This window comes from Eriocheir sinensis, unplaced genomic scaffold (assembly GCF_024679095.1).
Source record: "Eriocheir sinensis breed Jianghai 21 unplaced genomic scaffold, ASM2467909v1 Scaffold1065, whole genome shotgun sequence".
In the NCBI taxonomy this organism is placed as follows: Eukaryota; Metazoa; Arthropoda; class Malacostraca; order Decapoda; family Varunidae; genus Eriocheir; species Eriocheir sinensis.
Genome location: NW_026110369.1, coordinates 30,923 through 102,500, shown reverse-complemented (window position 1 = coordinate 102,500; position 71,578 = coordinate 30,923). Strand labels below are relative to the sequence as shown.

At 42.0% G+C, this 71,578-nt stretch overlaps 1 protein-coding gene across 1 annotated transcript; it reads left to right on the top strand.

The window, feature by feature from the left end:
- The first annotated feature begins 11,881 nt into the window (after nucleotides 1–11,881).
- Nucleotides 11,882–36,863, top strand: LOC126989138 (uncharacterized). The gene is made up of 6 exons (XM_050847706.1): nucleotides 11,882–12,307; nucleotides 20,756–20,919; nucleotides 35,384–35,542; nucleotides 35,682–35,769; nucleotides 35,904–36,516; nucleotides 36,829–36,863. The coding sequence occupies exons 1-6, from the start codon at nucleotides 12,284–12,286 to the stop codon at nucleotides 36,861–36,863; spliced, it is 1,083 nt and encodes a 360-aa protein (XP_050703663.1). The 5' UTR covers nucleotides 11,882–12,283.
- The last annotated feature ends 34,715 nt before the right edge of the window (nucleotides 36,864–71,578 follow it).

Sequence of the window (71,578 nt, the reverse complement as noted above, 5' to 3'; positions counted from 1 at the left end):
CCCCCGGCCTGCCCTCGCCCGCCTGCACACACACACACACACACACACACACACACACACACACACACACACACAGACATTGAGAAGAAGAGGAAGCGAAGGAAATACAGATGAAAAAGGAGATAATCTGTGGTGGAGTGTGCGGAAGCGAGGGGAAGAGAGAGAGGGTCAGAGTTCACTAGAGGGCTGGAGGAGGAGAAAGAGAAGAAGGAGGAGGAGGAGGAGATGGAGGAGGAATAGTAGGAGATGGAGAAATGGGAGAATAAAGAAAGAAACAAGATGGAAAATGGTAGCGTGAGAAGGGAGTGTGCAAAAAAGAGCAATGAAGAGGAGGTAGAGTGAGTTCAAAGGGCAGGGTTGAAGAGGATGAGGAAGAGGAGGAGAAGGAGCGTGACAAGCAGGGCAAGGAGGAAGAGGAGGTGGTGGAGGAAGAGAAGGAGGGCAAGTAGAAGGAGGAGGAGGAGGAGGAGGTGGGGGAGAGCGCTGGCCATTTCAATGCAAGGAGGGTGTCGCTTGGTATTTAGCCGCTGCTGCGTCGGGAGTGTCAGCGGCCTGGGCAAAGGGGCGGCGTGTCTGTGCTGCGGCTGTGGAGAAGGCAAGGCTGTGTGTGCTGTGCCGCGGTGTTTAAGCTCGACTTCAACACAGCAATAATCTCCACAACACTGCTTTTTTTTCTTATTTTCTTGTTCTTCCTCAGTTTTCTTCTTTGTCTCCTCGTTTTCCTCCTTCTCCTCCTCCTTATCTTACAAAGCGTATTTTCTTTTTTTCATTGTTTTTTTTCGTTTTTTTTTCTGTTAAGTTCTTCCTCATCTTCTTGTTTTGGCTTTTTCATCTCGCTATTCATCATTTTATTTTTATTTCCCTTCCGTTTCCTTATTATCCATCTTCGTAGCTTGTAAACATGAGGAATGAATCGTCTGCAGGCAATATAAACAATGAAAGGAGGACAGAACGCTAAAGAAAAGAAGCAACGGTAATCGAACATATGTACCGTACGTGTATCTTCATTAGCTCGATTATCCTCATTAGAAAGCAGAGTTTTTAATGATGAGTCTTCCAGTTACAGACAGTCTTCCAGGTACAGAGGTCATTCCTCTCTCTCTCTCTCTCTCTCTCTCTCTCTCTCTCTCTCTCTCTCTCTCTCTCTCTCTCTCTCTCTCTCTCTCTCTCTCTCTCTCTCTCTCTCTCTCTCTCTCTCTCTTGTTTCTTCTGTCAATTTCTCCTCCTCCTCTTCCTCCTCTCCCTGGTGTTGAGATTATTCATTACACAAGTTCATGAACACTCCCTAATCAAGCAGGAAACATGGAAACATGGAAACAAGCATAAGGAGGAGGCGGTAGCGCTCTTTTTATAAATTTTCTGCTTCTTCTTGTTCTTCTTTTTCTTCTTCTTCTTCTTCTTCTTCTTCTTCTTCTTTTTCTTCTTCTTCGTCGTCGTCTTCTTCTTCTTCTTCTTCTTCTTCTTCTTCTTCTTCTTCTTCTTCTTCTTCTTCTTCTTCTTCTTCTTCTTCTTCTTCTTCCTCCTCCTCCTCTTTCTCCTCCTCCTTGAGAAGTAATGACAGACTTATAGAAATGGTTAAGGATTCGTTCCTCACTCAAGTTGCAACTCAACCGACAAGAGAAAACAATCTGCTGGATTTGGTATTAGTAAGCGACCCCGACCTCATTCGCGACTGTAAAGTTGGTGAGAAAATTAATGGTTGCGATCACCACTAAATCCGTTTTAATGTCAACATATGTCACAAACTCGTAGACAATCTGTCAGTGATACCAGACTACAAAAAATCAAATTTCATCATAGCCCGTGAGCTGCTTCCTCCTGCGACCTGGGACAATACAATCGACAACGTGTGGAACGACTTCAAAGATAAGCTTTTGGGAGTAGAAAAGGCTACAGTGCCTACGAAACCCAAGCGAGTAAATGGTGATGTAGATCCACCGTGAATGTCCAGAGAATTAAAAAGGGCGGTAAGCTTAAAAAAAAAAATATATATATATATATATATATATATATATATATATATATATATATATATATATATATATATATATATATATATATATATAATATAATGAAAGAGAATGACACTGCCGAAGCCCGCACACAGTACCACACCAGCCTAAAAGCTTGTCGCACCCTTATTAGAAGGTAGGAAACGCAACTATGATAAACAAATAGCGCGCGACATCAAGACCAACTCCAAAAAATTATTCACATACATCAGATCGAAAAACATATATCCAATACTGGTCCCCTGACACAGGAGACTGGATCAGTAACTCGGGACAGTAAACAGAAGGCCAGAATCCTCAACACTAACTTAGCATCCGTATTCACAGTCGAGGACATCGAAACCATTGCTGAGGGCCCTGACCCGCGGAGAAGGGAAAAAGTATTTGGATACACTCGATACGAACAAGTTAGCGGGACCTGACAGTTTGTCCTCGCAGTTATTAAAAGAGCTTAAACAACAAATAATTCAACCACTCACTAATATGTTCAACCGGTCAGTTCAATTGAATAAGGTCCCGGAAGACTGGAAGATGGCGAACGTAACACCGATCTTCAAAAAAGGAGACAAACGCGTTGCATTAAACTACAGGCTCATTAGTTTGACATCAGTGGCAGGAGAAATACTCGAAAAGATCATTAGAAACAAGCTTGTTAAGTTTCTAGAAGACAATAATGCAGTCTCCGACACCCAGTAAGGCTTAAAAAACAAGCGCTCCTGCCTAACGAATTTATTATACTTCTTCCAAGGTATATATAAGAACTGGGATGCCCACATCCCCAGTGATGTTATATACCTGGACTTTCAGAAAGCCTTCGACAAGGTACCGCACGAGCGACTCAAGAAACTCCACTCGGCGGGCATTGGAGCCAATCTGATCGCGTTGATATGAGATTGGCCCACCAGCATAAAACAACGAGTACTACTCAACGGATAGCCTTCCGATTGGCTTCCAGGCAGTCATTCAGAAAGACCTCAATTAAATTATCGAATGGTCGGAAAAATGGCAAATGTCCTTTAATGGTGACAAATGCAAAGTCATGCACATTGGGTCCAGAAATAGTAACTAGAAATACATTTTGAATGGTAAACCTCTGAAGGCGATGCAGGAGGAAAAGGATCTTGGAGTCACTATCAGGAATGACCTGAAACACGTGAATCCATGTAAAAAAAAAAAGCATATAACAAACCCAACACTATGCTCGGGATCACAGCGAGAAAGTTCGAGTGCAAGGCGCCAGACGTGATGCTATCCTTGTATAATTCCATGATAAGACCGCACCTCGAGTATGCAGTACAGTTCTGGTCTCCTAATTACAGAAAGGACATTGTTTTACTGGAAAGGATTCAACGACGCGACACGAAGATGATTCCAACCTTAAGGGCCTAACCGTGCGAGGAACGACTCAAGCGACTCAATCTCTTTACACTGAAGAAAAGACGTCTACGAGAGAATATGATTCAATTCTTCAAGTACGTGAAAAAGTTCAATAACGTCGACTACTCCAAATTCTTTGAACTGCAAAGCATCTCAAGAACTATAAATAACGGTTTACCCATTCAGTCGAGTCGATGAAAAAGACATTGGAAGGAGTTTCTTTTCGATCCGAGACATCCCCAACTGGAACAATCTTCCCTCAGAAGTAATAAATTCGAATACCATCAACTCCATCAAATATAGATTCGACCGTCATTTCGCTGCGTCGGGAGCAAACTGAATATCGTGGTGCTTTCATCTGCTCTTCAATATCGAGGTGCTTTCATCTGCTCCTCAATATCGAGGTGCTTTCATCTGCTCCTCAATATAGAGGTGCTTTCATCTGCTCCTCAATATCAAGGTGCTTTCATCTGCTCCTCAATATCGAGGTGCTTTCATCTGCTCCTCAATATCGAGGTGCTTCCATCTGCTCCTCAATATCAAGGTGCTTTCATCTGCTCCTCAATATCGAGGTGCTTTCATCTGCTCCTCAATATCGAGGTGCTTTCATCTGCTCCTCAATATCGAGGTCCTTTCATCTGTTCCTCAATATCAAGGTGCTTCCATCTGCTCCTCAATATCGAGGTGCTTTCATCTGCTCCTCAATATCGAAGTGCTTTCATCTGCTCCTCAATATCGAGGTGCTTTCATCTGTTCCTCAATATCGAGGTGCTTTCATCTGCTTCTCAATATCGAGGTGCTTTCATCTGCTCCTCAATATCGAGGTGCTTTCATCTGCTGCTCAATAACGAGGTGCTTTCAACTGCTCCTCAATATCGAGGTGCTTTCATCTGCGCCTCACTATCGAGGTGCTTTCATCTGCTCCTAAATATCGAGGTGCTTTCATATGCTCTACAATATCGAGGTGCTTTCATCTGCTCCTCAATATCGAGGTGCTTTCATCTGCTACTCAATATCGAGGTGCTTTCATCTCCTCCTCAATAATGAGGTGCTTTCATCTGTTTCTCAATATCGAGGTGCTTTCATCTGGTCCGCAATATCGAGGTGCTTTCATCTGCAACCCAATATCGAGGTGCTTTCATCTGCTCCTCAATATCGAGGTGCTTTCACCTGTTCCTCAATATCGAGGTGCTTTCATCTGTTCCTCAATAACGAGGTGCTTTCATCTGCTCCTCAATAACGAGGTGCTTTCATCTGCTCCTCAATATCGAGGTGCTTTCACCTGTTCCTCAATATCGAGGTGCTTTCATCTGCTCCTCAATATCGAGGTGCTTTCACCTGCTCCTCAATAACAAGGTGCTTGCATCTGCTCCTCAATATCGAGGTTCTTTCATCTGCTCCTCAATATCGAGGTGCTTTCATCTGCTTCACAATATCGAGGTGCTTTCATCTGCTCCTCAATATCGAGGTGCTTTCATCTGCTCCTTAATATCGAGGTGCTTTCCTCTGCTCCTCTATATCAAGGTGCTTTCATCTGCTCCTTAATATCGATGTGCTTTCACCTTCTACTTAATATAAAGGTGTTTTCATCTGCTACTCAATGTCGATGTGCTTTCATCTGCTCCTTAAAATCGAGGTGCTATCATCTGCTTCTCAATAACGAGATGCTTTAATCTGCTATTCAATATGACGGTGCTTTTATCTGCTCCTCAATATTGATGTGCTTTCATCTGCTACTCAATATCAAGGTGCTTTCATCTGCTCCTCGGTATTAAGGTGCTTTTACCTGCTCCTCAATATCGAGGTGCTTTCATCTGCTCCTCAAAATCAAGGTGCTTTCATCTGCTCCTAAATATCGAGGTGCTTTCATCTGCTCCTCATTATCGACGTGCTTTTATCTGCTCCTCAGTGTCGAGGTGCTTTCACCTGCTCCTCAATATCGAGGTGCTTTCATCTGTTCCTCAATATCGAATTGCTTTCATCTGCTCCTCAATATCAAGGTGCTTTCATCTGCTTATCTTAATCGATGTGCTTTCACATGCTCCTCAATATCGAGGTCCTTTCATCTGTTCCTCAATATCGATTTGCTTTCACTTGCTCCTCAATATCAAGGTGCTATCATCTGCTCCTCAGTATCGATGTGCTTTCATCAGCTCCTCAATATCAAGGTGCTTTCATCTGCTCATCAAAATCAATGTGCTTTCATCTGCTCCTCAGTATCAAGGTGCTTTCATCTGCTCCTCAATATCAAGGTGCTTTCATCTGCTCCTCAATATCGATGTGCTTTAATCTGCTCCTCAACATCGATGTGCTTTCATATGCTCCTCAATAACGAGGTGCTTTCATCTGCTCCTCAATAGTGACTGTTTTCATCTGCTTCTTAACAACAAGGTGCTTTCATCTGCTCCTCATTATGAAGGTCCTTTCATCTGCTCCTCATTATGAAGGTCCTTTCATCTGCTCCTCAATATCTATTTGCTTTCATCTGCTCCTCAGTAACGAGGTGCTTTCTACTGCTCCTCAATATCAAGTTGCTTTCATCTGCTCCTCAATATCGATGTTCTCTTATCTGCTCCTCAGTATCGAGGATCTTTCACCTGCTCCTCAATATCGAAGTGCTTTCATAATCTACTCAATATCGAGGTGATCTCATCTGCTCCTCAATTTCGAGGTGCTTTCACCTGCTCCTCAATATCGATGTGCTTTCATCTGCTCATCAGTATCGAGGTGCTATCATCTGCTCCCCAATATCGATGTGCTTTCATATGCTCCTCAATATCGATGTGCTTTCATCTGCTCATCAATATCGAAGTGATATCATCTGCTCCTCAATATTGATGTGCTTTCATCTGCTCCTCAATATCGAGGTGGTTTTATCTGCTCATCAATATCGAAATGCTATCATCTGCTCCTCAATATCAAGGTGCTTTCATCTGCTCCTCAATATTGATGTGCTTTCATCTGCTCCTCAATATCGAGGTGGTTTCATCTGCTCATCAATATCGAAATGCTATCATCTGCTCCTCAATATCAAGGTGCTTTCATCTGCTGCTCAATATACATGTGCTTTGATCTGCTCCTCAATATCGAGGTGGTTTCATCTGCTCATCAATATCGAAATGCTAGCATCTGCTCCTCAATATCAAGGTGCTTTCATTTGATTCTCAATATCGAGGTGGTTTCATATCCTCATCGATACCGAGGTGCTATCATCTGCTTCTCAATATCGAGGTGCTATCATCTGCTCCTCAATAGCAAGGTGCTTTTATCTGCTCCTCAATATTGATGTGCTTTCATATGCTCCTCAATATCGATGTGTTTCATCTCCTCCTCAATATCAAGGTGCTTTTCTCTGCTCCTCAATATAAAGGTGCTTTCATCTGCTTCTCAATATCAAGTTGCTTTCATCTGCTCCTCAATATCGATGTGCTTTCATCTGCTCATGAATATCGAGGTGCTGTCATCTGCTCCTCAATATCGATGTGCTTTCATCTGCTCCTCAATATCGAGGTGGTATCATGTGCTCCTCAATATCGAGGGGCTTTCATCTGTTCCTCAAAATCGAGGTGCTTTTATCTGCTCCTCAATATCGAGGTGCTCTCATATGCTAGTCAATATCAAGGTGCTTTCATCTCCTCCTCAATATCGAGCTGCTTTCATCTGCTCCTCAATATCGAGGTGCTATCATGTGCTCGTCAATATCGAGGTGCTTTTATCTGCTCCTCAATGTCGAGGTGCTTTCATCTGCTCCTTAATATCGAGGTGCTTTCATCTGCTACTCAATATCGAAATTCTTTCATCTGCTCCTTAATATCGATGTGCTTTCATCTGCTCCTCAATATCGAGGTGCTTTCATCTGCTCCACAATATCAAGAAGCTTTTATCTGCTCCTAAACATCGATGTACTTTCATCTGCTCCTCAATATCGATGTGCTTTCATCTCCTCATTATCGAGGTGCTTTCATATGCTCATCAATATCGAGGTGCTTACAGCTGCTACTCAATATCGAAATTCTTTCATATGCTCCTCACTATCGATGTGCTTTCATCTGCTTCTCATTAACGATGTGCTTTCATCTGTTTCTCAATATCGAGGTGCTTTCATCTGTTTCTCAATATCGAGGTGCTTTCATCCGCTCCCCAATTTCGATGTGCTTTCATCTGCTCCTCAATATCGAGGTGCTTTCATCTGCTCCTCAATATCGAGGTGCTTTCATCTGCTCGTCAATATCAAGGTGCTTTCATCTTCTCATCAATATCGAGGTGCTTTTATCTGCTCCTCAATATCGAGGTGCTTTCATCTGCTCGTCAATATCAAGGTGCTTTCATCTTCTCATCAATATCGAGGTGCTTTTATCTGCTCCCCAATTTCGATGTGCTTTCATCTGCTCCTCAATATCAAGGTGCTTTCATCTGCTTCTCAATATCGAGGTGCTTTCATCTGCTCGTCAATATCAAGGTGCTTTCATCTTCTCATCAATATCGAGGTGCTTTTATCTGCTCCTCAATATCGAGGTGCTTTCATCTGCTTCTCAATATCGAGGTGCTTTCATCTGCTCCTCAATATCGAGGTGCTTTCATCTGCTAATCAATATCAACTTGCTTTCATCTGCTCCTCAATATCGAGGTGATTTCATCTGCTCCTCACTATCGATGTGCATTCACCTTCTCCCCAATATCGATGTGCTTTCACCTGCTCCTCAATATTGAGTTGCTTTCATCTACTCCTCAATACCGATATGCTTTCATCTGCTCCTCAATATCGATGTGCTTTCATATGCTCATCAATATCGAGTTGCAATCATCTGATCCCCAATACCGATGTGCCTTCATCTGCTCATCAATATCGAGGTGCTATCATCTGCTCCTCAATATCGAGTTGCTTTCATCTGCGAATCAATAGTTACATATTCTCTTTAATATCAAGGTGCTTTCATCTGCTCCTCAATATCAAGTTGCTTTCATCTGCACCTCAATACTGATGTGCTTTCATCTGCTCATCAATATCGAGGTGCTGTCATCTGCTCCTCAATATCAAGGTGCTTTCATCTACACCTCAATACTGATGTGCTTTCATATGCTCCTCAATATCGAGGTGGTTTAATCTCCTCATCAATATCGAGGTGCTATCATCTGCTCATCAATATCAAGGTGCTTTCATCTGCTCCTCAATATCGAGGTGCTTTCATCTGCTCCTCAATATCAAGGTGCTTTCATCTGCTCCTCAATATCCAGGTGCTTTCATCTGCTCCTCAATATCCAGGTGCTTTCATCTGCTCCTCAATATCTAGGTGCTTTCATCTGCTCCTCAATATCCAGGTGCTTTCATCTCCTCGTCAATATCCAGGTGCTTTCATCTGCTTCTCAATATCAAGGTGCTTTTATCTGCTCCTCAATATTGATGTGCTTTCATCTGCTCCTCAATATCGAGGTGCTACCATGTGCTCGTCAATATCGAATTGCTTTTATCTGCTCCTCAATGTCGAGGTGCTTTCATCTGCTCCTTAATATCGAGGTGTTTTCATCTGCTTCTCAATATCGAAACTCTTTCATCTGCTCCTCAATATCGATGTGCTTTCATTTGCTCCTGAATATCAGGAAGGTTTTATCTGCTCCTAAATATCGAGGTGCTTTCATCTGCTCATCATTAACGATGTGCTTTCATTTGTTTCTCAATATCGAGGTGCTGTCATCTGCCCCTCAACATCAAGTTGCTTTCCTCTGCTCCTCAATATCGAGGTGCTTTCATCTGCTCCTCAATACCTATGTCCTTTCATCTTCTCCTCAATATGAAGTAGTTTTAATCTTATTCTCAATAACAAGAAGCTTTCACTTGCTCCTCAATATGAAGGTGCTTTCATCTGCTCCTCAATAACAAGGTGCTTTCACTTACTCCTCAATATTGATGTGCTTTCAACTGCTCCTCAATATCGAGGTGCTTTCATCTGCTCATCAATATCAAAGTGCTTTCATCTGCTCATCAATATCGAGGTTCTATCACCTGCTCCTCAATATCGAGGTGCTTTCCTCTGCTACTCAATAGCGAGGTGCTTTCATCTGCTCCTTAATATCGATGTGCTTTCATCTGCTCCTCAATATCGATGTGCTTTCATCTGCTCCTCAATATCGATGTGCTATCATTTGCTGATCAATATCGAGGTGGTAGCAGCTGCTAACCCATATCGATGTGATTTCATCTGCTTATCAATATCGTGGTGCTTTCATCTGCTCCTCAATATCGAGTTGCTTTTATCTCCTCATCAATATCGATGTGCTATCATCTGCTCCTCAATATCGATGTGCTTTTATCTGCTCCTCAATATCGAGTTGCATTCATCGGCGCCTCATTATCGATGTGCTTTTATCTGCTCCTCAATATCAAGGTGCTTTCATCTGTTCCTCAATATCGGTGTGCTTTCATCTGCTCCTCAATATCGAGGTGTTTTATCTGCTCCTTAATATCAAGATGCTTTAATATGCTCCTCAATATCGATATGCTTTCATCTGCTCCTCATTATCGATGTGGTTTCATCTGTTTCTAAACCTTGAGGTGCTTTCATCTGCTCCTCAATATCAAGATGCTTTAATATGCTCCTCAGTATCGATGTGCTTTGATCTGCTCCTCAATATCGATGTGCTTTCATCTGCTCCTCATGATCGATGTGCTTTCATCTGCTCCTCAATATCGATATGGTTTCATCTGCTCCTCAATATCGAGATGCTTTCATCTGCTCCTCAATATCGAGGTGCTTTCATCTGCTCCTCAATATCGATATGCTTTCATCTGCTCATCATTATCAAGGTGCTTTCATCTGCTCATCAATTTCGACGTTCTATCACCTGCTCTTCAATATCGAGGTGATTTCATCTGCTCCTTAATAACGAGGTGCTTTTATCTGCTCCTCAATATATAGGTGCTTTCATCTTCTCCTCAATATCGATGTGCTTTCTTCTGCTCCTCAATATCGATGTGCTTTCATCTGATCCTCAATATCGAGATGCTTTCATCTGCTCCTCAATATCGAGGTGCTTTCATCTGCTCCTTAATATCGATATGCTTTCATCTGCTCATCATTATGAAGGTGCTTTCATCTGCTCATCAATATCGACGTGCTATCATCTGCTCATCAATATCGAGGTGCTATCATGTGCTCCTCAATATGAAGGTGCTTTTTTCTGCTCCTCAATATAGAGGTGCTTTCATCTGCTCCTCAATATCGATTTGCTTTCATCTGATCCTCAATATCGAGGTGCTTTCATCTGCTCCTCAATATCAAGGTGCTTTCATCTGCTCCTGAATATCGATGTGCTTTCTTCTGCTCCTGAATATCGATGTGCTTTCATCTGCTCCTGAATATCGATGTGCTTTCATCTGCTCCTGAATATCGATGTGCTTTCATCTGCTCCTGAATATCGAGGTGCTTTTATCTGCTCCTCATTATCAAGGTGCTTTTAACTGATCTTCAATATCAGTTTACTTTCATCTGCTCCTCAATACCAAGGTGCTTTTATCTACTCCTCAATATCGATGTGCTTTCATCTGCTCCTCAATATCGAGGTGCTTTCATCTGTTCCTCAGTGTCGAGGTGCTATCATCTGCTCATCAATATCGAGGTGCTTTCATCTGTTCCTAAATATCGAGGTGCTTTCATTTGCTAATCAATATCGAGGTGCTTTCATCTGCTCCTCTATATCAAGGCGCTTTCACCTGCTCTTCAATATCGCGGTGCTTTCATCAGGTCCTCAATATCGAGGTGCTTTTATCTGCTCCTCAATATCAAGGTGCTTTCATCAGCTCCTCAATATCGAGGTGCTTTCATCTGCTCCTCTATATCAAGGCTCTTTCATCTGCTTTTATCTGCTGAGCATACTGAGTCCAGCTGGGCTGAGGTGTCATTAAGGAGAGGCAAGACCTTCAACAAGAATCTCTTAGTTGTAAAAGCTTCTACATAGGAAAAGAAGGCAACAGACATGAAAGATGGAGTTTTCCAGGCATTAAATGACATTCAAATAACTGATTCAAGACTCACTAATAGAGGTAACAATGTCATGAACTTTGATAATGAGAACACAAGGGCTGAGGCTGCTCAAAAACTGAAGTCTGTTGAGCAAATTAGTACCAAGAGTGTTGGAAAGATGAAACCAAAGAAGCAATGTGCATAAAGAGGAGACCAAGGAAAAGATATAGAAGACCATCTTAGACTGCAATGGGTTCTTACACACAATTGAGGGTGTTGAGAATAACACTGAGCTGATGTTTAGCAAGCCTGCGGCTGGCGGCACGATTCACAACATTTTGAGGTGTGACCCAACTGTGAGAGAGCTGAGTCACAAGTATCACGACAAGATGAATTTACAATGGGGAATATACACAGTGAGAGACGGATACCATGCAATTATATGCTATCGTTGTCAGGGTACGGCCATTTTGAGGCGAACTCTTCTGCCAAGACCAATGGAGACGCCTCATATTGTTTCAAATGCGCTGGCAATCATAAATCTCATGAGTGTCCCATGGCTGAGAAGAAATGCATAAGCTGTGTGAGTGACATGTTCCTCCAGTATATCTCTTTGGTGCCGGTATCTGATCTAATCTGCGGAATCAGAGTGTTCTTATCAGCACCGCCTGACGGTGTCGTGCGTGGCATAATAGCAGTGGCCCAGACACTCGCGGCGTGATATTTAGCACGACACCGCCTCATAGCCACCAGTGACCGACTCCAGCATAGCCGAGCCACGATTTCCTGAAGACCTAACAGACACCACCGCGGCGAGGGGCGTTGCGTCACCACCACCGCGGCCAGCAGGAGGTTGTCAGGCCACCACCACCACCACCACCACCGCGGCCAGCAGGAGGTTGTCAGGCCACCACCACCACCACCAGCAGCAGCGGCATGGCGTCTGCAGGGAAGGGGCCGGTGAGTCATAACCTTGAAGGAATAAACAAATGTATTATTCCTCAGAACATTCCCGTACCAAAATCTCCTACCTTGCCTTTTTTTTCTTACATCAAGGGAGGCAGTTTGTTTGAAATACACTTGATTGCAGTTTTCTTGATGGGCAAGTAGCGCTTTTGCGGGCTTCTATGTTATCCTGAATGAAGTCCGCAAGAAAGTGCTTTTGCTTAAACATATAAATAGCATGCACTTTTTAACAACCCGGCCTAGTTGAATAAGCAGTTTAAGGAGGGACAGAGCAAACACCATTTTCTCCTGAACAACATGTGTTCCAATCTGTTTTATGTTCTTACACGGTACTGGACGGTTTTCTTCTTCATATCATTCGTGTGCGGCTGACGATATATCTCTATTGATGATATTGTGTCTTCTGATGGTCGGTGGGAGGTCATCCGTTTTCTCAATGACTTCACGTGAGACAGCCTCAGTATCGCACTAATGAGGTATCCAAAATCGCCATCGGTTGCTTGATTGACCTAGCCCCCCTCCCGCTCAAAAACCAGTGCATTTCTGTCTCATCTAGTTTTCTCATATCTCCACATGGTAACTTATCTTGCATTACAGTGGGATAAAGACTGTTGAAGTCAAGATATGAAAGAAAAGTGTTTCTATCATGTTTTGAATTAAACTGAGGGTTCGTGTATATGTTATTGGCGCGTACAAAACGACGCACAACACTTGTGTAGCCCCCACGCACATTTGTTTGAATGCAATGATATATGTGTGGGCTACTAATTCCTCTAATTCCTGCTGTGTTTTTAACAGAAAAGAGTCATAGGCAAATCCTGGCAGGCTAACATAATTTACAATATCCAACCTCCACTGGGTTTTCAAAATACCTCTCCACTCTAGGAAGGCATCACATAGAAGGCCAACATCCACTTTTACATAAAGCAACAAATAGTCCATCAGGCTCTGACACCCAGCTACTTTCCAAACATTCTGAGCATGTTTATAATCACTTTCGGAAAGTTCTGCTTCTTGAAGCGAATTGAAAAAATCAGAAATTCGTTCCATCGAATCCATATAGTCATAACAAAAAACCTGCTTTCCCTTGATCAGTAATGGTAACGCAGGTGCTGGCACATCTTTCAACATCTGTTGTGTGCATATGGGTTCGTTCCCATTGCTGATGAATTGGTTCGCTAAAGCCGCGAGTGAACCAGACATAGAGACATACGCGTCAATAAATCTCAAGTCACTTATGATGACTTCATGGTATTTCTGAACTGAATGTTTTGGTCTTAGTTTGATTTTCAAAGTCAGGTAGCGTTAATTCACGCGGGATTAACGTCATGTCGTAATCCGCATTATGTGCAATGAGAGTGCGCTGCAATTTGTGATTTTTTTCATTTGAAGGTTGCATCTATTACAATAAGCTTCAATGTAATTGTTTCCTGATTTTTCATGGTCATGATGTTTTACTCCTTTACCTTTTAAAACCTGTATTTACAGAGAAGACAGTGAGTTTGTTCATTGTGACGTGCCGTATCTTCATCGGTCATATAGATTTTATTGTAGCCTTTAGAAAATTTTAACTTCTTCCAGGAGTGTGGGTTCAGCTAATGTAAGTTCGTTCTATAATCAAAACAGTGTGAGTTCAGCTAATGTAAGTTCGTTCTTTATACAAAACAGTGCGAGCTCAGCTAATGTAAGTTCGTTCTATAATCAAAACAGTGTGAGTTCAGCTAATGTAAGTTCGTTCTATATACAAAACAGTGTGAGTTCAGCTAATATAAGTTCGTTCTATATACAAAACAGTGTGAGTTCAGCTAATGTAGGTTCGTTCTATATACAAAACAGTGTGAGTTCAGCTAATGTAAGTTCGTTCTATATACAAAACAGTGTGAGTTCAGCTAATATAAGTTCGTTCTATATACAAAACAGTGTGAGTTCAGCTAATGTAAGTTCGTTCTATATACAAAACAGTGAGAGTTCAGGTAATGTAAGTTCGTTCTATATAAAAAACAGTGTGAGTTCAGCTAATGTAAGTTCGTTCTATATACAAAACAGTGTGAGTTCAGCTAATGTAAGTTCGTTCTATATACAAAACAGTGTGAGTTCAGCTAATGTAAGTTCGTTCTATATACAAAACAGTGTGAGTTCAGCTAAAATGGTTTACAGCATTACTTCCACAACAGGATCCGCTTCCTACTGTTTCTCCGTTTCTATTCACTATAATGTAAGCATACGCTATGGCAAAGTGATGTCTCTTTACACCCATTCGAAGAAGGCTTTACGAGAATACTCTCAAAGACATAGAATGTTAAATAAAATGGATCATATGCTTTAGCATGATTAATAAATTTCACAGTATATCCCGCAGGTGGGAATTTTAGTCTTGTGATCATCATTGGGTGCTCAGCAAGCGTTGTCTTGTTCTCACAGGCACACAAATTTCCATGCAGTTTTTCCATGCTGCATGGTTCTTTTTCATTTCCCGCCGCAGGATAGTTTCCTTAAGCAGTTAATTAGAACACCAACGAGGGAAGAAAATATTTTGGGTTTGTTGTTAACTAATAAAGAGGACATAATAAGCAACATTGCGGTTGGGGGTTCATTAGGTAACAGTGATCATAAGGACATTAAATTTAATATTAAATGGGAGGATAGAGTCAGCAGAAACAACACTTAATACCTGACTTCAGGAAGGCGGACCTCGAGGTTTTAAGAAAGTAACTGCAAAGGCTTAAGAGAGTAAGATCAGAAGTAGCTGAGAGCTTAAACCATAGGGTTCGTTATGTTGGGAGTATAGAACGTGTAAGAGTTCCTTTTTCCTGGAGTTCACCATTGGTATACGCGTTCACCTGGGAGGCTCTCCAACAATGTTTGAGCGAAACTGTAGGGATTCAGGAGTATTTATACCCAAATCAACAAGAAGATATCCATAAGGACGTGAATAGACAGCATATATATATATATATATATATATATATATATATATATATATATATAAATATATATATATATATATATATATATATATATATATATATATATATATATATATATATATATATATATATATACAAACTGGTTTGTCTTCTCTTTTCCGTATATTTGTCTTCGGATGAGCGCTATCTTGATCTAGGGAAAAAGGTAAACTCGATGCGGCAACGTCTAAGGTCATATGACACCGAAGAGCAGGCAGAAAATATAATGAAATGCAAGTTGAGAAAATAAATAAGAAGAAAGAAGTTAAGAAATGAGATATAAGACATTAATTAATGCAAAATCAGAAGAAAAAAAATGAAAGTGCGTCAAATTTGCAGTTGTTGAGATAAGTTTCTTAATAGTAACATATGGCAATCTTTCTAAGGAACGTAGATGAGGAGCTTTGAGTGATTTTTATTTGTTAGGCTACTCTGACGAGAGAAAAAAAAATCAGTTTTATCGGTGTAACTCGGGAACTAATAGACGTATGAGGAATTTGAAGATACCATAAAAATCCTCACTAAATTCCGCTTCGGAGCATATATTCGGCTAAAAAAGTTGGCCCACAAAATTTCGAGCTAGCAGCAGATTTCTCAAGAATCAGAGGGGAATGGAACACACACACACACACACACACACACACACACACACACACACACACATGATCCCTTTTTCACGGAAAAAGGTAAACTCGATGCGGCAACGTCTGAGGTCATATGACACCGAAGAGCAGGCAGAAAATATAAAGAAATGCAAGTTGAGAAAAGAAATAAGAAGAAATAAGTTAAGAAATGAGATATAAGACATTAATTAATGCAAAATCAGAAAAAAAAAGACTTGGTGCTGCAGTGTTTAGGGTTAGATGACATCAAATAACCGAAGTAAAACAAAATATATATAAGTTAAGGGAAAGAAATAAGAAGAAACAAGTTGAGAAATGAGAAATAAGAAGATAATGATACAATACATCCAGCAAAAACTTAAATAATTTATCGAGTCTTACGTTCAATGACGATTTTTTATTTTATTTTCGGACTTGCATTAGAGAGTAAATTCATATTCCAGCCTGGTCATTAACCTAATGTCCTTAACCTTTTCCGTGATTATAATCTCGTGGTCATTCGAGGGCCCAAGATCTTATCTTAACCCTTCAAGTACCCCCTCTCCCGTCTCTCCCCCCCCCTCCCCTGCTGGGCACCCCTACTCCCGTCACCCTCCCGTTTCCGTACGCTAGTCCGAGAGGGGGAGGGGGTGGTGAAGTGAAAAAGGTAAGGATGGGGTGGGGAGGGAGGAGGGGGTCCAGATACCCCCTCTTCCATAGCCCCCCCGCTGAACCCCCCAACCCCCACTTCCAGTCCCCCCCGCTGAGGCTACCCCCACTTCCGTACATTTGTTACTACTTACAATACCCAGTACCAGAGGCGCCTTGGGATGTTGTTAATATAGACTTATTACAGCTCCCCCAGAGCCATCATGGTTCGCGCTACTTATTGGTGTGCGTCGACCAGTTCTCTAGGTTTCTAGTTCTAGCGTCTCTCAAGGCCCATGCCCTCGTGACTCACGTGTTGTGTCCACATTCGTCTTCTCGATTTTTTTTGAGTGACAATGGCACCGAGTTTATTAACACAGTATTGAGCGAAATATGCGCTCAGTTTAACATCACGCAATCCTTCATCACAGCTTATCACTCAGCTGCTAAAAGGTTGGCGGAGAGGGCTAATAGGAAAATCTTACAGGTCCTCAAGCCTATCGTGAACGATCTCCACGATAACTAGGAGGATTGGCTATCGCATATAGCCGCTTCCATAAATACGTCGGTAAACGACTCTACGGGGAAGTCTTCCTACTATATCTTATATGGGGTGGAGAAACGTCTTCCATACGACTTCCTAACAAAACCACAACAACCTTTCTACAACATTGATAGGTACGCACAACAGCAGATGCATATGTTTTCCAAGATACACTCAGAGGTTAGGTGTACGTTAAAAGCTACGAAGGTTGAAATGATGTCAAAATAACACAAACAGGCCGTCCCGGTGAAATTAAAAGAGGGTGACAGTCATGATTAAGTAAGCGGAAAGGAGTTCGAAGTTGGGGGCTAAATATGTGGGTCCTTACCGAGTTGTTCGGAATGTCAGGGGAAATCGGTTCGAGGTTCTCGAGTCAAATAGTGGAGTCAGTCTAGAAGTTTACAGTGATCGTCTGAAAGTAATTCCCTCACCTTTGGACCTTGATATTGGTAATTCCCCCTCAGAGTCAAATGTTCAACAAGATAATTCCAACACCCATAGCTATAACTTGAGACCACGGGTTTAAATACTTCATTCCCACCACTTTCAGATCATGATGTTGCGTTTTCTGATCATCTTGTCCCTCGGCTCCCTGCTTGCAGCGATACCCATCCACCTAAAGCCTGGCGCCCTCACGGCACACATAGGAGAGGTCTTCTTCATAGAAGATGTGCTCCTCGTAAAATATCCATATACTTCCTTGACCAACACCACAGACACAATCAGGATAGTCTCAGAAAAACTACTCGGCATGGCAGACGCCATACGGGCTACCAAGACTAGGGAATCAAAGGCACCTTCTAGTACCAACTCTCTGACTCAACATCGTTTGGTCCGCCTCAAAGTTCCTCTTCGGTACGGCAACCGACGAGGACGTACGCGATTTGCGGGACCACTACGCTCATGTACTTTCCTTTGCTGCCCGATATCGTAGGGTGATCAACGCCAATTGTTGAAAACTTGCGCTGTTGCGTACTAACATTGAGGAACTGCTAGAGCAGACAAATAAGATGGTAGAGGTTATCAACATAGTTGTCAAACAGATCGACCAGGTGAATCAGTTTCTCTTCCTAGATCAGGCCTTGCATGCATTGGAAAACGTCATTAACTCTGTCGCAACGGCAAATCAGCAGGTTATTAGCAACATGGTAGATGCAGCGCACGGCAGAGTCACACCTGCCTTGTTCCCTCTCCACGATTTGAGAACGATTATCCATATCGGGTATCAAAATTATAGCCTCACACCTTTATTCAACCCAGACATGAGTCAATATTTTTACCCCTTGATTGAGTCCAGCCTCACCCCCGATACCATAATCATTCATGTTCCATTTCAGACGGAGAACGTGTTTGAGGCACACGAAATTGTCCCGTTCCCTTTTTCAGCAAAGGACATTGTGTTAGCCCTGGACACGTCCCCGTCTCTTGTTCTAATCGCGAAGAATTTCGCTCTGTATTCAACGGGTAGCTACTCACTCTTTCAGTATTGCAAGGAGACGGTCTTCAGGCGATTCTATTGCTCTGCGTCTCTCTTTGCCTTCCTACCAGCTCGGGGAGGGGTATGCGAGATCGCCCTCACCCGCGTGAACGCGTCTGACGCTCTTTCCTTGTGCCCTTACAAGCAACTACCACCAACATCTGTTTTCCATAAGAACTTTCAGGGTCTGCATTATTTTTACTTCCCTCAGTCCTTCTAAGTATCAGTCATCTGCCCGGAGGGTACCACTTATCAACGTGTTAATGGTCACTATGCCATAACGGAAGCATACTATATCCTCTTCACTAACATAACAACGTACCCGTCCCGGATCCGTCTGGTTTTCACTGCCAATATTTCCCATCGAGTGTTTCCACTACGGTCTCTCGATAACATTCACTTCTCCAGAATCTGTTATGTGACTAATTCCCTTAATTCATTGTCTTTCGCAAACAAAACAGAGTTTGCGGAAACCCTGGAGGAAACGCTGCCTGAATACTTGCATCGTCCCTACTTGTACCCTGGATTTTTTGTAACAATGTTTGTGATGTTCGTCAGTCTCGTCGTCATGTGCTACCTTATTAGGAGGAACTCTGTCCTGCACGATTATTTGGTTGTGCAGACACGGCGACTGGATGCAGGGAGGCCACTGGCATGGTAGTTTTTCCTTTTCTCAAGCAAGTCAGATGACAGAAACCTGGCATTCCCCTGCTCCTATTCTTAACATTGTACTATGTTTCACTATTGTACTATGTTTCACTAGTGTATTTTTTTAGGAGCTAGATGAACGTTTCATTGTCTGTAACTATGCCAGTTGATAGCTTCTTATACATGTATCCTTATATTTATCTTTTGAGAGATTTCTTATGTTTCATGTCACACACGTTGTGTTTTACCTCTCCCTATTTATATTATGACTACACAAATGTTCTTACATAACCAGTGTTTTATTGTAATTGTGTCATGTAATTGTGTCTGCTTAACAAAGTCCCACTATGTATGTTAATGGTAACTAGACTGCTAGTTAGATTTTTGTATATCGCGAGGTCGCGATGACTGGTAGGTGACCGAGCAGTGTTATAGTATGATATCAATGTATTATTATTATTATTATTATTATTATTATTATTATTATTATTATTATTATTATTATTATTATTATTATTTTTATTTAATATCACCACGAATTAGGCATACAATTGTCAATGGAAAAGACCCACGACAGATAGATCACGCCACCTTATAGGAATGTCGTCCGTCAGTGTTTACCGTCTCAGTTTGTATACAACGCATTTCATAGTGCGTGGAGGTCACCTTGACGTATGTGACCAATTGTAACAATTATTTTCCAACCTGTAACTCGTCACTCCTTCACGAGAGTCCGATAAACACACAACGGCAGTCGCTCTCGCTCCGACGCTCCTTGTACATATAGGCTAAGAATATATTCGCCCTAAGGAAGCTGAAGTCTTTATCAACGCCCTTTAAACGCCCCCCGGTACCCCGTTACATTACTAGATGAAACAATATATTATTAGAGGCGAGGACATTGATATCTTTGAGAATTTCATATACCTTGGTAGCGTAATGCAGAACAACGGCAGGTCACACAAAATTATATTGATGGCTGGGAGAAGACTGCGTTGCACAGATAAGGTAGAGAGAGGTGACAGGGCACGGCATGCTAACAGACAAGTCCATGCGCTTGGAAATCTTTGTAAAAAAAAGTCGCATCAGCTGCTATTTACTTATCATATAATTTGAAGTGACCATGTCAATCAATATATATTATTTCTAAGAGAATCATTACTGCATTCTTGGATTGATGCGATAGATAGTATAATTAACTTTAAATGCACGTGTTATACATTTTTCACTCATTCTTCTATGCGTTCTTACTTATATTCTATCACTGCAGATACTCTCCTCATAGAAAAAAAAAACATTCACAAGTATAGAAGTATATGAGTAAATCATGTGATTCAAAAATAACTTCATATATATATGACTTATAATGGTCTTTTACTACAAATATGAAAGCTATTATTATATCTTATAATTGACTTTATAGTACGGGCCTGAGCCTGCCGTGCAATAACTTACATAATTCATACAACGCCGAGGAGGGGGTTGTGCCTTAGAGATATCGGAAAAAATCAGTCTGTAGAACAATGTTTTTATTCTTAAAAGCTCTCTCCTATGCAGACCATGATTCGCTCAGCGGCGTCCAGGGGGTGTCGGGCGTGGGCCACAACATTCACTAAGGCCAACATCACCACCACCACCAGCACTGGGACGTCCACCATCGGCACCAACGTGACACGGGGTAGACGACTCCCCCACACGGCCACGTCCAGTAAGCCGGCAGGGTGAGTCTTCGTGCTGGAGCGTTCTTCGGGCCGCTGCAACTCATCGTGGCATTTTGGTATCAGATAGGTGAAATATGAATATCTCACAGGTTCATCCGCAGTTATTTTTTTTTCAAGAGGGGCAGGGCCAGCATGTTTTACATCCTATACATAAACACATCAAGTTTCATATCTTCATTTTCCCAATATTTGCACCACCAGGTGTCCTCCTAAGGTTTTGATTACTATTAATTTTGTCATAACTTGCAAACAAAAGTGTGAACGAGAGTACGACAGATCTTCAAGGGTGGAACTGCCGTGGTCGGACAGTTTGCCTACGGGTAGTTTAACTACCATGACAATGTGCCTAGCGGATATTATACATATCGACACTGTGCCAAATTGATATTTCTCATTGATAAAAACAAAATTTTTCATTAGAATAAAAAAAAATAAAAATATATATATATATATATATATATATATATATATATATATATATATATATATATATATATATATATATATATATATATATATATATATATATATATATATATATATATATATATATATATATATATATATATATATATATATATATATATATATATATATATATATATATATATATATATATATATATATATATATATATATATATATATATATATATATATATATATATATATATATATATATATATATATATATATATATATATATATATATATATATATATATATATATATATATATATATATATATATATATATATATATATATATATACACACACACACATCACAACCTCCTCCTCTAAACCTCACCTTCTTCCTCACCGAAACACAGGTCTCTGAGGCTACTGACAGCAATCTCTACTCTATTCCCTACTACTATATCTATCCTAAATGTCAATCCAAAGCTGGATGTTGCGTCTACGTGCTCAACGACATCACTTACTCTCGTGAATTTTCCACCATCTGGCTAAGATTTCATTGTCATTCTATTACTAAATACATGAGTGCTGTTTATCTCTCACCTAACTCTACTAATTATGTAAAATTCTTTGACTATTTGAACTCTAAAGTGGAGCACATCTTGACCCACTCTCCGTTCGCTGAAATCTCCATCCTAGGAGATTGCAATGATCACCACCAGTTTTGGCTTTCATCCTCTTTCAATGACCAGCCTGGTGAACAAGCCTACAACTTTTCTCTCCTCAATGGCCTAGAGCAGTTGGTTCAGCACCCTAGACGTATTTCCGACCGTCTTGGAGACCGGCCCAACATACTAGACCTCTTCCTTACCTCTAACCCTTCTGCTTACTCTGCAAAATTGATCTCTCCGCTGGGCTCCTCCGATAACAAACTTATTTCTGTATTATGTCCAATCGCTCCTGTACACCCTCTGGACACACCGAAGAGGCGATGTTTCTGGCATTTTGATTCAGCTCGGTGGGTCGACCTGAGGATGTACATTACCGACTTCCCGTGGAATGATTATTGCTTCCCGGATAGAGACCCCTCTGTGTGTGCTCAGCGCATCACAGAGCTGATTGTCTTTGGAATGTAGGCATTCCACGTTCTTTCTACTCCTCACGATAAAAAGCCTTGGTTTAATCACGCTTGTTATCGTGCTGTCAATGAAAGAGAGGCAGCTCACAAAAGGTACCAGAGCCTTCAAACTAATGCTAATTATTAACTTTACATTTCTGCCCGGAATCGTGCCAAATCTATTCTCCGACTAACCAAAAACTCTTTCATTAATAGAAAATGCCAAAACTTTGCTTTCTCTAACTCTTCCCGTGACTTCTGGCATCTAGTGAAAAACATTACTTCCAACTTCACTTCTTCATCTTTCCCTCCACTCCTCAGTCCTGACGGCAACACTGCCGTTTCATTTATCACTAAGGCTAAACTCTTCTCTCAAACTGTTTGTAAAAACTCCACTCTGGACGATTCTGGGCATATTCCTCCTACTCATCCCCCCTCTGACTCTTTTATGCCTGTTATAATGATTCTTCAAAATGATGTTTTCTATGCCCTCTCTGGCCTCAATCCTCAGAAGGCTTATGGAGCTGATGGAGTGCCTCCTATTGTCCTTAAAAACTGTGCTTCTGTGCTGACACCCTGCCTGGTCAAACTCTTTCGCCTCTGCCTGTCAACATCTAGCTTTCCTTCCTGCTGGAAGTATGCCTTCATACAGCCTGTGCCTAAGAAGGGTGACCGTTTCAATCCCTCAAACTACTGTCCTATAGCTTTACTTTCTTGTCTATCTAAAGCTTTTGAATCAATCCTTAACCGGAAGATTCAAAAGCACCTTTCCACTTCTGACCTTCTATCTGATCGCCAGTATGGGTTCCGCAAGGGGCGTTTTACTGGTGATCTCCTTGCCTTCCTAACTAATTCTTGGTTATCCTCTCTTAGCCGTTTCGGTGAAACCTTTGCTATTGCCCTGGACATATCAAAAGCTTTTGATAGGGTCTGGCACAAATATTTGCTTTCCAAACTACCCTCCTACGGTTTCTAGCCTTCTCTCTGAACCTTTATCTTCAGTTTCCTTGCTGACCGTTCTGTTTCTGCTGTGGTAGACGGTCACTGTTCTTCCCCTAAACCTATTAACAGTGGTGTCCCACAGGGTTCTGTCCTATCTCCCACTCTCTTTTTGTTGTTCATTGATGATCTTCTTTCCAAAACGAACTGTCCTATCCATTCCTGCGCCGATGATTCCACTCTGCATTACTCAACTTCATTTAATAGGAGACCCATCCTACAGGAACTTAACGACTCAAGGCTGGAGGGAACAGAACGCTTAGCCTCAGACCTTACTATTATTTCCGATTGGGGCAAGAGGAACCTGGTGTCCTTCAACGCCTCAAAAACACAGTTTATCCACCTATCCCCTTGACACAATCTTCCAAACAACTATCCCCTATTCTTTGACAACACTCACCTATCACCTTCCTCAACACTAAACATCCTCGGTCTATCCTTAACTCAAAATTTCAATTGGAAACTTCATATCTCATCTCTTACTAAATCAGCTTCCTCGCGGCTGGGCGTTCTGAACCGTCTCCGCCAGTTCTTCTCCCCCGAACAGTTGCTGTCCATTTACAGGGGCCTTGTCCGCCCTCGTATGGAATATGCAGCTCATGTGTGGGTGGGTCCACTCACACAGCTCTCCTTGACAGAGTGGAGTCAAAGGCTCTTCGTCTCATCAGCTTTCCTCATCATACTGATAGTCTTCTACCTCTCAAATTCCGCCGCCATGTCTCGTCTCTTTCTATCTTCTATCGATATTTTCATGCTGACTGCTCTTCTGAGCCTGCTAACTGCATGCCTCCCCCCCTCCCGCGGCCCCGCTGCACTCGACTTGCTACTCATGCTCATCCCTTCACTGTCCAAACCCCTTATGCAAGAGTTAACCAGCATCTTCACTCTTTCATCCCTCACGCGCTGGTAAACTCTGGAACAATCTTCCTTCATCTGTATTTTCTCCTGCCTACGACTTGAACTCCTTCAAGAGGAGGGTATCAGGACATCTCTCCTCCCGTATTTGATCTTGCTTTCGGCCACCTTTTTTGTTTCTTTTTTAGGAGCAGCGAGTAGCGGGCTTTTTTTTATTATTGTTTTCTTTTTTTGTGTGTGCCCATGAGCTGCCTCCTTTGTTGTAAAAAAAAAAAAAAAAAATATATATATATATATATATAATATATATATATATATATATATATATATATATATATATATATATATATATATATATATATATATAAATATATTTTTTTTTTTTCTTTTTTTTAGGGTGGTGGTTAAAATAAAAGTTGTAAAAATAGTGTTCCCCACTCAGATTCCTGTCCCACTTCATTAGAAAACACTGTAGCCAAAATTTTATCAAAATAGCATGGTATTTATCTGGTGCTCAATGACCTTGAAGTTTCACTCCAAATCAATGTAGTATTAAACGGCAAAGAGGGCTTTTTCGCAAACAAATGCCCAAGATGGTCTTTTATATATTTCCCGTTAGTAGAAAGCAACACTGACATGTCTAGTAATATTATATAATACCTTGTTAGGAATGCCTTTCTAAGTTAATTGTAGCAAATGTTTCAATGGTAACATAATTCATCAGTTTTCATCCGTCTAAAATTGTATAATTTTCTTTTCCTGACGTGCACTTTTGTCTTTGTGTGTGATGGCAAGCACCAAAATGAGGAGCCGATATCTTGTGGCACCACGGGAAACAATCGCTGGAGACCAACTACCATCTGGAAGAGAAGTCCTAGGTCTAGTTATTTACAAGCTCGATGTTCGGAAGAATACGATACGCATTTCGGCACACGAGGTGTTCCTCATTGTGGAATAAGTCTGGGCGAGGGCAAGAATTCCAAAGCAGCGAATTGATAAGGTGGAGACGAAGATCGAGAAGGTGCATAAATAATATGCCCTTATCCGGAAGAACAAGAAACGCACTACCTCGACTCAAAGTGAGCGATAAAATAAATTTGGTGAGAAACTAAATGACTTGTTCGACGTGGCCCTTGCAGATGCCATGGCAATAATGACAAACGCGGAGGACAAGGACTTCCTCCTCACCCAGCGCGAGCCTGGTCAATATTGGAGGATGGGCGGCTTTGATCCCGTGCAAGCTGCTCTTGAGAAGCGTGTTGCAGAACGCCACGCGGCCCAGACATCAAGGCAGGAAAAGGCGCTTCACGAGGCCACAGCATCGTCGGCGACTGCGGAGTTTGAATCATCCAGCAGCAGCAGCAGCATTCCTGTCAGTAGCCCAACTCGAAGCTCCCACAGCAGCGCCAGTGGCCCCAGCGAGCCAAAACGAGCATAACATGGCTTGATAAACGTCGTGACGCCAGGCGTAGCAGCGTCCCTTGATCGAGCGAAGGTGAGCGACCGTGCAGCTGTCTACGTGTTGACAGAGACAGCACGCTCTCTGGGCCACAACCCCGAGGAATTGAATATCAACTGAAGCTCCATCCACGATCTCCGCCGTCAACATCGCGAACACCATGCATTTTCTCTGAAAGAGGAGATCAAGTCTGACGGTCCTCTCATAGTACATTTAGATGGAAAATGATGATGGACCTCACTACTAAGAAACACGTCGATCGTCTCCCAATCCTGGTGTCGGGGTAGAGCGAATTTAAGCTCCTCGGAGTAGCCGAGCTCCCCAGTGGCAGCGGCACTGATGCTGCTCGCGCTGTTGTCGACGCAGTGCAAGAATGGGGACTGACCAACCGAATCGTCGGCATGGGTTTTGACACCACTGCAGCGAACACTGGCCATCACCAGGGCACATGTATTCTAATTGAGAGAGCTCTCGACAAGGACTTGCTCTACTTTGCCTGCCCGTACAACGTCCCGGATCCCGATAATATCACATATACCATGATCAGACACCTTAGCCCTACCACTACGACCCTGCTGCTCCAAATATACAACACAGTCTGGCAGACTGGTATCATGCCAACTGAATGGCGCAAAGCCAGTCTACTTCCCATCCGTCAACATGGGAAGGATGATTGTCAGTCCTTGCACTACATACCAATTGCTCTAACATCTTGCCTTTGCAAACTTCTGGAGAGGATGGTACATTTTCGCCTAGTACACAATCTAGAGAGCAATAACCACCTGTCTCCTTACCAGGCAGGGTTTCGGAAGATGAGAAGAACAGTAGATGCCCTCATGCGTCTTGAATCAGTTATCTGCTGCACGTTTGCAGAAAGACAACACATGGTGTGTATTTTCTTTGACCTCGAGAAGGCCTACGACACAACATGGAGGTATGGGATTTTAAACCAGCTTCATAACTTTTGTCCCCGTGGACGGATGCCAAAGTTTGTTGAGGTTATTGAGAACGACGGTCTTTCCGCGTAAGAGTTGGTGCCTCCTACTCACCCCTCTATGAACACCAGGAAGGAGTTCCCAAAGGAAGCGTCCTCAGTGTCATCTTTTTTGCCGTGGCCATAAATGGAGTTACAACGTCGTTTCCAGATGGGGTGTCGTCCTTTCTCTAGGTCGACGACCTGGCAATCTGGTACTCGGCGTCTCGGATGTCCTCCGCGGAGCGAAGACTGCAACATGCCATCGACAGATTATCCAGATGGGCGGAGAATCATGGCTTCCGATTCTCACCATCTATGACGGTTGCCATGCACTTTGTGCCGCCTGATAAGTCACCATCCAGACCTTGATCTCATCATGTGCGGTTCACGACTACCTGTTGCGGAAGAACACAAGTTTTTGGTACTTGTACCTCACATGGCAACCACACTTAAAAGCCTTAAAAAACAAAGTGCATGAGATCGCTCGATCTCTATCGTGTCCTGTCATGCACTTTATGGGGCGCTGACAGCACTATACTACTACGCTTTTACCAGGCACTCATCGGGTCGAGACTGTCCTACGGCTGCGAAGTATACACATCAGCAACAACCTCCCACCTCCGCACAATTGATGCAGTCCATCACGCTGCAGTTCGACTGTCAACATCCCCTATATCAAGTATTTTAGTTGACGCAGAAGTACCACCTTTAGACTTGGAGAGAGACGGACTTCTTAATACTGGTACAGGCTACAACGCCAGCCAAACAACCCTGCCTCCATTGTTACCTCAGACATCAATGTATATGTAATATACAAAAACAAGCCTCTCCTACCACGCCCCTTTGGTTTCCGTGTCCGGAATATCTTTCACTACCATACTTCCCAATAGCAGTTTATCAGGTACCCCCCATCACAGCGTGGGAGTTCCCAAACACACATTTCTGCCGGTACCTCAACTTCAACAAAGCAAGTATCTCGACAGCAACTGCTCGGCAGCTTTTCCTGTCACACACAGCAAGTCACACCAATTCTGTATCAGTATATACAGTCGGCTCCAAAGCCGATGCTGGCGTCGGATTTGGAGCTGTCTTTCCAGACTTTTCCAGTTCCGGAACATTACCTCCCTTAGCCTCAATATTTACCGCAGAATCTTTACTTTGCCTGTCGTTTTTTTTACCGTCTACTCTGACTCACAGGCAGCCCTGTCCGCAATTGAAGAATTTAGAGGCATCCACCCTATAGTTTTATAAATTTTTAGCTGGCTGGTTCTGGCCAAAAGGCGTGGCCACCAAATATTTTTTGCTGGGTACCTGCCCACGTCTCTGCGCGGGCTGCTGCTTCTCGTCCTCTCTCACAGTGCGCTCTTCCACCCCGGGATTTGCATCCCACCGTGCGGTCTGCACTCAAGAGTGTGTGGCAGCGCAGGTGGACGGCTGTAGTTGCCACGACGGCTTCCTCATGTCCCGGGGAGTTCAGCCCTACTGTGATGACAATTTGATCCCCCTGACTGTTCGGCACTTGCTAGTCGAGTGCCCCAGTATCGGGGACCTGCGAGAACTGTACCTCCCCCGGTGTCGGGGTGGGGATGGGAGTTTCTCTTTCTCTCTCTCAGGTGCTTGGGGAGAAGGCACTCTCCCCGGGACATGACGTTTATGGCTTCCTACAAGAGGCAGGCGTCCTTAACCTCCTGTTGGTTTTATTGACCTGTTATTGTTGTTTTTTATCAAGTTTTTGTTTATTTTAACCAGTTTTACATAGTTTTATTTGTGTCGTTCTTTATCATGTTTTTTTAACCGTTTTTATTGTTTTATAATATAATTTTTTTTTTGTATTAAATTCGGCGCCATATGAGCCCGCAGTTGAGGCGCCAAGATTGAACGCTCCAATAATCATCTTCCCGCCCTCCCCACCCCCTCTCATCCTTCCGCCTAATGAGGGTTCGCACCTCCGCCCACTTCTCCCTCCACCTCACTTGACACTAGTGATCTCCAACTTGTTTGTTTGAATTCTTACAGAAACTTCATTTTACCATAGTTTCCTCTGCCCCTCCTACTTATTTCACTTCTACAATCAGTAACAACATAAATTATCTGTTAAATGTCTTTATTATCAGAGAGAGAGAGAGAGAGAGAGAGAGAGAGAGAGAGAGAGAGAGAGAGAGAGAGAGAGAGAGAGAGAGAGAGAGAGAGAGAGAGAGAGAGAGAGAGAGAGAGAGAGAGAGAGAGAGAGGGAGGAAGGGAGAGAGGGAGGGAGAGAGGGAGAGAGAGAGAGCAGGAGGAGGAAAGGTTTGCCATAATCGCCTAGACTATCTGAAGCATTCCGGTGCCCTAATGCGGTGTCACTAGCTAGCATATCAACGTGCATATCTACAGAGTCCTAAGCTGGCCAGTTTATCCCAAGGAGCGCGGTCAAGCCCATTCGTGCTCCCATACCCCGCTAAAGAAAGAAAGAAAGAAAGAAAGAAAGAAAGAAAGTCAGATTTATAAAGAACAATATATACAGAAGGAACAGGAAGGTAAAAAGAAAGAGGGGAAAGATGGAAAAAAAGAAGGAGAAAGAAAAAGAAAGAGGAAGAAAAAGAAAGAGGAAGAAAGAGAAAGAGGAAGAAAGAGAAAGAGGAAGCAAACTAAAAAGATAAATAAATAATGGGAAAGAAAAACAAAGAGAGAAATAAATAAATAATGAGAAAAAATATGAGATAAAGAAATAATGAGAAAGAAAACGAAAGAGAGAAATAAATAAATAGAAAAAGAAACAGAAAGAGAGAAAGAAATACTGAGAAAGAAAAAGAGAGCAAGAAATAAATAATGAGAAAGAAAAAGAATGAGAAAAAGAAATAATGAGAACTAAAAAGAAAGAAAGAAAGAGATAATAAGAAAGAAAAAGAAAGAGAGAAAGATATTAATTAATCAGAAAGAAAATAAAGAAATAAAAAAGTAGTGAGAAAGAAAAAGAAATAGAAAGAAAAAAATTATGATAAAGAAGGAAAATATATAGACAGAAAGAGCCTCCCCTTCATAACCCACACTCCTTCTATTGTATCCTGGGACGTGCAGGTATGAATAGGAAGGGAAGGGTGAGATGTGTGTGTGTGTGTGTGTGTGTGTGTGTGTGTGTGTGTGTGAGGGGGGGGAGGTCTCGCTGTGACAGGCTCAGAGCGAACTTCAAGGGAATGGCTGAGGAAGAGGAAATCCTCCTCCTGCCCAGCCAGAAGTGTAAGGGAGACATCGGCCGTAACTGACACTACTGGCGGGAGGAACTGCCCGTGCCCTACTTGCTGAATCATTTGCCTGTCGCTTTGCTTGGCATCGGCTATAGTTGTTTATATTGTATATATCATTTTTGTTTTTGTTTTTGTTTTTCAGGAAGAGGACCTACAGTGCCTTTTACAATGATACACGAAGATTTAATGAGACTATAAGAGACAAGATAGTCGAAACAAGGCAATGGGGCAATTCACGAAGTTCTTCCCCATCCAGTAATACATCTTACCTCCATATAAAACTTTCAGTCGTGTTTGCATCAGCAACATAATTATATGCTCAGTTTGTTTCACTCCTCCACCGCACTGTTCGTGAACCAGTTTTTGCCTATTTTTTCCTGAACATAACACCTACTTCATCAAGACTTTTACACGTTTAAAATGTGAATAATCTTTTAAGTATACGTCTTTCCAATGGAGGAAAGTAAGTTTTCTTTAGTCTTTTTCTGTACGGCAAGTTTCTAAATCCTTGAATCATTTTAGTAATTCTTTTCTTTTTCAAGACAATCTACATTATCTATGTAATCGGGGCAACAAAACTCAACAGAATAATCAAGGTGAGACTTAACCAGCGACAGACACAATTTATGGATAATTATTGTGTTCTGGTTGCTATAACTTTTACCAATGAACCTGCCTCCTCTCTGTCGTCCAATTAGAAAATTCATCAGTAAACTTAAAGTCACTGCTTCTACGTTAGTCAGTATCGCTTATATAGCTGATAAACATGCTGAAGTCAAGATCGCTGATGTAGCTGATACACACCACAGTCAAGACCATTGATGTAGCTGATAAACACATTGTACGTAGTCAAGATCGCTAATGTAGAGAAACTGCAATAACACAGTGAAAATATCTGTAATGAACACCACTGAGTGCCGGGAATCGAATCAGAGCCTGCCGAGTAGAAGCCAGGTAGCATACCAATTAGGCCAACGATGAGCTAAAAGATCACCACGCCAGAAGCCGCTTCTGCGGACTATACCTGACGCCCTCGCCCTGCACTGTGGCACATACGGTGTATGTAAACTTTAGAGAAACCGCAATAACACAGTGAAAATATCCGCCATGAACACTACTGATTGCCGGGAATCGAACCCGAGCCTTCCGAGTAGAAACCAGGCAGCATACCAACTAGGCCAACGATGAGCTAAAAGATCACCGACCGAATGATCCGACGGGCCACGGGTACCTACTGTCCACAGTACGGGGCGAGGGTGTCAAGTATAGTCCGCAGAAGCGGCTTCTGGCGCGGTGATCTTCTAGCTCATCGTTGGCATAGTTGGTATGCTGCCTGGCCTCTACTCGGAAGGCTCGGGTTCGATTTCCGGCACTCAGTGGTGTTCATTACGGACACCGTAGTCAAAATCATTTACGTAGCGGATAAACACACCTCACTTAAGATTTTTTTTTTTAACATGTCAGCCTATAGCGCCGGTAGGCTTTTCTTGGGGGGCCTGGATGGTAGTCGGACTCAGCCCGTCATGGCGCAGGCGCGTGTTTTTTAGTCTCGCCATCTTTTCTAGCATCATGCTGCCCCCGGAGCTCGTTCTTAATTCGATTGGACGGTTTCCTCTAGAGTCCGGGTTGATGGGTGGTTTTCAGGACATCATGTGGGTAGCCTATGGCCACTCGACGGTGCCTGAAAATCCCAGGTGGTAGCGTGGTAATTCGAACCCGTGTCGTCCATCACGCGGTGAATGCGGTTCCCGCACGCTAGCCACTCAGCCACCGCCTATCCAAAGATTACTGATGTAGCTGATAAACACACCGTTGTAAATATCGCTGATGTAGCTGATAAACACATCGTAGCTAAGATTGTTGATGAAGCTGATAAAGATTAATTATTATTGCCCTAAGACTGATCCATGTGGGACGCAGCAAACACGAGCCCAATCTTATTGATCCAAGTGTACTTGAGCGTTTTAAGGCTCCCTGCCCCTCATGAGCAGCTCTAACCTGCCTTCCCCATGAACTTCATCCAGTTATTTGGACAGATGTGGTCTCACTTCCACAAAGTTTTCTGTTCTTCAATTGGGCACACGCATATTATTAAACTTTTTTTTTCACAGTAGAAGAAGCTCCTGATGGGCAAAAATGAACGAGTGGATCAACGGCTGCCGTGCTGCGAGCGGCGGCAACGACGCTCAACGTCAGCGGCGTTGTGCTTTTTCATTTGGAGACATTTTTTTTCTTCGGAAACTACTAAAAACTGACTTATTGCAATTTCATCATCCGCCGCCGCAGCTGCAAAATAGCTTGCAGAGGGTTTAGGGTGGGGGAACATATTTAAACTAGCCCAACCGAGCTTTACGACCTAACAGCTAACGGGGGGGGCTTCACCCCCCTCGACCCCCCCACATGTATATTCGACTTATTTCTGCGAGGTGTGTTAGTTACCCGTGAAATGTCAACACATGAAAATGTCACGCTCTCCCTCCCAGCGCCCTCAATTGGGCCCCGAGGCGGCCGCAAAAAAACTCGCTAACTTCAAAAATCGCTAGCGGCGTTAGCAGCAGTTTGCGACGCACATAAATGGGGTTCAAAATGCGTAGAATAACGAGATCTAACCGATGGTAAGTGTGAGAAGAGACGGGGAACAAAGTATCCCCGTTCCCCCCGTGACGCCCCGAGGCGGCCGCAAAAAAAAATCACTAACTTTTCAAAAATCGCTAGCAGCGTTTCTATCAATTTGCGATGCATATATATGGGGTTCAAAATGCATAGAATTGTGAGATCTAGCCCATGGTTAGGGTGAGAAGTACCACAGTGAGATGGGCAACTCTATGAACATTTACCGTACTTAGCAGGGAGTAGCCACCGTCGCCTCAACCCCGCTTGCCATTATTATTGGTTTACTTTGTTTATTAAGTGTTAAGTGCTTTAAGTGTAAATAGTAGATGTAATTATATATGTAATATTAATTTTAATGTGCGAGTTGTGTCTCATTTTCTTGAAACCCGGGGACACACACAAAGCTTATTACTCTCTCTCTCTCTCTCTCTCACACACACACACACACATACACACACACACACGAATTCCTGACCCCGCTTAGGCCCCTCATTTCCGCTTGTCACTCCTTAATGAGGTTCGCATATCCGCCCCTAAGTGATTGGTCTTGCAAGGCCCAGCCACACCAGGGAACTTTATTGGGAAGCAAAGAGTTCCTACTATTTTCAAATGTGTGTGTGTGCGTGTGTGTGTGTGTGTGTGTGTGTGTGTGTGTGTGTGTGTGTGTGTGTGTGTGTGTGTGTGTGTGTGTGTGTATATATATATATATATATATATATATATATATATATATATATATATATATATATATATATATATATATATATATATATATATATATATATATATATATATATATATATATATATATATATATATATATATATATAGAGAGAGAGAGAGAGAGAGAGAGAGAGAGAGAGAGAGAGAGAGAGAGAGAGAGAGAGAGAGAGAGAGAGAGAGAGAGAGAGAAGGGGGGGAGTGGGTGGAGCATTGTCAGCCATCCTCCACTCACGTCAGGTCATGATCTGGTCGTGACAGCTATTGGTGGAGTTGTTGGGTGGTGGGTGTGTACGAAGCTTGCGATAAACTGACAGTTCCAACGGGGAGGTTACACTTTTATTTTATCTGACTGTACCAGGAACCCGCAATTCTCGACCTTCTGTATTTCGAAAAAATCAGGAGGAGAGAGCTGTTGATGTTCCTGGTACCAGATCCATGGGGACTAACACATAGCTCGTAGCCAACCCTGTCAGTGCCAGTAGAAGCAGTGAAGTCGCCCAGGACAAAGAGTGTGTCCCGGGGAGGGCACTGTTCTAATACGGAATCGAGTTTGGCGTAGAACGTCTCCTCTTCAGTTTCGCGCGTCTCGGTAAGAGCGTACACTGCAACAAGAGACATAAAGCCCAGTGTGTGCTTCAGCCTCACTCGCATTATACGCTCATCAACCGGAGCAACCTCAACCACAAATGGCAGCAATTGACTGGAGATGCCCATAGCTACCCCACCTGACACGGAAGCCATTGCTCATGCTGGACCAGTAGAAGGTGTAACCCCCCTCACTGATCTCGCCACTGCCAGGCCTCCTTGTCTCAGAGAGTGCCACTATGTCCACCCTCGGCCTTCTGAGCTCATTTGATAGGTGGGGCAGTCGATCATCGTCCGAGAGGCTCCGGACGTTCCAGGAGTCCACACGCAGAACCCTCCGAAGGTTAACCCCGGGCCTGGTTCTTCGGGCGGGCGCAGCCTCTGCACCACCCCGGCCACCCCCAAAACAAAAAGAGGGGCTAGGGGGCCCTTCCTCCTTCGAGGTGCAGGGGTATCGTAGGTTTTGCCCTGTACCCGTCACTGATGCGGATACGGATGCATCGTGGAAGCCTGTCGCGCGGTCGGGCCTCCCAGCAAGACCGGATCGGGGTCGAGGCTCGCCTTACGACCCCGACCTCTACTTTTTACTTTGTGTTTGGCAAGGCCACTTTATTGTAGGGGAGGGGGTGCAAGCCCCTCCCCCAACCAGCCCAGATCAGGGGCTGGCCTGACTGCTCGCCATAGGGTAGGGAAGCAGGACACCTGGGGGGATTAATCACCCGGCTACCCAAGGAAAGAAGCGTGAACAGAAGAGGGAGATGAAGCTGGGAAAGACAGCTCGGGGGAGGTTGAGGGGGCTGCATTCCTCATTCAGATAGACCTGCCCCTACCCTGGTCATTTGGTTACCACCCAGCGTGTTGAAATGGTTACCATACTTGTTGGCAATTATTTCGGCTTGTCACTTAGTGTAGCATTTCCACAGGAGAAACACTACATCAAGTGAGTGGATGTTGGGCGCCCCCAGCCACCACATAAAAAAATGTTTAAAAAATGACATAAAATCGGAGGTTAAGTGAAAAAAACTTTAATGTTATATTGTGCAAGTGTAGATACAGTTTCTTTCCGACGCATTTTCCTCCCAATTAAAAAAAAAAAAAAAAATGTGTGGGGAAAAAAGTTGTATGTAGCGTAACCTAACTTATGTTAATGTTTCAAATAAATAGGGAGACTGGGTAAAAAGTAGCTTTTGGCGTATGTTAAACGTTCCCATTGAAGATCACCCACAAGGTAATCCCAGATGGTCTTGCTATAATCAAACTTATCCTCTCCACACAGAACCATATCCAGAAGCGCTGATTATTTCTTAAAGTAGGGCGGAAAAGACATTTGTTTAATTAGGAAGCCGGTAGACATCTGAAATTAGTTTAGTTGTCTTAAAAAGCATAGGGACGCCTCGTTTACATCGATTGTCACATTTAGTCCTGCCGTGTGCTAGGTTATGGTTAATATACAACATGTAGGTGATATTCCTGATCATTACTTTTCCCGCCCGTAGAGAAGAGGGTCTCAAGTGGAGGTTCCCCGCAGACGATAGGACACAGGCCAGAGTGGCGGCTGTGGAGAGCGGGTGTTGTCAGAGCACCATCCTCACCTTTAATTCCGTGGCGCCCATCACCCCTGACCTGATGGAGGAGGCGCTCGTCCACCTCTATGGGTAGGTGCAGTGGAGGCAGGGGCGTACACTGGCATTATATAATGCCTTGGTGGATAAGCTATGCTTCATAAGGACGTAGTTAGGCTGTTCAAGAGTGGTCACATGTGCGACTTTTCTCATTTTAATTTTCTTTCAACAGCAAGATCGAGTCACTCAGACTTTGCTTCAGGCAAAGAGAGGGGCAACTGTGGGTCGCCAACATGCCTCGACAAAAAATAGATTTACAGGTATAGTACTATTAGAGATACGTGGCTGCACAGTGGCATAACACCATTGACTTTCTTTGGTAATAAGCAAAGTTTTGAGTGCTACATGTCATTCTTGAAGTCAGTCACCACACATCGACGGTTTTGTCTTTCAGGTGGTGACCTCTACGGACTTGGAGCACGAACACTCTGAATTGCATAAAGTAAAATTTGATCTCTGTAATGGGCCATTGTGGAATGCTCGGCTCATGCCATGTCCTCCAGATGCTCCCTGTCCTCTCCCTGAAGTGAAGGCAGCATATCCTCATCAGTGTCACCTCCTAATGTCCGTCCACCATGCTGCTAATGACGGAATAGTCGTACTACTGATGTCGGAGCAGTTGTCCCACATCATCGACAGCCTCCTCGGAGGATTACCCGTGGACACTAGGCCAGTCGGGGAGCTCCGTGACGGCGTGGAGGCCAGAGAGAGGGAAAACAAGATTAGGGAAGAACTAGAAAGGGATCCTGAGAGGCTTATGGCGGCCATCAGAAAACATTTACCGAGCAAACATCTTCCCCTGCTCATGGAAGCTTATGGTGTCCTGAACGCAGCCAACCCACCGACGCCGGATTTGAGGACTTTGCTCCTCGACAAGCAGATGGTGGAGAAGATCACTGCCAAGGCCCGAGCCACTGGCGCCACCCTCAACGCCTGCTTCATTGCTGCCTTGAACGTGTCCATGATGGAGGTGGCGCGCGAGGGGGGGTTGGAAAGAGACATCTACAGTCTTTCCACATGGGTCCCCGTCAATTCCCGCCGACTAATGAAGAACTGTAAAAAACTTCCTCTTGGCTGTCATTCCATACCCTTCACGCAGTGCACCTCAACGCCACGTGACGTGAAGAAAACTTCTGGCAGTACGTGCAGCACCTCGACACCGAGCTCCGTGGGAAGATAAAAAGGGACTACATGTGCGAACAGAGGGTCCTGGAGGCGCTGCTCAGGCCGGAGGGATTTACGAACGAGGTTATGTTTGGCGGGCTACATATCCCTGACTGTGATTATGTTTTCGCAAACCTCTACTCTCCCAATATCAGTCACCAGCGAGGCGTTGGCAAGAATGTTCAAATAACAGCGACGGGCAATTACGCGAGCCTTCATACAGGGATCACTGGCGTAGGACAAGCAGTATTCCCCTTTCGCGACCAAATCCGCTTTCAATTCGGTTACTCCACAGGAGTCTTGAGCAGGAGAGTAGGTGAAAGATTGCTCGAGAAAAACGTCTCTGTGCTCCATGATGTCTCCAATATGGTGGAATAAATGTAAATGTAGATTGTAGAGTTATCTGGGGAGGTGGTGGCTGAGTCGTGAGAGTGCTAGCGCGGCGTCTTGGAGTACGCCGGATTACGACCCGCCCACCGATACAAACAAGCTGGCAACTTTTCAGTCATCACTCAGTGGCCTGAGACTACCTACATGGAGTCCTGAAGATCATCATCTATCGGCCCGGACTCTTAGATTCTCACTAAAAGAGGATCGAAGATTAGCTAAGGGGGCAGCATGAGCCGAGGAAAATGGCGCCACCATAAACACCTACCAGCGTCATAACGGGCTGGAGCTGACCACCAGGCCCCACTAAAAAAGTATACTGGTGATGTGTACGTAGATGTCCCCGTGTACGGAGCTGTCCTCGAGAGAAATGCGCATTGACATAGGCGAATGTTTACAAACACTTGCTGATGAACAAAGTTGTACGCAGGTGTTCCCCCGATAACATGGCTTCAGATTTACGGGAAAGACTGGCCAAATTTAGGGATGAAATAGGCCCTTTACAGTATTTTCTCCTAAATGGATATCATCCGACAATCCTTCCAAGCAACCAAAGAAGAGGTCTGATGGTTTCGTATATAACCAAGCAGAATATCATAAATCAAAAATTAACCCTATAAGGTACTTTTTTAACTTTTGACATGAGTCGTTCAATTTCGTTCAGAAATGTCATGTGGGCAGGAGATGGACCGTAACCTCCGATATATAAGAATGCAATCTGCCCCCAAACAATTGTCATACTCACATCAATATAATTTTGTTTTGAAATTACCACTCCCGAGAATGTACCCGTGGATCACCGCAAAAAGGCTTTTGAACGGCCCTTCACTTCACTTATTACAAAACAGAGCGCTGTATTGGATTCTTGAAGTGTTTTTCTTATGAAATAATAAAATAAATATGCCCTCTCGTGCTTTAAACCACTGGTGGGACAACCATATGCCCACGACAAGCTGCGTACACAGATCCGTGTATATAGCGGTTCGCCCTTTGTTTGTAAACAAAGCGGATAGAGCAAAGTACAAGGGACATCTACGTGTCGGGCCCCGGTCCGTCGCGACGAAAATAGAAAAACCTACAATGAAATGGTAGCCAATTCCGAGCAGCTGACAGTAACTCACACCTGGGTCCAGAGAATGATAGGGTCTGATCACGCGCAGCTTGCAGCCGATGAAGGAGGGACAAAGCGCGGCTGTGGCTGTGATATCACATAGTGCGGTGGCTCTCTCCCCACCCTTCCACCTCCTCTCTCTCTCTCTCTCTAATTAAACGGTTATGATAACTTCTTGGGTTTTGATTATGCTGTTAGTTTTGTTTGGAGTATATTAAAAATATGACGAACAGCGACTTGTAGCGTAAAGCAACACATGAACTCACTTAGTTGTATGTTTACATAGTTGGGTTTCATAAATGTTAAATGATATATGAATTTACTGAGTACATAAACTTAGTGACTTTTATTTCATCAAGATATATATATATATATATATATATATATATATATATATATATATATATATATATATATATATATATATATATATATATATATATATATATATATATATATATATATATCTATATATATATATATATATATATATATAATATACGAATTTACTGAGAGCACAAATGTAATAAGTTCTTTTTCATTATATATTTTCGTTTTGTATTAATCCTATCACCCCACAGCAAGCATATTTATTTATTTTCAAACAACTAGAGATAGAACAAGATTAAACAAATATTAAGACTTATTGATAACACAAATGTAATGCCTTCTTTATATTTATCTATCTTGTGTGTAAATGCTAGCTATCCACACACTGCATTCATTGATTCTTACCCATCAATTATAAACAAAACAAGGCTAAAAAATAGATGTGGTGGATTTACTGAATACATAAGTATAATGCCTCCTTATTATTAATCTATTGTATTGTGTATTCCTTCTCTCAAGCCACTCTCCGCATTCCCTTCCTTCCAGCCTCCATCTATAGACAGAACAAGACTAAAAAAGAAAGGTGGTGGGATGCAACTTCATTTCCATTCAAGGTATACAAAACCTTCTCAGCGGCGTCATTTATATATATATATATATATATATATATATATATATTTATATATATATATATATATATATATATATATATATATATATATATATATATATATATATTTTTTTTTTTTTTTTCATATATGCAATTAATCAGAAACGATCAAAGCTTGATATATTTGAGGCTTGTTTGATTTCAGCCTTTATTGATGTCTGCGTAGCCTAATCCCTCGTACATTTATTAGTTTATCGCTCTATTCGTTCATTTTGTTTTGTTTAATCTTTACTGATTATAAAAATATGGACCACTTGATTTAGTATTGACTTGTTCATGTTCACGAATAGCCTATAGATGTCTTGTGTATTTTATTTCGACGTTTATTCTTCAGTTTCTCTTTGTTCGTTTTTTACTTTTGTTTTATATATAATAAACAAAATCTACGAACTGTAGATTTATTACTGGTTTGTTGATGTTGTTCGTAGCTAACTCTCACGCTTATTCTTCAGTTTCTCTCTCACTCTGTCCGTTGACCTTATTCGTGTTTACTTTTCTACTATTCACAAAACCTATTGACTCGTAGCTTATTTGAATTCGGGTTATCGCGAATATTTGATTTTTCAGCTTACTCCAATGTTTATTTCATAGTTGTCTTTCTACTTATTCGTTAATGTTATTTCTGATTTGTTGCTGCTATTTATTCTCAAAATCCATTGACGAGTGATTTATTTCATGACAGATTCCCGCGAATGTTTAAGTCGGTCCAGTTTATTCCCTCCGTTTATTTTTTTCATATTCTTTGTCGCATTACTTCTGCGTTTATTCCCAAACACTTATATCCCTTACATTTATCTTCCTATTAGCTTAATTATTTTTATTTTGAATATATCCCTTATTCTTATTTCGCCCGTTTATTTTTCAGTTTCTTTGTCTCATCATTTTCGAGTTATTTCCCTTCCACTTGTCTCATTTCCACTTCTTTCCCCCTGATCATATTCCCATAAAATAGTTACACTCTGAGCTTATTTAATTTCCCCTTCACTTTTTCCCTCCGTTTATTTATTTTTTTCTTTGTCACTCTCCCTGGGTTTGTTTTTCCCTAACTCTTTTGCCTTTACGTAATCTATCGACGCTGTATCTATGAATGAGCCAATACCTTTGTTTGCTGTATATATGTGTCACATACTTTGTGGAATCTTATTTTTTCCCTATTAATTTAAGTCTTACAATATTTCTTTATTTTTTTTACTATTTATAAACCTATCGATGTGTGTTTTGTTCAATGAAGTTTGCTGTGTGTTACGGGGTCTGTAACTTTTTTCCCGCATGTTTCATTATTATATGCCATTTTGCTTCTACACATTACATAACAGTTATTTTGATCACTCTCAACTGAAGTTATTGACGCATATTTTGTTATGGGTGGCAAATTTGCATGTTTGTTTGTATTGCTGTGTATTCGTTATTTTCATTTGTTGTCATATTTGCCATAATGTTTTACTCCCTTGCCAACCTCTCATTTTCATCCCTCTGGGCAAAAACAATCGACGTAAGTTTTGTCATCGGCGGCAGGTGTCTGTGTGTCTGTTGGGCCACTTAATTATTTTCCGTTTATATCCATGTTCTGTGCTATTCTGTTTCAATTTACTATACAAATATTACCATCACGTAAACAAAATATATCGATTCATTTAGTGTTATGGCTGGCAAATTTGCGTGTGTATTTGAGCTGGAGCTGTTTTAATATATATACTCGTTTATTCCATTATCATCTGCTATTTTTTTCACTTACCTTAACAAAACAATAATTCTCACCCCAATAAAGACAAGCTATATCAGCGCATGTTTTCTTATTGACGAAAATGTGCATGTTTAATTTTATGATGTGTTGTTGTTTATTATTTATTTCCGTTTATCCTCTATATGCTTTCACTGACCTTTATTTAACAATCATTTTCATTCAAATGAAGACAAGTTATCGACGCAAGTTTTTTTAGGTGGCAAATATGTGGGGATTAGAATCGTTTATTTTATCTCCGTGTACACCTTTATTAATTTAACTTTTTTTGTTACATTCCTTTACAGAACTATTATTATTTTCGCCTTTGAGATAAGCTATCGACGCATCTTTTGTTATAGATGGCAAGTTTGTGTGAGACGATTTATTATTGATTTACTGTTGACGTGTTCATGTCCACGATTTTTTTTTACAGCAGAGGAGTCAGTTCAAGGGCATAAAAAAAAAGGCAACAAATGTTAAAATAAATAGGCTGATATTCACTGCTCCTAAAAAGAGTTAAAGGAGTGGTCGAGAGATAGGATAATTTCGGGAGGAGAGTCGTCCTGATACCCTTCTCTTGAAAGAGTTTAAGTCATAGGCAGGAGGAAATACAGATGAAGGAGGATTGTTCCAGAGTTTACCAGCGTGAGGGATGAAAGAGTGAAGATACTGGTTAACTCTTGCGTAAGGGATTTGGACAGTAAAGGGATGAGCTTGAGTAGAAAGTCGAGTGTTGCGAGACCGCGGGAAGGGGGGAGGCATGCAGTTAGCAAGTTCGGAAGAGCAGTCAGCATGAAAACTTCGATAGAATATAGAAAGAGAGGCAACATGGCGGCGAAATGTAAGAGGTAGAAGAGGAGGAGAGCTGATGAGACGAAGAGCCTTATACTCCACTCCGTCCAAGAGTGCTGTGTGAGTGTATTTCCCCTACACGTGAGATGCATACTCCATACGAGGGCGGACAAGACCCCTGTAAATGGATAGCAACCGTGCTGAGGAGAAGAACTGGCGGAGACGGTACAGAACGCCCAGGCTCAAGGAAGCTGATTTAGTAAGATAAAATATATGAAGTTTCCAGTTGAGATTTTGAGTTAAGGATAGACCGAGGATGTTTAGTGTTGAAAAAGGTGATAGCTGAGTGTTGTCAAAGAATAGGGGATATTTTTATTTTTTTTAACAACAAAGGAGACAGCTCAAGGGCACAAAAAAAGGAAATAATAAAAAAAAAGCCCACTACTCGATGCTCCTAAAAAAAGAATCAAAAGAGGTGGCCGACAGAGAGGTCAGTTTCGGGATGAGAGGTGTCCTGAGGTGTCCTGAGGTGTCCAGCAGCCCCTTGTCGCTGCAGGCCTCAGTCGCAGCAGCCTCAGTCGCAGCAGGCCTCAGTCGCAGAAGCCTCAGTCACAGCTGGCCTCAGTCGCAGCAGCCTCAAATGCAGCAGCCAGAAATGCAGCAGCCTCAAATGCAGCAGCCTCGAATACAACAAGCCAGAAATTCAGCAGCTTCAAATGGAGCAGCCTCGAATACAACAAGCCAGAAATGCAGCAGCCTCAAATGCAGCAGCCTCGAATACAACAAGCCAGAAATTCAGTAGCTTCAAATGCAGCACCCTCGAATACAACAAGCCAGAAATGCAGCAGCCTCAAATGCGGCAGTCTCGAATACAACAAGCCAGGACAGGAGCAAGTGTCTGAGTGGGCGAGGATAGGACGTGCTTGCATGCAAGCATTTTTTAAATTTTTTTTTAGCAATGATGTTACATAGTATGATGAGTCTTTTTTTTTCATACAAGTTCGACTAGTCAATTACCACCTCCTCACACGGTTAAGATAAGGTAAGAAATATACTTAACTATTCTTCTAATAATATAAAATATAAAAAATATGAAAATTTATTCGCGTTTGTTTTTATTGTTTAACATACACACACACTCACATATATATATATATATATATATATATATATATATATATATATATATATATATATATATATATATATATATATATATATATATATATATATATATATATATATATATATATATATATATATATATATATTATCATGTAATTAAGTATAACAATCTATATAAGTTATCATGTAATTAATTATAAAAATTTAAACAAAACAATTCATGAATATTTCTTCTATTTATAGAATATGAGGGAATATAGTAGAAGTTTCTTTTCAGTTATACAATCTTTGGATTTGTATGTTACAAAGAAATCACTTTAACCTATAACCTAAACCCAGTTCCTTTACATAAACTTCAACATAAATCATCTTTCATTACATAAAACCTTCCATCTAATACTTCTCTCTTCACAAAGTTTCCCCTACTGTCTAGCTTCTCTTAACAAAAAATATTTTCCTGTGACCCGCCTTTTTTTTTACCTGTTTCTCCTTGGGATAAACACCTCTTCTTAAAATATCGCAAGCCAAGCTGCTCTTTGCAAGAATACCAGAGACTTTCTTCTTCATCTTCTTTTTTCTTTTCAGCTTCATCTTCTTCTTCTTCTTCTTCTTCTTTTTCTTCTTCTTCTTCTTCTTCGTCTTCTTCTTCTTCTTCTTCTTCTTCTTCTTCTGTGTGAGCACACATAATATCTACTTCTTCTGTGCTACCATACATACCTATTTCTGATTCAGATGGGGAAATTGTCTCTTCTTTAATAACCTCTTCTTTACATCGAGGATGACCATAAGATACAGATTAATTTGAAGATAGGTAATATCTCTTATCTTCAAAGAAACTTAAAACTCTTTTCTTTGTCTGTACCGTGCTAATTTGCCCCTGACGATTGATTATATTAGCAACTGTGATGAAGTGTGAATCCCTACCCCTGAGAGTTTCCCGATATAGTTCATGTGTGAGCTTCTTTCTCTCATTCCCAGGAATCACTTTACTTGTTATCATTTCATCCCCTGAGTGCAAAAGCAAGGAATACATTTTCGGTTTTAAGCTTCTCCACCACCTCACTTTTCAAAAGACCCAGCTTCCCCTTACAGGGCTCATCATATAGAGGATGATGAGGAGGAAAATTTGAGGTATCAATCCAATCTGCAAGTGGTTGTTTTTGTAGCTCTAGAAAAAATATCAGAACATTCCAGGGAAAAAATGTATGAATCTGTATCGGTATAGATACCTTGTACTTTTTCCCCATAATGTCTTTTTAGGATGTCATACCAGAAATGGTACAACTTACATTTAGCCAGCTCCAGAATCATGAAACCGACGAACTGTGGATAGGAAAAGTGAATCTTTGGCGACTTTTAAAATATGGACTCCTCACATATTTCAAAAAATCCTTTCTGTTGCTACATACCTTTGTCTCCGTAGCATAATTTTCAGGATTGAATAGGAATTTGCCGAAAAGGGCGTTATTACTTAGTTTATACATATATTTAGTGCTTTTGTCTGTGGCCTTATTACGCAGATCAATGTTCTTAGCTATATAATTTTTCAGATATGGCTCCTGCCTAAAACTGAATATGGCATGCACTTTATCAATTTCAACACCATGCTTCATATAGAGTTGAAGTAGGGGGAGGGCGATAAGGTAATCTTTTTTTGCAGTGTGAGACCTCACCAGCTTTATGGTTGTTTTGGGATACTTTCTTCCTTCCATATTTAATACTTCTTTGGAGTAAGGTGACAGATCATCCAAAGATATTTCCAGATGTTCCAACCCAAGTGGGAAGTCATCAGTTTGTTGGGCCACCAAGGGAGATACTGGTTTAGTGTCACATAGAAATTAGTAACCTATATCCCCATCAGTGGGGATCTGTGTTAGATCATTGGAAATAAATTCTTTAATCTCACTTTCGGTGAGTCTTCTTATTCCACTCATAGGAAGAGGCTCACACATTACTGAAGTATAAAGACTATTGAAATCTAGATAGATTATATAACTGGATTTCTCTTTAATGCTATTGAAGTTTGGAATGATGTGTTTACTATTGGCTTTAACCCAACGTCGTATGACACTGGTGAAACCTCCCCTTATATTTTTTTTGTATTAAACTAATTAGTGACAAATCTGATAAGAGTTCAATTTCAATCTTTGAAGATTTCAGCCAGCTATCGAAGCTGAAAGAGGGCAAAGAAACGTAATTTGTTATGTCTAGGTCATATTGACCCTGTAATGTTCTCCTCCTAACCGTAAATGTATCAGCGAGTAGACCGCAGTCCACTTCCAGATAAAGACACAATAGTCTTTCAAAGTACGACAACCAAAGCTCTCCCACACCCTAATAGCTTGAGAATATTCTTGTTCTGTAATGTGAACACCTTTCAGCTGACTGTAGAAAGCTTCACGTGGAGGGAGGGATGACTCTCCTAGTTTTTCAATAGTGTTCACATATCCATATGGAAAGCCTTGCTTCCCTGAAAGTAAACTCTGCCCTACCTGATCATCTAATTGATCAATTATTGAATTTGTGAACTTTAAAGATCCCCCTGACTGAATGTGAACTTTAGCTCATAAATCCGTGACAATCTATAAATTGCAGTTTTCCTATATCAACTCTGAAAAATTTAAGCCAATGTTTACACAAAACCTCAATAGGTAGTTCTTGAGTCATCTCCTCAAGAAGTAGCCCGGCGTCGTAGCTCATGTTATGAGCCACAACAACGAACCTGCTAGAGTTGTCTTTAATCTGAAGATTACACCTGCTACAATATGCACCAACAAAATTGTTAAATCGTTAGTGATGATTATGGTGCCTGATTTTTGTCTTTACTTCCTTTGAATAGAGAATCACAAACACCGTACATGTTCAGTGACTGAAAGCTTTCCCCATCCTCCGTTCCCATGTGGATTGGGTAGGAAGGTATGACCGCCTTCAGGTTTTCATAAGACAGAGTGACTTTATTAATGAAATGAGTAGCTGCATCTTCCCCAATATAAGTGAAATGATCCATAATTAGATCATCCCGATTGCATATTATATATGTATAGGCAATAGGATGATGTGTATTTAAAATGTGTGGGTCTTTGTTTTCACTTGAGAGTAAGCTCTCAAAATCCACATAACATATAAAATCCGGTGAGTAAGATTTTGAGAAATGAGTAAATGCTAATTTTGAGCCAAGAGGTGGTGGAACCGTTTTTTGTATTGAAGAACAGAACTTTGAATGATTTTGCTTATCATCACTGTTTTGGAAGTCGCACAAACAAATGCGACAAAAAAAAAAACTCATAGAAACACTACTTTTTCTTGTAAAATTTGCAATAAATTGTCTAAGGTTTTTAATTAGACACCAGTGTTGATTCTCTAAAAGCAATAAGGATACTGCTGAATCGCTGCATTTATCACATCCTACTCTTGCAAGTGAGATTTCATACTCAGACTTCTCCCGTGATAAGGAATACACAAATATACTCATCTTGTTTTGGCTTTCAAGTCTGTCTATTTCCTCCCATGTTTTTTTTTTTACAACAAAGAAGACAGCTCAAGGGCACAAAATAAAGAAAACAATAATAAAAAAAAGCCCGCTACTCGCTGCTCCTAAAAAAGAAACAAAAGAGGTGGCCGAAAGCAAGATCAAATACGGGAGGAGAGGTGTCCTGATACCCTCCCCTTGAAAGAGTTCAAGTCGTAGGCAGGAGGAAATACAGATGAAGGAAGATTGTTCCAGAGTTTACCAGCGTGAGGGATGAAAGAGTGAAGATGTTGGTTAACTCTTGCATAAGGGGTTTGGACAGTATAGGGATGAGCATGAGTAGAAAGTCGAGTGCAGCGGGGCGGCGGGAGGAGGGGAGGCATGCAGTTAACAAGTTCAGAAGAGCAGTCAGCGTGGAAATATCGATAGCAGATAGAAAGAGAGGCAACATTGCGGCGGAATTTAAGAGGTAGAAGACTATCAGTATGAGGAGGAGAGCTGATGAGACGAAGAGCCTTAGCCTCCACTATGTCCAGAAGAGCTGTGTGAGTGGACCCCCCCCCACAAATGAGATGCATACTCCGTACGAGGGCGGACAAGGCCCCTGTATATGGACAGCAACTGTGCAGGGGAGAAGAACTGGCGGAGACGGTACAGAACGCCCAGCCTCGAGAAAGCTGATTTAGAAAGAGATGAGATATGATGTTTCCAGTGGTGGCTTTGTCCGTTTAGTTTTGATAATGGTCGCGCACTGTGACCAGGAATTTACATCTCTTTGGGCGACTTTCCTTTTAACAGAGATAAGTTTATAAGCAGCCAAGCACTGTACAATGCAAGCATTCTTGTCAAGATTACGCACTGGGAGAGGATTAAATATCTGTGTACCCCCTCTGACAGATCCCGGAAACTTTACATAGTTTCCTATAGCCTGTGGAACAGCATTCTTGGATATGAATATATCTATAAATTTAGTATTATCCAAAATGAATCCACTGCCCTCAACCAGAGATAGCTTATCGTCAATATGACGATGAACATAGTCCTGAAAGGAATTAAGCATCTGAAGAATAGTATTATGAGTAACAAAGAGCCTAGGCGTGTGTATATAATGAAGCCTTTCTGCGTCCTCTCCTACAACAATAGGTTCCCGTCTTAGGTTCAGTGCGAAGACGAGATAAACACCTGCTGAAGGTGAACGCATTCGAATACGTCCTCCACTGATCACTTTCTGAAAATAATCCATGAAATCTAACGGAGTTAAGACTGGAACACGAGTGTGAGACTGGGGAACTGTGAACCTAATTTGGGATAAATTATTATTAAGAAAGGTAAACCGATGACTAAGTGTCGGCATGTCATTGTGTTCACCATCGGGAAACTCATTATCTATAGAGTCCTCATTCTGGAGAAGGTTAATTCCTCCTCCTCCTCCTCCTCCTCCATTCGAGCTCGAGATGGGACATCCTTCATCTGCAGGGTCCCCAGAGAGAGCAGATAGGTCGCTGTCAGCAGATGGGCTTCTTCTATGACTCAAGACTTCGGATTTATCTTGAATCATAGCTGTAACCGAAAATAAATAAATAAATAAACTTGCTCGGACCTATGAATGGAAACATGTGGTCAGAATCCAATTTGTTGATCAAATAGTAAACGAAATATGAACAACAAAACATACCCCAATCATCAGCTGAAGCACGTATACCAGTGCTTGTTGAAGCTTGATTGGAGAGATCAGCATTGATGGTTGATGTGGAAGTTGTCCTCCGACTAATACTCGGATTACCATGGTTTCGATTTCTCTCAATCAATCAGGATTCTGTGTTGGTGGGTCATCAAAGTTCAGGCGACCGGAGAAACCCTCAACCTTTCCTCTAAGAGGTTGAGGGTTTCTCCGGTCGCTTTAATTTCTTTGATGAGCCGCCTACGCCAGCTGAAATTATTAGAATCTACTGACTTACATGTTCTTATTAAAGATGATTACCCCCTTTACACTTGAAGATATACATAAGAAATTAGTAATACATTAAATGGGTCTACCTGGCATGCAGGCTCTTCTGTGTAATGGCTGTCGATGAATGTCGACATAGCGTGAACACTTTGGACACTTTATACAATAGTGAAACTTCTCAGTAGTAATGTTAACTCCACATTTTGAACACCTTTTGTAACGTCTCATGATGTGACAATGTTCCCCCACGCTATCGGGGAGCTGGAATGATCTCTACCGAGAGGATGGAGCTACCTTAGAGGCAACCACGCTCAAGGACAAACCGTGTCCAAGGATAAGCATGTTAGCTAAATCACTCGACTGACGGAATCACCTTCCGCATTGCTACATAAGACCTCTTACACAAAGTGTGTGTTTCACCTATTCTATATATATATATATATATATATATATATATATATATATATATATATATATATATATATATATATATATATATATATATATATATATATATATATATATATATATATATATATATATATATATATATACACACGGTGTCAGTTATCATCACCTTCAAGATGATGAGACAGTTTCACATGAACTTTTAGTCTCCAAAGACATCGTTAATCCTTTGGAAAATGTGAAACCTCTCGATAAAGTGTTACTTGTGCTGGATGATATCTATCTGTAGGCGACGCAATCCCAGAGAGTAGTGGAAGCTTTCATTAAAGGTCGACATTCAAACTTGAGCGTGGTGATGATAACACAAAATATTTTCATGAAAGGTCCATATGCCAGGGATATATCTCTTAATGCGACTCATTTTATTTTACTGCGAAATGAGGACATGGGACAGCTTGAATGTCTCTTCAGGCAAATATATGGGACAAAAACTGTTGGTGGATGTTTTAGAAATATACAAAAAAGCAGTACTACTTAAGCCCTATGGGTACCTATTGCTGGATTTAGGGATAAATACTAAACCCAAATTAACGTTCCGATCAAATATTACCGGGGAGGACCCGTGTGAGGTTGTATACACTCATGGAGAGCCTACTTAGAAGTATATATTACAATCCTACTTCTCCTGCTGGACTTGGGTCTATTGACAAGTTATAAAGAGCAGCTAAAAAGGTTGAACCGAATATTAGACCTAAGGATGTTAAATATTTTTTTTAAAGGCTCACGTGTCTATACACTCCATAAGCTCCAAAGAAAAAAAATATCCCCGTCATAAAGTGGTCTCTGCAGCTTCTTGAATTATTTTATCCTGCGATCTTGCAGATCTTGGGGCTTTGAAAAAGTATAATGAAGGTACGCGATTTATTTTGTTGTGTATTGATGTATTTTCCAAGTATATGTTTGCTGAACCACTGAAACGGAAAACTGGTGTGGATATAGTTCGAGCCTTTTCTAAAATTTTGGGAAAGTCGGAAGCATAAGGATATAGTCGTATTTTTTCAGATAGAGGAAGATAATTTTACAATAAAGACGTCGAGTCGTTTTTGAGAAAAATGAACATTTTTGTGTATAGTGTCTTTTCACAAGAAACGAAGGCTTCTATTTGCGAACGTGCTATAAGACCATTAAAACATAAAATATATCGATATCTTACGAGCCATAGCATATTAGAGTATCTCTCCATCTTAAGTACTCTGGTTGAAACATATAATAATACGCCTCATGGGGGATTAAAGGGGAAGACACCTTCTCACGTGCACTCACTTTTAAACCCTAAAGACTGGCGAAAGCAATTTAGAGTTATGTATAAAAACGATACAAAACAGAAAAGAACACTTAGTTATAATCTGGAAGTCGATGACTTAGTGCGGGTGGTATCGTTAAACAGGAGTCATAGATTCGCTACCGGTTTCACAGTTCAGAATACAGAAGAAATCTTTCGCATATCCAAGATCTTTTCCTCAAACGGTATTGTTACATATGAATTAGAAGACTGGGGAGGGGAGTCGATAAAAGGTATTTCTTATAGGTCAGAATTTATACCCACATCAGCTCCTGAAACATTCCCAATATAAATTATTAAAAAAAGAAGAACAAAGGACGGCACTACTCAGTATTACGTACACTGGAAATCCTGTCCAGAACGCTTTGATGAATGGGTAAATGCCTCGGACATAAAAAAAAAATCGCTGATCTCCCACCATCGTGAATTCATAATTTTTTTTTTTTTAAATGATATAACCCCATCGTTCAGAAAGAAAGTTCTACCTCACTGTCGTAAAAATGAATTAGACTGCCTCTCTGAGATATTTTCTAATTTAAAAAAAAAAATTACAAAAAAATATTAATATAATTGAACAACTTCGTCCCCATAAATCTTTAATTAGAGAGGTTGCTTTAAAAAACACTCCATTAAAAAGAAAGAAAAAAAATTATCACTTCCAATATTGGCGGGTCAATATTAAGTCTTTTACTTCCCATAGCAACATCTTTGCTGGGTCTACTTAAATAATGACCATTAAAGAATTTTGCTTGGTGCTTCGGTCACAGATAGATACTTATCGATCAACCAAAGTTAACCCAAATTTTTCAAATTAACAAATACAACAAACTGTTTTGACACCGCCACAACAAAATGTGTTGATACTTCCCTCAAGACCTTCAGAAGCAAACCCTACTCTCAAAGATTTAACTAAAATAATTCTAAAGCCTGCAGAACATCAGTATGCAGAAGGAGTTTTATCATTTCTACAAAAACATCCCCTAATTCGATGGGATAAAAAAGGTAATATGTTATCCCCAATTCGCGGGGTGAATGTTATAGATGTCATTCGCTATTGGTTAACTAGGAATACCAGCTTTGATTCGAGTAAGATTAATGACCTACGTATAATTGTAAAACTGGTTGCATTACCAGAATCTTACATAAAAAATCCTAAGGCTCGGTCCCAGCTAATGAAAGGCGGGAAGCGATCATCGAACGTTACCCAAAAAATTAGATGGGATCCTTATTAAACCTATTTTTCTCGGTGTCATTATCATTCTTAGTATACGTAGAGCTGTAACAGGATGGACGTCTGCGGAACAAAGGATCTCCGGCGTCACGAAGAACTAAAGGAAGATCGGCTGGCTCATTCGCTCGCACGACACAGAGCCACAATAATTAATTATTTTTTTGATACGTATAATAAACTGGTGGCAAATCTCCCGGAAGAATACTACAAGCAAGATATTGATTTAGGTCCGAGTATTTTGGACTTAAATGATCTGGAAGTAGATACACAGATCATGTTTCATCGTCAGAACTTTCATCGCTATAGAGAGGTCGCACTTTCATTCCTGTCAGTGAAGTCCTTGATAGACTCACTGAAACATATTACCCAGGATATGAGGTCTGGCTATAGCAGTACTACTCATCCAATTATCTGAGTAAGTCCTCACTCCCTGCTTCCGCATCCTGGACATCTGTCCTTGGGTGGAAGAATATGGGTAGACCTTGAGAAGGGTATATATCCGGGTGTCCTTGGTGGTTGGGGTAGATAAAAGGGACGGTGCACGCTGATCCTTCAGTCAGAAGATGTCTGCACACGGGATTTCTAGCCGAACCGGAGAGGTGTCTACCCTCACCGGTGACAAAGTGGCTATAAGTCACATTGTTAACGCCATAGCTACCAAGAACTATGGTCTCAGCGACACCCTTGGTAAAATATTCCCCTTCGCGGACATCTACAAAGGGCGAGAACCTCTATACGAATTGAATCGAGCCCGGGTACCATGGAGAGACGATGTTGGGAAGGTGAAGATTTTCAAGAAATCTGGAGAACCTTTCATCGTCTGCATGATAGCACACTTCGCACCTGGTGATCCTGTTGACCTTGACCAGAAGAAAGCAGAAGACTCCACAACATCCAGTGACAGACATTATGCCGCTGGACTCTTGCAGGAAACCTTGCTTTGTCGTATACAAAATGTACGACAATGTGTAAACGACTTGCTCCCGAAAATCCTACCTATGAAGACCTCACATCTCTATGTACCAGCCGGCACCGGATGTGGACTCAAAGGTGAAGTGTGGGAAGAAAATACTTACAATGCTTCGAGAAGCTTGGTAAGATCTGTTCCAGACACCACGTAGAAATGGTCATCATTGAAAGGCAGATAAACACGGTCCCAAGAAAACCAAGGATCAATCTTCTCGAGTGGAATCCCTCAACAGAACAGGAGGATCATCTACAGCAGCAACAACAACAAAAACAGAATGTTGAAGTTATCTGCATTGACGAGGAACCAGGTGTTTCCCGATCACATAATGAAGCACAGCAGCAGCAACAACAACAGAATGTTGAAGTTATCTGCATTGACGAGGAACCAGGAGTTTCTTGGTCAAATTATCTACCACAGCCACAGAATGAAGCACAGCAGCAGCAGCAACAGCAGTTTACGGACATGCACACGCTCCCAGGATACCAGGGACAGTTCATCAACATACCAGAGGTGGGTCAAGAGCAGATCATCGACTTGCCTGCAGTTGGTGATGGACAGTTATACAACCTTTTAGCTCATCATCAGCCCGAGGGGCAGAAATAGTCACTAGCTGAAGTGAGGGATGGACATCTGCTAAATAATGCATCTCATCTTCATAATCATCATCAGCAGCAGCACCAGCAGCTCGAGACCCAGCGAACAGCACAAGTAATGCAAAAACAACGCCAGAGGAAGGACCCTAGGAAGCGAAGTCGAGAGGAGGAGGATGGCCAAATCTCCAAGCAGCGAAAAACATGTAAAGTTTAATGAATATATTCGTGTCCATTATTTGTATGTTCACAGCTTCGCTAATAGAGAGAGCAGAAATGAAAGTTGTTATCTTTAATCAGCAGTTGATAGATTAAAGTTTAACAATAGAATTAGAGAAGTTGAAGAGGTTCTAATACCTGTATTACTCAACAACAAAAAAATGATAATAAAGCTTAGCAATAGAATGAAAGATAATTAGAAGATTATAATGTATTGACCTGACTTCAATGTTAGAAATTAATAAAATAAAACTATTTTTTTTCCTTCAAGGTGTGTGTGTGTGTGTGTGTGTGTGTGTGTGTGTGTGTGTGTGTGTGTGTGTGTGTGTGTGTGTGTGTGTGTGTGTGTGTGTGTGTGTCTCTCTCTCTCTCTCTGTATATACAGCTTTGTGTGTGTGGGTGTGTGTTTAATTCTTTATGAATTCTTAAACACACACACACACACACACACACACACACACACACACACACACACACACACACACACACACACAGGGCCGGATTTAGAGTTGTGGGGGCCCAGGGCACAGCATGTTGTTTGGGCCCAATTTTCAGTCTGTTAAATGTATTGGTGGGTGGGCAGTGAGCGAGATTTAAGCGATTTGGTTCAGTTGAGAGGGCTAGGGGGCGTTGTATTGGAATATTGTGGAATAATATAATGATACGTAGTATTTATGTATTTCATAGCACACAGAGCCAGTATCAGTATCAAACTTAATTAACCTTAAAAACTAGAAGTTACTGTCAGGTGATCATGTCACCCTACCCCACCCAGTACAAATGACTAAGATCGAGCAAACACAAAAGTTTTGTGTCTCGTTTGTGAGGATTTCACAGGCGAGAAGTGGATTGGATGCTCTTTGTGTCCTGAATGGTGTCATGTGGAGTGTGCTCATTTGTCTGGAATTAAGCAATATACATAAACTTAACTGCATTTGCACCCCATGCCTCCTTAACGCGTCTCTGGCTACCAGCAATGTGGTAAAAATTAATTAATTCGACCAGGAATTACCTAAAGAAATATCTGAAGTTAAGGATCGATGAGGTTGAAGCAAGGGCTGAGAAGGTGCAGGAGGAGCTGGGATCAGTTGCTGACGTGGTTCGTGCAGACAAGGCAAATCTTAGTTGGGCTGAGGTGGCGAAGAGAGACAGGGAAGTCAGGAAGAATCTCTTGTTGTGGAAGCCTCTAAACAGGAAAAAAAGGCAACAGATATGAAGGATGAAGTCTCCCAGTCATTGAATGGCATTCAAATAACTGATTCAAGATTCACAAATGGAGGTAATATTGTCATGAACTCTGACAATGAGAACACAAGGGATGAGGCTGCTCAACAATTGGAGTCTTAGTACCAAGAGTGTTGGAAAGATGAAACCAGAGATAATAACATGCACTGTTGAAAATGAGGAGTCCAAGGAAAAAATAAGGAGGCCATCTTAGACCGCAATGAAATCTTACACACAATTGAGGGTGTTGAGAATAAGATTGAGCTGGTTTTTAGTAAGCCTGCAGCTGGCGGCACAATGCACTACATTCTGAGGTGTGATCCAGCTGTGAGAGAGCTGACTCACAAGAATCATGACAAGTTGAAATTATAATGGAGAATATAAACAGGGAGAGACAGATTCCGTGCAATTAGATGCAATCATTGTCAGAGATACGGCCATTTTGAGGTCAACTGTACTGTTAAGAGCATGGAGGTATTATAACAGGAGGCGCCCTTCCGCGCCGTCTCCATACAGGCGAGTGAAGCCAGTGGGCGGAGCTTACAGAGTCTGTGGGCGGAGCTTACAATCGGCAGATAGACCCAAAACATTGCGATCTCCTGGGCGGAACTAAGGGAATTTACCACCTGTTTGTGCACACTAGACGAAAAATAAAAAGAAAGAATTGATGGTTTGGATAATGAAAAGTACATAATATTTTCCTATATATTTAATGTAGATCTATTATCAACGACATTTAAGGTCAAGGCAGTCCCGTGGCTTAAAAACCAATGAAAGGGCCCCGGCATTCCATGACAGTGTTGCAGTGTGTGGCCCCTCGGCCTGGCACACAGCGTGTAGCAGACACAGGGGAGCTACTAACCTCCCAGTAGTACCTATAGCCTAGCCTAAAGCGCATTGCTACCACATCCTGAGGTTCACTGTGTCGCCCATAGGGGTAAACAGTGGTGGGAGACAGTTGCATAATGGAGGCTGCCAGTGCTGCCATTGTCACAGCAGTGTCTGAGTTGGGTAGCAATGCTATTATGGAAATAATCCCTAATTATATTATTAACATAACTAAGCGTATAGTCAGTGTCAGGGTCCACTGTGTCATCCGGAAGGGCACGTCGAGCAAGGCAATCTTCCTTTTCATTGTGCTGGATGGGAGGGCACTCAGGTCTTCGAAGTGGACCGTGGCACCTGCGGCCTCAAGGGCACGGAGGGCAGTCAGGCACTTAGTCACAAGATCACAGTCTGTAGGGGAGGAGGACACAGGTTCATGTAATGCAGCCTGGCTATCAACAAACAAGTATACATCTTTGCGGAAAGCTGCTACAGTGTGGAGAGCCTCGCATGGCATACAGCTCAGCCCGGGTCGAGGACAGGTACCCTGGCAGTCGCCTGGTAACCTCAACTGCAGATTTCTATCATATGTAGCCCTATCTGGTTATAAGGTTCTCAACTCACCTGTGAAATGATGTAGAACCACTACGTTCCCTTTTCATACAGCCATATGAACAAAAGAACATAAGGACGTAGGAGTCTGCAAGAGGCCGGTAGGCCTGTACAAGGCAGCTCCTTTGACCCTAGGCTCCCGTGTATCTAACCCCACCTAATATCGCTGTCCATGAATTTATCTAATCTATTTATTAATGTGACAATTGTATTGACACTCACCACATGACTGCTAAGCCTATTCCACTCATCCACCAACCACACTGTTAATAAACCAATTTTTGCCTAGGTCCCTGTTGAATCTGAATTTATCCAGTTTAAACCCATTACTTCGTGTCCTACCAGGTTCTCTTACCAACAAAACCTTATAAGTATCCCCCTTATTAAAACCCTTCATCATTTATAAACCTCGATCATGTCTCTACGCACCCTTCGCCTTTCTAGAGACTGCAAGTTTAACTGTTTGAGTCTTTCCTCGTATGGCAAGTTTATCAACCCCCGAATCATCTTAGTTATCCTCCTCTGCACCGATTCTAACATTTTGATATCCAGGTGACCAGAACTGAGCCGCATAGTCAAGATGAGGTCTAACTAATACTAAATATAGTTTTAGGAAGACTTCGGCGCTTCTATTGCTTATGCTCCATCAAATAAATCCCAGTACCCTATTTGCTCGATTTCTAGCATGAATACATAGTACCCTTGGACGGAGATCAGGAGCTAACTCAGACCCCTAAATTCCTATAGCACCCAGACCTGCTTATGAAAGTGTCATTAAGCAATAGTTATGTGAGGGGTTGTTCCTACCTACACTCAGAAAAGGCAGGGGATTGTATCCACTTTCAATGCGTCCACTGGATCAGCTGATATATGTTTTGAGTCTAAAAGGGTGGGGAGACAGCGGACCAATAGCGCGTTGGCTTCGCGTTCGTGACGTCATGGCGGCTCCTTCCATAATACCTCCATGGTTAAGAGCAATGGAAAGGCCCAAAAATGTTCCAATTGCACTGACGATCACAGTTCAAAGGATTGCTCCGTTGCTGAGAATAAATACATAAATTGTGTGAGGTACTAGAAACCTGAAATCAACCACTCAGCGAATGACCAGTGCTGTGTAGTACTTCAAACCGAAATTGAGATAATTCGTAACATTACCGATAATGACTATTAAATAGTGTTTGTACTCAAAGACAAATTGTGTGTTAAATGTTCAGTGTCTTGGAAATAATTTAGTGTGAACCCAAACACGCCAAGTGACTTTGATGATGCCAAGTTTTATCAAAAGGACATCAGTAGGCTATTCATGAAAGCAATCACGACTCACTAACTCACTACGACGTTCTGAATAAGTGCATCGGGGATCATTATCATGGCACTCCTGACGCGCTCCCCATGGCAACGGCGGGGACGGACACGCAGCATATTTAAACAGGGAGGAAAATGTTCGATGATGGACTAGCCCTTGTTAAAGGTGGCTCCGTGCCAAGAGCAAGCAAGTCCTTTGTTTTTACGACTGGCGGGTTAGGGAAGAGAAGGACAGAGAAAATGAATGTGAGCTTGTAACGATGTGAATACGTGCAGTACTAATCTCGTTTTTGTTTTGTTTTTCCATGTGTGTGTGTGTGTGTGTGTGTGTGTGTGTGTGTGTGTGTGTGTGTACGTGCGTGCTTAAGAAAAGTAAAAAAGAAGAAGAAGAAGAAAAAGAAAAAGAAGAAGAAAAGAAGTAGGAAAAAGGAAGAAGGAAAAGAAGAAGAAATAGGAGAGAAAAAAGAAGAAGAGAAAGAAGAAAAAGCAAAAGTAGTAAAAGAAATATCAGAGAAAGAAGAAAAAGAAGAAGAGAAAGTAGAAAAAAGAAAAAGTAGTATAAGAAATTTCAGAGAAAGAAGAAAAAGAAGAAGAGAAAGAAGAAAAAGAAAAAGTAGTATAAGAAATTTCATAGAAAGAAGAAAAAGAAGAAGAGAAAGAAGAAAAAGAAAAAGTAGTATAAGAAATATCAGAGAAAAAAGAAAAAGAAAAAGTAGTATAAGAAATATCAGAGAAAGAAGAAAAGAAAAAGAAGAAAAAGAAAAAGTAGTTTAAGAAATATCAGAGAAAGAAGAAGAAAAAGAAGAAAAAGAAGAAAAAGAAAAAGTAGTATAAGAAATATCAGAGAAAGAAGAAGAAAAAGAAGAAAAAGAAGAAAAAGAAGAAGAAAGAAACTACATAATTAGGATACTGTATTAAACTTTATCTCCGTCACATATTTATAAGCAACGCATACCAGGAATACACACACACACACACACACACACACACACACACGGCTCAGGTAGCAATGGTAACCGAGATGAAAGTGTGGAGTCGGCGAGACAGTGACGAAGCCCTGTCGAACTCGAGGTGATGATGGCGATATAGTGGTGGTGGTTGTGACGTCGGCGGCTGCGTCTTTTGTGGTGGTGTGGCTGTTTTGATTGTGCTACAGGCGGCGGTGGTGATGATGGCGGTGGCTGTGCTATTGGTAGGCTGGCTGTAGTGTGGATGGAGGTGTGAAAGTGGTTGAAATGTGGAAGTGATGGTAGTGATGCTACTGATAATTGTTGTAGTAGATGTTTCAGTGGGGGTATAGTGACTGTGGTGGCGGTGGTGGTGGTGGCGGGGACTTTGCTAGCGCTAGGCTGGCGGGTGGAGGTGTTAAAGTGGTTGAAATGTGGAAGTGATGGTAGTGGTGTTACTGATAATAATTGCTGTAGTAGATGTTTCAGTGGTGGTATAGTGACTGTAGCGGCGACGGCGGTGGTGGTGGTGGAAGCCGGAAGATGATAGGAGGGGATCATAATGGCTGGGTACTGATGTGTAGAGGCAGTGGTCGTGGTGGCTGTGGTGGATGTGGTGTTCCTTGTGGCGGCGGTGTGGTTGGTGCTGCTCGTGGTAGCGTGTGCTGTTTTCAGTTTTTTTTTACAGTAGAGGAAACAGTACGAAGGCAAAAAAGGAAGGAAACAATAGCGAAAAAAACAACCGCTATTCACTGCTCCTACAAAAGAGTCAAGAGGAGTGGCCGAAAGATAGGTCAATAGGTCAGATAGATAGGTTTATTGCCGAATCATTAAACATTTATGACACTATTACTGATGCAACACTTATGGGAGACTACAGCTTGTTAAACAACTACTCATATGCAGATGGTATAATATCAGAAAGGGCAGAAGAAAATCGAAGAAAAGAAGAACATAGAAGAAGAAAGAAGAAAAACTACATAATTAGGATACTGTATTAAACTTTATCTCCGTCACATAATTTATAAGCACATACCATAATACACACACACACACACACACACACACACACACACACACACGGCTCAGGTAGCAATGGTAACCGAGATGAAAGTGTGGAGTCGGCGAGACAGTGACGAAGCCCTGTCGAACTCAGGTGATGATGGCGATATAGTGGTGGTGGTTGTGACGTCGGCGCTTCTGCGTCTTTGTGGTGGTGTGGCTGTTTTGATTGTGCTACAGGCGGTGGTGATGATGGCGGTTGAAACTATTGGTTAGCTGGCTGTGGTGTGGATGGAGGTGTGAAAGTGGTTGAAATGTGGAAGTGATGGTAGTGATGCTACTGATAATTGTTGTAGTAGATGTTTCATTGTGGGGTATAGTGACTGTGGTGGCGGTGGTGGTGGTGGCGGGGACTTTGCTGGCGCACTGGCGGGTGGAGGTGTTAAAGTGGTTGAAATGTGGAAGTGATGGTAGTGGTGTTACTGATAATAATTGCTGTAGTAGATGTTTCAGTGGTGGTATAGTGACTGTGGCGGCGACGGCGGTGGTGGTGGTGGAAGCGGAAGATGATGGTAGGAGGATCATAATGGCTGGGTACTGATGTGTAGAGGCAGTGGTCGGTGGCTGTGGTGGATGTGGTGCTCCTTGTGGCGGCGGTGTGGTTGGTGCTGCTCGTGGTGGCGTGTGAGTGTGTTTTCAGTTTTTTACAGTAGAGGAAACAGTACGAAGGAAAAGGAAGGAACAATGGAACAACGCTATTCACTGCTCCTACAAGAGTCAAGAGGAGTGGCCGAAAGATAGGTCAATAGGTCAGATAGAGAGGTTTAGAGAATCATTAACATATTTTGACACTATTACTGATGCAACATTATGTTGGTCAGTCTTAATTTAAACAAAAAAACATATAAATAATTCAGCTGATGCATCATTTCATAATGGCGTCGCTCTCCTCTCCTCATCGTTTTTCCCAATAGGTTTTTTTTTTTTTTACTCTCCGCTGCAAACTCCTCTCGGTTAATAAGCACAAAAAAACCGCGAGGATGTCTCATATTAAAAAAAAGGTCCTCGCTGCCACTAATACTTCAGATGCGCCGAAATATCAATTACTTTACAATCCCGGTTGGAACCCTCATTTTTTTTTTTTAACATGGAGGTTTTATTATCTCCTTAGGTCAAAAAGTCTCAAGTCCTCGCTAGACAAACGTGCTTCCTGGTGAGACTGGCAGCGGTGTTCCTTTAAATGTTGGCAGGCGATTTGTTGGCAGGCGCGGATTCGTCTCCGTCTTACAAAGCACTGAATGAAGCAGCAACATATTTTCTTTATCTTTCGGACATTAAAAGTAGGTTCAGGTTTAGTTTTTGAGAAGTAAATCGCACCTCATTACTCGATCAGGTTGGTAACAGAAGAAAAACAGAGAGGAACATTGAAGAAAAAAAAGACAGAATGATCATAATCTTATTCACCAAAAAATAATGCCCCGACCAATAAAAAGAGATATCGAGCTAAAGTTCAGCGTTGTCTGCCTCTGACTATAATGCCACTTAAGTAAAGAGACGTGTTGCCTCCATCCGAAGAGATATCTTATTGTCCCACACGAGTGACTGGCATTTCCTCCGAGCCTGAGAGTCATTTCCTTTGCGTCTCAGTGAATTACATTGAACACCCTCTTACAAAACCTGTCTTCTAATCTCGGCTCCTCCTTAAGCCCACTATTTATATCCTTTAGAGCCGATTTCACAGTCCAACACAGTGTCTTCGTAACACCCCGAACCAAACTACAGAATCCCATACAATCCAAAATGGTGAGGTCTTCGATGCCACACTAAATGCACAAGACTTTTCCTGTATAGTTTCATCATATTTGTGAACTTAAATATAAACACCAGACACTATACATGGAAATTTCGAAGGCTCTGGTATTGGGTTAGGAGCTTACTAACCCGTCATGGGGAACTGTGAAACTGGCCCTTGAGTCCCTTGAATTGGTTTATGGTTGCCAGTGTATGATTTTGACAGCTGATTTATACACCTCTCAGCACACGTGGAGCTCGACAGGAGGAGTCGTGAAAACAAAACCCTTAATAAGATGAAGCCGCACGAGTCACGCGGAAACACTGCCTGCCTCACCTTCCTTTGCGTTTGTCAGTGTGTTTGTAAGTTTGTATGCTTGTTTGTGTGTTTGTACTTCTTGTTTCCTTGTTTGGTTATTTGTGTGTATATGTGTCTCTGTCTGTTTTTTTGTTTGTCTGTCTGCCCGTCTGCTTGTTTCTGGGTGTCTGTCGATCTATGTGTCTGTCTGTCTGTTTGCCGTCCTTTCTCTCAGTCTGTCTGTCAATCTCTGTCTATCCTGTCCCACCAAAGTCACAGCAGGAGCCACCGACGGACTCAAGAAGGCTCGCATGTGAAGTATACCTGCATTTATTATTTCCTTTGACGTAATTTAACCCAGACCTAGAATCAGGACTGAAATCCACAATATCGAAATTTGCAGATGACACCAAGGTGGGTGGAGATCCCCTCACAAAGACCGACTGCGAAATCATTCAGAAAGACCTCAATCACATTATCGAATGGTCGGAAATATGGCAAATGTCTTTTAATGTTGACAAATGCAAAGTCATGCACATTGGGTCCCAAAATAGTAACCATACATAATTCATGAATGGGAGACCTCTGCAAGCGATGCAGGAGGAAAAGGATCTTGGAGTCACTATCAGCAGTGACCTGAAACACGCGAATCACTGTAAAAAAGCATACAACAAGGCCAACAATATGCTCGGGTTCATAGCGAGGAACTTCGAGTGTAAAACACCAGACGTGATGCTATCCATGTATAATTCCATGGTAAGACCGCACCTCAAGTATGCTGTGCAGTTCTGGTCTCCCAATTACAGAAAGGACATTGCTCTACTGGAAAGGATTCAACGACGCGCTACAAAGATGATTCCAACCTTCAGGGCTCAACCGTACGAGGAACGACTCAAGCGACTCAATCTCTTTACACTGGAGAAAAGACGCCTACGAGGGGGATATGATTCAAGTCTTCAAGTATCTAAAAAAGTTCAATAACGTCGATTACTCCAAATTCTTTGAACTGCAAACCAACTCAAGAACTAGAAATAACGGTTTACCCATTCAGTCGAGTCGATGTAACACAGACATTGGAAGGAGTTTCTTTTCAAACCGAGTCATCCGCCACTGGAACAATCTTCCCTCAGAAGTAGTGAATGCGAATACCATCAACTCCTTCAAATATAGAATCGACCGTCATTTCGCTGCGTCAGGAGTAAACAGAATAACGAGGGGCTTCCATCTGCTCCTCAATATCGAGGTGCTTTCATCTGCTCACCAAGCCCCAAGTGGCGGTCGAGCAGATTAAATCACCCAAGCGGGCGACCTCGTAATGAGCCAATAGGCTGTCTGTTGCCTGCATTTCCATGTTTCCATGTTTCCATGTTTCCTCCCTCCCTCACTGCCTCACCCTTCCCTCTCACTTTCCTCCTTTCTTTACCTCTCCCCTCCCTTTATTCACCTTTCCTTACCACTCTCCTTCATCTCTCCTTCCCTTCCTCTCTTACCTCTCTCTCTCTCCCTTCCTCACCTTCCTCCCTCTCTCCACTCTCACTTACTTTACCTTCCTCCTCCTTCCCTCCTTTACTACAACCTCCTCTATTTCTTTCCTTCCTTTCTTTAACTGTCCTCCCTTTCTCCCTCTTTTACCTTTCATTATTTCCTCAAGGGTCAGTGCTGGGACCCATACTCTTTATCATATATATCAATGACCTAGAATCAGGACTGAAATCCACAATATCGAAATTTGCAGATGACACCAAGGTGGGTGGAGATGCCCTCACAAAGACCGACTGCGAAATCATTCAGAAAGACCTCAATCACATTATCGAATGGTCGGAAAAATGGCAAATGTCTTTTAATGTTGACAAATGCAAAGTCATGCACATTGGGTCCCAAAATAGTAACCACACATACATCATGAATGGGAGACCTCTGCAAGCGATGCAGGAGGAAAAGGATCTTGGAGTCACTATTAGCAGTGACCTGAAACACGCGAATCACTGTAAAAAAGCATACAACAAGGCCAACATTATGCTGGGGTTCATAGCGAGGAACTTCGAGTGTAAAACACCAGACGTGATGCTATCCTTGTATAATTCCATGGTAAGACCTCACCTCGAGTATGCAGTGCAGTTCTGGTCTCCCAATTACAGAAAGGACATTGCTTTACTGGAAAGGATTCAACGACGCGCCACAAAGATGATTCCAACCTTCAGGGCTCAACCGTACGAGGAACGACTCAAGCGACTCAATCTCTTCACATTGGATAAAAGACGCCTACGAGGGGATATGATTCAAGTCTTCAAGTATCTAAAAAAGTTCAATAACGTCGATTACTCCAAATTCTTTGAACTGCAAACCAACTCAAGAAATAGAAATAACGGTTTACCCATTCAGTCGAGTCGATGTAATACAGACATTGGAAGGAGTTTCTTTTCAAACCGAGTCATCCGCCACTGGAACAATCTTCCCTCAGAAGTAGCAAATGCGAATACCATCAACTCCTTCAAATATAGAATCGACCGTCATTTCGCTGCGTCAGGAGTAAACTGAATAACGAGGGGCTTCCATCTGCACCTCAATATCGAGGTGCTTTCATCTGCTCACCAAGCCCCAAGTGGCGGTCGAGCAGATTAAATTACCCAAGCGGGCGGCCTCGTAATGAGCCAATAGGCTTTCTGTTGCCTGCATTTCCATGTTTCCATGTTTCCATGTTTCCTCCTTACCTCTCTCACTTAACTGTACCTCTGCTCTCTCTCCCTTTCCTCCCTTCCTTCACTTTCCTCCCTTCCTCTCTTAACTCTCCTCTCCCTCTCCCTTCCCTTCCATCTTCACCTTCCTCCCTTCCTTCACCCTTCCTTCCTTCCTTTACCTGCCTACCATCTTTCTATCTCCTCTTACATCATCTTCCCATTTTCTTTCACATCTTCCTATCTTCTTTCCCATCATCATCCCATTTTCTTTCCCATCATCTTCCCATTTTCTTTCATACCATCTTCCCATTTTCTTTCCCATCATCTTCCCATTTTCTTTCACATCTTCCCATCTTCTTTCACATCATCTTCCCATTTTCTTTCACATCTTCTCATCCTCTTTCCCATCATCATCCCATTTTCTTTCCCATCATCTTCCCATTTTCTTTCACATCATCTTCCCATTTTCTTTCACATCATCTTCCAATCTCCTGTTCCATCATCTTCCCATTTTCTTTCACATCATCTTCCCATTTTCTTTCACATCATCTTCCCATTTTCTTTCACATCATCTTCCAATCTCCTGTTCCATCATCTTCCCATTTTCTTTTACATCATCGCATTTTCTTTCACATCTTCCCATTTTCTTTTCCATAATCTTCCCATTTTATTTTACATCTTCCCATTTTCTTTCACACCTTCCCATCTTCTTTTCCATAATATTCCCATTTTATTTTACATCTTCCCATTCTCTTTTCCATCACCTTCCCATTTTCTTCACCATCATCTTCCCATTTTCTTTCCCATCATCTTCCCATTTTCTTTCCCATCATCTTCCCATTTTCATTCACACCATCTTCCCATTTTCTTTCCCATCATCTTCCCATTTTCTTTCACACCATCTTCCCATTTTCTTTCCCATCATCTTCCCATTTTCATTCACACCATCTTCCCATTTTCTTTCCCATCATCTTCCCATTTTCTTTCCCATCATCTTCCCATTTTCTTTCCCATCATCTTCCCATTTTCTCTCACATCATCTTCCCATTTTTCTTCCCATCATCTCCCCATTTTCTTTCCCATCATCTTCCCATTTTCTTTCCCATCATCTTCCCATTTTCATTCACACCATCTCCCCATTTTCTTTCCCATCATCTTCCCATTTTCTTTCACATCTTCCCATTTTCTTTCACGTCATCTTCCCATTTTCTTTCACATTTTCCCATTTTCTTTTCCATCATCTTCCCATTTTCTTTCACACCATCTTCTCATCTTCTTTCACAGCATCTTCACATTTTCTTTCACATCATCCTCCCATTTTCTTTCACATCATCTTCACATTTTCTTTCACATCATCCTCCCATTTTCTTTCACGTCATCTTCCCATTTTCTTTCCCATTTTCCCATTTTCTTTTCCATCATCTTCCCATTTTCTTTCACACCATCTTCTCATCTTCTTTCACAGCATCTTCACATTTTCTTTCACATCATCCTCCCATTTTCTTTCACACCATCTCCACATTTTCTTTCCCATCATCTTCCCATCTTCTTTCACATCATCCTCCCATTTTCTTTCACACCATCCTCCCATCTTCTAATCCCATACTCCCTTCCTACACCTGCCCTTCCCGTCCCTCCTCGGCCTTTCCTCCCTCTCTCTCCTTCCTTCTTTTCCTTCCTCTTCTCCTCCTTCCTTCCTTTCCTCCCTTCCCTTTCTCCATCCTCTTTCATCTCCTCTTCTCTTCTCCTCCTTCCTCCTTTCCTTATCTTCCTGTATTCTCTTGATAGATTTTAGTCTTGTTTTTCTTACTCGCTTTCCCTTCCCTTCCCTTCATCTACCAACTGTTCATTTCTCTCAAGACTACAATTCTCATACTCTGTGTTAGCCATGTTTAATCAGTGTTTTCATTTTCTCTCTCCTTTCTCTCTCTCTCTCTCTCTCTCTCTCTCTCTCTCTCTCTCTCTCTCTCTCTCTCTCTCTCTCTCTCTCTCTCTCTCTCTCTCTCTCTCTCTCTCTCTCTCTCTCTCTCTCTCTCTCTCTCTCTCTCTCTCTCTCTCTCTCTCTCTCTCTCTCTCTCTCTCTCTCTCTCTCTCTCTCTCTCTCTCTCGCCGTACCTGGAAACGGGTTATTACTCGTCTTTTCGCTCAGGTAAGCAAAATGAAGGTTATTGATAATATTCCCCGAGCTCTTTGAAGATAATAACAGGAATATTACTCTATCTATCTATCTATCGATCTATCTATCGATCTATCTATCTATCTATCTATTTATCTGCCTATTCATCTTTTTATCAATCTATTTTGTCTGTTATTATTTGTTTCTTTCTTTCTTTCATTTCTATGGTCATTTCTATTTTTTAATCCTCTGAAATGATTAAACCCTATAGATTTTTTTTACAGCACAGAGAGCAACTCAAGGGCAACACAAAAAGATGTAAAAAAAAAAAGGCGGCTAAATGTTGCTTTCATATAGTGATAGATATAGAGTGGCCAAAAGAGGTCACTTTCGGATGGAGAGGTGTCGATGCACCCTTCTTGAAAGAGGTGTCATAAGCAGGAGGAAATACAGACGAAGGAAGGCTGTTCCAGAGTTTACCAGCGAAGGGGATGAAAGAATGGAGATATTGGTTAACTCTTACATAAGGGGTTTGGACAGTACAGCGATGAGAAAGAGTAGTAAGTCATGTGCAGCGGGGACGCGGGAGGGAAGGGAGGTATGCAGTTTGCAAGTTCAGAAGAGCAGTCAGCATGAAAATATCTATAGAAGATAGAAAGAGATGCAACATGGCGGCAGAATTTAAGAGTTAAAAGGCTGTCAGTAAGAGGAGGAGAGCTGATGAGACGAAGAGTCTTAGACTCCAATCAGTCCAGAAGAGCTGTGTGAGTGGACCCCCCCTTTTCTCTCTCTCTCTCTCTCTCTCTCTCTCTCTCTCTCTCTCTCTCTCTCTCTCTCTCTCTCTCTCTCTCTCTCTCTCTCTCTCTCTCTCTCTCTCTCTCTCTCTCTCTCTCTCTCTCTCTCTCTCTCTCTCTCTCTCTCTCTCTCTCTCTCTCTCTCTCTCTCTCTGTCTCTCTCTCTCTTTCATTTTATATGTCCGTAAGTGTTCTGTTATAACTGCACTTTATCCACTCTCGCCAATATTCCTTCTCTCTAAGTATAATCTGTTTTGTCGATTATTATTTTCACCATTTTTCCTATTTCTATCTTTTTTCCTTTTTTTGCTTCCTCTTTCTGCTGATAAACTGTTCTATATTTCACTCTAATTTATCTTTTTTTATTCTATTACTCCATCGTTTTTTTCATTTCAGTTTTTGGTGTTTTTTGCGAGCTCCATTTTTTTCATTATACTGTTAAGGTTTTCTACTTTTCACTCTAATTTCCTTTTTTCTATTTCTCTATCTGTTTTTCCCTTCAAATGCGTAGTTTTGTTGTTGTTTTTATTCTTGATCAACGGATAATTATTTCCATTTCTTCATTCTACTAAAAGCCTCTTCTAGTTTTTACTAATTTATCTTTTTTTTATATCCCTCTATCTCTTTTCCCTTCCAGTCTCGTATTTTTTGTTATTTTGTTTATTTTGTTACTCGATCCACGGCTAATTACATCCATTTTTTTTCTTTCAACTAAAAAGCCTCTTCGTTTTTTTACTCATATATATCTTTTTTTCTTGTATCCCTCTCTCACTTTTTTCTTCAGATGCGTAGGTGTTGTTTTATTCCTAATTATTTTTTTTTTCATTCTACTAAAAGCCTCTTCGATCTTTTATTCATATTTATCTTTTTTTCTTGTAGCCCACTATCACTTTTTTTCCTTCAGATGCCCAGTTGTTGTTTTGTTCCTATTTTGTTACTCGACCGACGGATAATTATTTCCATTTTTTTTCATTCTACTAAAAGCCTCTTCTATTTTTTACTACTTTATCTTTTTTTCTATCCCTCTATCTCTTTTTCTCTTCAGATGCGTAATTTTTGTTGTTGTTTTGTTCCTATTTTGTTACTCGATCAAAAGGTTATTATTTCTAAATTCTCTTTTCACAAAAATCCTCTTCGATTTTTTACTAACTTATCTTCTATCCCTCTATCTCTTTTTCCCTTCCAAATGCGCAGTTTTTTGTTGTTGTTTTGTTACTATTTTGTTACTCGATCAACGGATAATTATTTCCATTTTTTTCACTCTACTAAATTTACCTTTTTTTCTTCAATCCCACTATCACTTTTTTTCAGATGCGCAGTTGTTTCATTCCTAATTATTTCCATTTTTTTCCCTCTACTAAAAGCCTCTTCGATTTTTTTACTCATATTTACCTTGTTTTCTTCTATCCAACTATCACTTTTTTTCTTCAGATGCGCAGTTTTTTGTTGTCGTTTCGTTGCTATCTCGTTACTATCTCTGTGCGTAACGAGTTCGTCCCTTTCTCTTTCTACTACGTAATAACCGGTTCTATCTTTCACTAATCTAACTATGTCATTCTTTTCCCTTTGGGCCCCACGTTTTAGTTTACTTTTAGTTTACCAATTGTGTTATTCTTTGAATAATTGATTTCACTGCTCACTACTTTTTCCTTTTATTTTTATATGGATTTCTTATATCTTCTGCGCAGTTTGTATTTTGCCGATTCTGTTACTTTACGGATAATCGGTTTCACTTTTCACTAATATATCTTTCTACCTATCTTTCTTTTCACTAACTTAACTTTTTTATATACATCTTTCTTTTCCTTTAGATGACCAGGTTTTATTTTGCTATTTGTGTCACTCTAAGTTATATCGGTTCTGTTTTTTCACTACTTTAACCTTTCTTACATAGCTTCCATCTTCTGAGCAGGATGCATATTGCTTATTGTGTTACTCTACGGATTATCGGTTCCACGTTTCACTAATCTAACCTTTTTCATCATTTCTTTTCCTATTGATGCGCAGGTTGTATTTTGACGATTCTGTTTACTCTACGGGTTCTACTTTTCAGAAACTTAACTTTTTCTATCTCTTTTCTATCTCTTCTACCTCTACTTTTTTTTTACATCTAAATGCACAGGTTGTATTTTGCCATTTATGTTTCTTTGGATATTCGGTTAGACTTCTCACTAATCTTACCTTATTTTTGTATCTTTCTTTTATATTATTTTCTTCTAATAATCGGCTCCATTTTCCACTAATCTAACCTTTTTCCTATATCTATCTTCTATATCTTCTGCGCAGGTTGTATTTTGCCGATTTTATTTACTCTACGAATAGTCGGTTCCAGTTTTCACTAATATAGCTTTCTACCTGTCTTTCTTTTCACTAAATTAACCTTTCTTTACATATCTTTCATTCCCATTAGGTGATCAGGTTTTATTTTGCCAAATATGTTACTCTACGGACAATCAGTTCCCTATTTCACTAACTTTTCTACCCCCACCCTCTCTCTCTCTCTCTCTCTCTCTCTCTCTCTCTCTCTCTCTCTCTCTCTCTCTCTCTCTCTCTCTCTCTCTCTCTCTCTCTCTCTCTCTCTCTCTCTCTCTCTCTCTCTCTCTCTCTCTCTCTCTCTCTCTCTCTCTCTCTCTCTCTCTCTCTCTCTCTCTCTCTCTCTCTCTCTCTCTCTCTCTCTCTCTCTCTCTCTCTCTCTCTCTCTCTCTCCTCAGGTGCGCTGTTCCCACTCTCGTCTACAAACCAGTCATGCTTCTTGAGGACAGCGACTTCCTGACCACAACTACCATCGCCTCCCTCCTTACCACCACGATCCCCACTACGACAACCACCACTACCACCACCACGACCACTAACATCTCTGCGACTGGACATCATCACGGACACACACAACAGCAGTGAGGAGAGTAACGCTACGATGAGGATGACGGAAGAGTAGTTCTGTAATGGATGATGAGGATGATGCAGCCGTGACCAGCGCCCCACGTCACGAACCCCCACCAGTCAACGCTTCAGTGAGTTACGTGGACGTGGAGACAGCGGCAACGACAGACATCCACCCACAGACAACACCAGAGGGACACAGCACCACCCCGACGGCTGTAGCATCCTCCCAAAGGGCACCCACGCCTTTTCCACGCCAACCCACGCCTACAACGACTCCCACGAACGCCCCCACGCCCATCACGCTGCCATACTGGATCATACACAACCGCATGCCGCCCTTTGACCACCATGCCACCGTGCACCCCCCAGCGTCCCCACGGAGCAGCGCAAAGCCTCGCCTGGGGGTGGCACTCCACGGTGAGACGGTCCCGGAGAAGGCGACGCTCAGGGCACACAAGCCACGCAGAAAAATTCGTAATAAAGTCACAGAGAAGAAGCGCCTTGCATCAGGACCCTCCGCGCGGCCCTCCAGCATCCTGGAGCACACCAAGGACCTCTGGTGTTCTGCGGCGCTGGCAACCCCGGCCTGAGTCCCGGCCAGCAGCTGCCTCTCGGGCGTGGTGGCCTCTTCAGTGGGCGTGGCCTTGCTGGTGTGTGGGTTTCTCCTTGCCCGAGGGCGTAGCAAAGCCGGGCCCTTGTGGGAGGCGTCCTTGTACTGGCGTGAGGGAGCGGACGAGGACGTGGTGATGGCGGTGGGCGGCAGCAGCAGGAGGACGAGGGATGCTCACGGAGTCCGAGGGGACCGTGGGCGTGGTGACGGAGACCCACCGCGGCCTCAACAACCGCCTCTACCTATTGCTGCAGATGGACACGGCCACCGGTATCACCCCAGACACGCTACCAGACCCCAGCTCACCCTCCCCGGCTGACCCCACCACGTCCCCCGCCGGGCCCGGACCCCTGGCCCGCCCTTCGCCGCCCCACCCTCCCACACCCTAAAGGAGAGGAAGGGAGTCAGTTTCCTGCCTCGGCTCCTCCCTCGCCGCTAAATGGCATTAAGGATTCCGCTCGCCTCGACACGGGACTATACTTTGGGAGCCCGCCGCGCCGACCCTCACCTGGACTTATTTCTCTCTCTCCTCTCCTTCCCGTCTCCCTCTCTCTCCCTGTTCGCCGCGGGGTGCCACACGGACGCAGCAACAAGACAGCAGCATCACCGTGCGTGCGTGTGTGTGTGTGTATGTGCGCCGGGACACCAGTTATTCATAGTATTAATTCGTGTATGTTTATGTTAGTCAGATGTCTTGGTGCCATTAATCGTTTTGGGGTCTCGAGGCTCAAAGTGATGAAGCCGCAGCAGATCGGGATGAACGAGAACACCCACCAATAAGCCTTCCACGACTCTCATACAGTCAAAGGGACTCCAGAAGCTCAGCCAAGACGCTAAACATAGGCCTTGTACCGAGCCTTGCACCTGTGTTAGAGGGAAGAAGAGCAGTAAGAAATATAGAAAGAAAGATAAAACCCAACCCTAAGCTTCACCCACGCCTCTCATACAGTAAAGGGACACCGTAAGCTCACGTAAGACTCCTGTAAAGGTAAAACAGTAGATCTAAACCATTCCGATAGCCTTGTCGATGTGTGAAAGAGAAAAAAAAGAAAGAAAAACCCCAATCTTACGCCTCCAACGATCCCCGTGACACTAAATGAGACTCCGTAAGCTCATCTAAGAATCTAGTAAGCATAAGCCCTGCCGAGAGCCTTGCTCATGTTGGTCTCTGCCGCCCTCTCTCCTGGCGATGGTCCGTCTCTCCGAGGTGTTGCTGTCAAGGCCATGAGGGAATAAGACAGTGCGTGGCCGTTAGCGGTGTTAATGAAGAGTGACGTGAGGGAACTAGGGTGTGGGTGTGTGGGTGTGTGCCTACGTAGCTAGCTGGTCCTGTTAGGCCTGGTCGCTGCTAGGGATGTGATGGAGTGGGGAAAAAAGCAAAGAGTGAGAAATTATGAAAGAATGAGAAAGGAAGAGTAAAGAATAAGAAATAACGAAAAATAAGAAAGAGTAAAGAGTAAAACAAAAATAGGAAAAGTGTAGGGAGTTAGACAAGTAAGAGGGAA

What these genes read in the sequence shown, in the direction of transcription:
- LOC126989138 (XM_050847706.1), top strand. Translation starts at nt 12,284, where the DNA reads ATGGCGTCTGCAGGGAAGGGGCCG. An exon ending in GCGCTCGTCCACCTCTATGG is followed by an intron (nt 35,543 to 35,681) that starts GTAGGTGCAGTG and finishes TTCTTTCAACAG; the next exon opens with CAAGATCGAGTCACTCAGAC. An exon ending in GACAAAAAATAGATTTACAG is followed by an intron (nt 35,770 to 35,903) that starts GTATAGTACTAT and finishes TTTGTCTTTCAG; the next exon opens with GTGGTGACCTCTACGGACTT.